Below are 55,898 nucleotides of genomic sequence, written 5' to 3'. Positions count from 1 at the left end.
CCCGCCGGACCGCGATGCTTTCCAGCAGACTTTTTTGGGGGGGGGGGGCTGTGCAATGGAGATTTTCAAAAGCTGCTTTGAAAATGTGTTCCTTAAGACATCGAATATAATTTTTTTTATCTCTAGATCTTTAATCTGTGGATCTCTAGATTTTTTACCTTCTAGATCGATTGCATTTAGTAGTTTGGTCCGTGGCCTGTCTGCTCTCTGCTTGCCCCGCGGATGTGTGGCCTGACTGGGCGAGTGTCTGCCAAAGCGTCCGCTGCCCTTTCCATGGAACTTGTGGATGGGCTCCGATTTTGCTCTTCTCTCATAGAATTAATTCCTCCCCCCTTAACCCCCCCCAGAAAATAGGAGGGGGCAGGGGGTAGTATTTCTAAATTGCCAAAGTCAACTCTCACTTTCTCACACACCACTCATTAAGGAAAAACAATCGGAAAATTTTTTGGTTTTTGCCCATACCCAGTGATGCTCAGCGGTCACTCCTGGCCCTGTGCTCAGGAATTACTCCTGGAAGTTCTTGGGGGACTGTGTGGGATGCCAGGGATCAAACCGGGGTGGGCCACATGTATGGCAAGTGCCCTATCTGCTCGCCCCACCAAAACTAGATATATTTATCAAGTCTTGGAGCTCGAGAGACAGTCCAGCGGCCTGGGCGCTTGCCTGGGAGGCGGCCACCTGGATGCATTCCCCAACACCCAGTGTGGTTCCGAAAGCACCACTAGGAGTGATTCCTGAGTGCTGAGCCAGGACTGACCCCTAAGCATCATTGGGTGTGACCCCAAAACAAAACAAACAGAAAAATGAAAGAGTCATAAGGGATAAACAAAACTCTAACCAGTTTGCAACCTGCCCCATTCTTGTCACCAGGAGGCTGATTGACCCTTGCCTACCTCCCCCACGGCCTCTTTTTCTTACACCCCTTCCCCCGCCGTACCGCTCTCTCCCTTCTTCCACTCAAGACCCTTTAGTTCTATTATCAATGAATACTGGTCAGTCGGGGCTGGAGCGATAGCACAGCAGGTAGGGCGTTTGCTTTGCACGCAGCCGACCTGGGTTCAATTCCTCTGTCTCTCTCAGAGAACCCGGCAAGCTACCGAGAGTATCTCGCCGCATGGCAGAGCCTGGCAAGATACCTGTGGCGTATTGGATATGCCAAAAACAGTAACAAGTCTCACAATGGAGATTTCCCCACTCAAGCAAATCGATGAGCAACGGGATGACAGTGATATCAGTCAGTCTTCTTATTTTTGCTGTTATTAACTTTATATCTTAATATTTTACAGCGTGCACACACGTGCACATACGCTCACACGCGCGCACGCGTGAGTGCATGTGTGTGTGTTTGTGTGTGTGTGTGTGGAATAATCCAACTACCTTTCTTTCTCCTTTGCACAGTAGAGATGCCTCCATTTCGATCCGTTTGCTGTGGAGGAATAAAGGTCATCTTTTTTTTTTTTTTTGCTTTTTGGGTCACACCCAGCGATGCTCAGGGGTTACTCCTGGCTTTGCACTCAGGAATTACTCCTGGCAGTGCTTGGGGGACCATATGGGATGCCGGGGATTGAACCCGGGTCGGCTGCGTGCAAGGCAAACGCCCTACCCGCTGTGCTATCGCTCCAGTCCCTAAAGGTCATCTTTTTTATAGCTGAACAATATCCCCATGTAAAAAGGTACCATCTTCTTTATCTACACATTTGCACGTGAGTACTTAAGTTGCTTCCATAGTTCAGTAAATAAAGTTTTAATGAACATTGGGATGGATATATTTCAGATACATTGTTCATGAATTTTCTGGTTTTTTTTTTTTGTATCGTCCTAGATTCATCTTTCATTGCACATGTTTAGATTCTAAAACTGGTGCATCCAAAGGCAAAGGATATATTTAAATGTCTTCTAAATTATCTTCCAGAAAGATTGATTTTTCCTAGAAAAGTGGCCGCTTTCCCATAGCTTTTTATTTTTATGTTTTGCCACACCCTGCTGTGCTCAGGACCCTCCTGACTGTGCATTCAGGGATCACTTCTGTTTCTTGACTTTTGGTTTGTTTTTCAAAACTTTCTTGGCTAGAATCACTCATTCTTCCAAAGGGACTTTAGGATATCTTTTTTTGTTTGTTTTTGTTTTTGGGTCACACCCGGCGATGCTCAGGGGTTACTCCTGGCTCTGCACTCAGGAATTACCCCTGGCGGTGCTCAGGGGACCATATGGGATGCTGGGATTAGAACCCGGGTTGGCCGCGTGCAAGGTAAACACCCTCCCCGCTGTGCTATCGCTCCAGCCCCGGGACTTTAGGATATCTTGCTGATACGTTTAAAATTTGTTGTGCAGACTCTAGATTCCTACTTTCTGTTCAGGCCCTAGCCTACTCCCCAGGGTCGAATCTTCCATGTATAGATGATATATATAACTTGTGTATTTCTCCTATAATAAAATCCACAAATACTAAAATTATCTGTGTCTGAGCAAGGGGTCTGGGATTCTGAAAACAAGATCATCGTAGATGAGAATGAAAATGTGTCAAATGTGGTGGGGACAGAAAATGGATTTTCCTCTTACTGGTGCCGTCGGGGGATTCCCAGCTCTCACCTCAGTACTTCATAATCATAATCATCATCGTCGTCATCATCATCATCATCATCATCATTATCCCCCCTTTGATCGTCGAATTTCTCAAGCGGTCTCAGTAACGTCTCCATTCGTCCTGTCCCTGAGATTTTAGAAGCCTCCCTCTACTCGGCCTTCCCAACGGTGCAGCATTGGAGGCTCTTTCAGGGTCAGGGGAATGAGATCCAGCTTGTTACTGGCTTTGACATATGAATACACCATGGGGAGTTTTCCAGGCTCTCCCATGTGGGCAGGAAACTCTAGTAGCTTCCCAGTGTCTCCCAGAGGGAGAAGTAGGTTATAAGATATCTTCTGGGAGCTTGCTTTTAAGTCTCTGGATGTTGGCCGTTGATGGGATTACACACACCTGGGTTCCTCTGCCGGTACCTTCAGGTGTGAGGCTTGTCTGAACGTGTGGAGCGGGGACCTCAGAACTTAGAACAATCACAGGGGCTGGAGCGATAGCAGTTTGGGGAGGGCATTTGCCTTGCATGCAGCTGACCGGGTTCGATCCCCGGCATCCCATATGGTCCCCCGAGCACCGCCAGGAATAATTCCAAAGCGCAGAGCCAGGAGTAAGCCCTGAGCATCACTGGATGTGGCCCCAAAACCAAATATACAAAAACCAAAACAAAATAATTAAACTAATAATCACAGTTTGGGACGTGATGAACTCTTGACATGCAGATCTCGGCTACTCTTCTGTTATTATTGTTTTGTTTTGGGGGGCCACACCCAGTGCTCAGGGCTTACTCCTGGTTCTACACTCAGGGATCACTCCTGTTGGGTTCCGGGGACCACATGGGGTGCCAGGGGTCAAACCTGGGTGGGCCGTGTACAAGTCAAACGCCCTCCCCGCTGTACTATCGCTCCAGCCCGAGGTCTCAACTCCTCTCGCAGTCCTAGGAAGTGCCCTCCTGGTAGGAATGAAGCACTCAAGGCTCAGAGAGGTCAAAACTTAGGCGAGGCCACACAGCTCAGCATGGTCAGATCAGATTCACTCTAACACTAAAGAGTGTGTGTGTGTGTGTGTGTGTGTGTGTGTGTGTGTGTATTAGATGGTGAGTCAGGTCGTGAACCTAATGACTTCTGATGACTCCAACCCCCCAGGCACCCCCAAGGGCATGCCTTCAGGGGCTCGCGGGCACCGGGAAAGACCCTCATCAGGCAGCCAGTGACTCCCACCCTCCCCGGCCCCACAGGCCGATCGCCCACCCAGGCTGGGCTGGCATCGCTGTAGCCTCCTCGGGGCCGCCTCATCGCTCTGCAGAGACGAGAGGCAAAGGAGTCGTGTGAGCCCTAAGCCACGGGGGGTGGCCTCGGTGTCCGGGCCTGCACCCCTCGTTTGTCCTAGAGACTGGTGTCTCTGGGCAGAGGGACAGCCACTGGCCACGCTGCAGGGGGCTGGTCTGGGCGGCCTCTGAGGCCTCATGAGGCCTGAGAGGAGTGTCCGGCGGGTACCAGCCAGCTGTGGATGCTGGTGACCGATGTGCAAGACCAGGGTGCCAGCCACTACATCTTCAGTGTCACAGCTCTTCAACTGACAGCCGTGTAGACACACCTCCGTGGGCTGCAGCACGACAGGAAACTCCAGGACCGGCCAGCCCCCCCAATGTCCCCTCCCTCCTCTCACCTGCCACTGGGCTGTTCTCCCCAAGATACTCTTTCCAAGAAGAGAAACATGTCAGTCAAACAGAAGCCGGGGAGACCCACCGAGGCTGGGGCCCCAGCAGCTGGGTCTGACCCTGCTGTCCCCTCTGCTCCCTCCCGGTCCCCTACTAATCCTTCCTTCCTTCCCTGCCTCTGGACACCACCAGCCACGGCCCTTTCCCGGTCTGAGCTGCGGAGCAGAGGTCACGCTGCTCATTTCCGGTGGACGACATTGAACCCTTTCACCCACCTGGTCGGTCCTGCCTGGCCTCAGCTCTCAGCCTCCACCCCTCCCCCACCCCTCCCCCACCCCTCCGGCCTCTCCTTCCCGCAAGAGGCTCCCCTGGCAGGGACCTCCTCTGGCCAGGGTTGTCTGCAGGGCTTGTCGGCTCTGCCTCCCCAAAGGCCCAGGCTGGCTTGTCCCAAGAGGCCCTGGAGGCCGTTTCCAACGCCGGTCGCTTGGCATGTGGAAGTCGGGCCAACCCAGGCCCAGGGAGCCTGGAGAAGCTTTTCCAGAGCCTTGAGGAATGTGATTAGAGAGATTTAGGGGCATTTCCAGAAATAATCTTTTTATCAGAGAAACCTGTCTGGGGCAGGCAAGCTTCCAGAGGCAAGGTTTTGTCCTCTGAAGTCATCCCCTCTAACACACACACACACACACACATACACACGCACACCATACCCGCCTTGTCCCACTCCAGCGTCATGTAAATCCCCCGTGCGTATATAATATAATTTGCCGTGGTCTTTCTTACCTTCTGGTCTGTTGGTCGTGACCTTGTTTGCTCAGCCGGCCAGAGAGGAAGCCAGGGGGCCAGGAATGTTCCCTGCACCCAGACACGACAATCACACTCTTGGCCGTGGAGACCCGAAATTCCAATTTTCTTCCAAGGCCCTGGTCCTTAGCATCACTCACACGGGGGCCCGAACTTTCATCTAGGGCTATCTCCTCTCAGTAACGGTTCTGCGGGGCAGCTGGGGGCAGAGGGCAGTGCCCAGGGAGGGCGGGGCCGGGGAATTCCCCTGCAAGGACGGCCACTCAGATCCACCCGCCTCCCCACTGCGGCCGTGCAGCTGACGCACAGCATGTGTGTGGTCTGGGAGCTGGTCCCTGTGGCCCAGCTGTCTGGGAAATGTGCTTCCCAGGAGGAGGCCAGGTGTGACCGCGGCAGGAAAAGGCGGCCAGAGAGAGAGCACGGCGGGTAGGACGCTTGCCTTGCATGCAGTCAACCATGGTTCGATCCCCAGCGTGTTATGTGGGGGGTTTCCAAGCACTACTGGAAGAGATCCCTGAGCACAGAACCAGGAGTAAACCCTGAGGACCACTGGGTGTAGACCCCCCTCCAAAAAAAGGGAGAAAAAAATGGCAAAAATAAAGTCAGTCCCAATCTCTACCTGGGTCAAGCATTGTTTATCCCTGCAGGAAGCAAAAGTAGTGAGATCAATTGTTTTATCGAGGGTCTACGGAGAAGAGAGAGAGTCCCAAGAAGAAAAGGAAGCGGGCCAGAGTGATAGTGCAGTGGGGAGGGCATTTGCCTTGCACGTGGCCGACCCAGGTTCAATCACCGGCATCCCATATGGTCCCCAGCACTGCCAGGAGTGACTCCTGAGCATGGCCAGGTGTGACCCAAAAAGCAAAAAAAAAAAAAAGGGAAAGAAAAGGAAGAGAAATGGGGCTGGAGCGATAGCATAGCGGGTAGGGCGTTTGCCTTGCATGCAGCCGACCCGGGTTCGAATCCCAGCATCCCATATGGTCCCCTGAGCACCGTCAGGAGTAATTCCTGAGTGCAGAGCCAGGAGTAACCCCTGTGCATCGCCAGGTGTGACCCAAAAAACAAAAAAAAAAAAAAAAAAGGAAAAGAAATGTGCGCAGTCCCCGAGGCGGCTGACTGGAAACGGAACGCAGGGCCGTGCCAGGCGAGCGGGCATGGGCGCGGCCTCCCCTGCGTATGAGCCGGGACCGCCTCGGACAGTCCGTCCCTACGGCCCTAGATCTCTGCCAAGCATCCGGAACGCTGCTGGTCTTCTCCTTCCGGGTGGTTGTTTCTGCTGAAACGTCTCCTCAGAGGCTTCCTCCACCCTCGGCTGGTGGCAGGGCATGGCGCCCCTCCGCAGACCCAGGTTCCCCGAAACTCACTGCGAAGACCCCCGGGCCCCCTCCCCTGCACGTCCCCACCCCCTGTAAGGGCAAAACTGACTCCCTGATAGACGGCAGAAATGAGAAAAATCAGCTAGTCCTCAGGTTCAGTTTCCCGGCAATGAAACAATGCAGAACTAGGCAGCCTGGACCCCCCCCTGGGAAGTTCCTGGGCCCCATGAACGGGCTCAATCAATCACTGTGCCTCAGTTAAAATGCCTCAGGAATTATCTTTTGTGAACTGCAAGGAATGAGTAGCTCATGTAACAATAAACTGCTACTGGAAACTATTGTTTAACTATTGCCTGACCACTGTTACCCTAGACACTTGCCAAAACACTTTTGTTTGGTAACTAAGGAGAATTATAAAGGCAAAAACAAACAAAAACTGGAAAAAAAAAACCCAAAATAATAAAATAAGGAAAGTCAGTTTCTACTCTCCCTGGTACAAAAAGAGATTTTGTCCCTTCCCTCTCACACCCCGCTTTGTTTCTAGAACTTTCTGTTTTCTTTTCTTAGGGGGTTGGACCACACCTGACATGGCGGAGGAGGACTCCTGGCTCTGTGCTCAGAAGGGACTCCATCCAGACCCAGACAGTACAGTACAATAAGGCATGTACTGCTTATGTAATAAAACCCTATATACGGGCCGGAGCGATAGCACAGTGGGTAGGGCGTTTGCCTTGCACGCGGCCGACCCGGGTTCGATCCCCGGCATCCCATATGGTCCCCCAAGCACCGCCAGGAGTAATTCCTGAGTGCAAAGCCAGGAGTAACCCCTGAGCATCGCTGGGTGTGACCCAAAAAGAAAAAAAAAAACCTATAAAACTGCCTGCACTTGGAGGTCGGGGTCGCTATCAAGAGGCCACTCTGTGGGTGAGATCATTGACCCCAGTATACTGGAGTAAAACGCCTATTGTTGGGGCTGGAGCAATGTACAGCGGGGAGGGCGCTTGCCTTGCACGCGGCTGACCCAGGTTCAATCCCCGGCATCCCATAGGGTCCCCCGAGCACTGCCAGGAGTAATTCCTGAGCTCAGAGCTAGGAGTAACCCCTGAGCATCGTTGGGTGTGACCCAAAAAGAAAAAAATACTCCTATTGTTTTTGCATTATCATATTTGTGTCTCCGTCTGTCTCGGCACTTGGGAACCCACAGCCTCGGCTTGACACCCCGACCCCGTGCCTTCCGTGCGCCCCCTCGACCAGCAGGGCCGGCAGAGTTTGGGGCCGGCGAGAAAGGGCTCTACCTGCTACTTGGCTGCTCTGTGGCGCGCTCAGCCCCGGGCCCAGCCTGCTGTGTCCCCGCTCCGTGGCCTGGGACCACTCGAGCCCCCCTGCACCCCCCCTTCCCGGAGGTGGCTGTCCAGCCCCAGGACAGGATGGGCCGGGTTTCCAGAAAGAGCTTCTTTGGAGTCAGCGGCTGAGAAGTTTCGGGAAGGCGAGGGGTGGAGACGGCGGGACACCAGGGTCTGTGACGTCCCCCGAGACCAGCGAAGGGCCTGAGGATTTGAACTTAGGTTGGGCTTGTACAGAGGAAAAGACCAACTTCTCTGGGCCTGCCAGCCCAGGAGAGCTCCCCCTAGAGGTGGGAGTGAGAGAGGACAGCTTTGGCCCCCAGTCCCGGGGAAGCTCCTGCGTCCCTGTCTGCAGCTCAGCCACTGACTCGCCCCTGGCCCTGGGACGAAGCCCAGCTCAGTCTCTGAGCACCTGAGCCTCCACCTGTTCCGGGAGTCCCCTAAACTCGCCCCTGCGGGGTGGCCCGCCGGGGTTTCTGCGGGAACAGGCGTGGCTTTGCCTCGGAGAAAGGCAGACGGGAAGGCTGTCGTGCAAAGGCCCTGTGCATCTCACAGAGCCTGCGGGGGGACAGACAGCGCCAAGGTTCTTGGGTTTTCTTAAGAAAATACTGCAGGGGCCGGAGAGAGAGCACAGGAGCAGGGCGCTTGCCTTGAGTACGGCCAACCTCGGGGCTACGTGCAGTAGTCCCCCCGGCACCTCAGACAGCCCTCCAAGCACCGCCAGGAGTCCCTTCTGAGCACAGAGCCAGGAGTCCCCCTCCGCCATGTCAGGTGTGGTCCAACCCCCTAAGAAAAGAAAACAGAAAATTCTAGAAGCAAAGCGGGGTGTGAGAGGGAAGGGACAGAGTGGCTTTTTGTACCAGGGAGAATAGAAACTGACTTTCCTTATTTTATTATTTTGGGTTTTGTTTTTTTTTTAGTTTTTATTTGTCTTTGCCTTTATAATTCTCCTGGACTCTGTGCGGGGGCTGGTGTGGGGGGCGGTTCTTGAATAGGACCACAAGTGTCTTCATAAGACGGGGCACTGGGGAGGGTTAAACAGGACCCAGGACCTGGAAACGCCCTGAGCACCCCAGACCTCGGAGGAGGAGGCTCCATCCGGACCCAAAGGGCCCATTTAGAGGCCAGAGAAACATGGGACTTGATTGTCCCCTCCCTCGGAACTGTGGGTGAGTGGCCCGCCGTGCTGACCCCACCTCTGGGCTGGGACACCGGTTTGGGGCCCCTGACCTCAGAGGGGAGATGTTCATTGTCACAAGCCACCAGATTTGCGGTTGATCAGGAAGCAGTTCAGAGAGAGGAGCCGGGGCCCGGGGACCCTGCCCGCCCTGAGTTCTGCTCAACCACTGGCCCACAGGCCCGGCCCCTCGGCAGGAGAACAGCCGCCAGGAGCTGGTTAACTGCAAATTCCAAAGTGAGTGGGACAACGCAGGAAGGGGGGGTATATGGGAAACGGATCTGTGTGTGTGTGTGTGTGTGTGTGTGTGTGTGTGTGTGTGTGTGAACCAGGTCTGTGTGTGTGTATGGGGACCAGATCTGTGTGTGTGTTTGTGTGTGTGTATGGGAAACAGATCTGCATGTATGTGTGTTTGTGTGTGTGTCCGTTGGACCAGGTCTGTGTGTGTGTGGTGTTTGTGTGTGTGGGGACCAGATCTGTGTGTACGTGTGGTGTGTGTATGTGTGTGTGTGTACCAGGTCTGTGTATATGTGTATGGGGACCGGGTCTGTGTGTTTGTGTGTGTGTGTCTGTTGGACCAGGTCTGTGTCTGTGGTGTGTGTGTGTGTGTGTGTGTGTGTGTGTATGGGGAACAGATCTGTGTGTGTTTGTGTGTGTCTGTGGGCTGGAGCAATAGCACAGTGGCAGGGCATTTGCCTTGCATGTGGCCAACCCAGGTTTGATTCCTCCTCCCCTCTCAGAGCCCGGCAAGCTACCGAGAGTATCCCGCCCTCACGGCAGAGCCTGGCAAGCTACCTGTGGCGTATTTGATATGCCAAAAACAGTAACAACAAGTCTCACAATGGAGACATTACTGGTGCCTCCATTGATTTGATGACATTACATTGCTCATCAAATCAGTGAGCAATGGGATGACAGTGATATAGTGATAAAGTGTGTGGACCAGATCTGTGGGGTGTGTGTGTGTGTGTGTGTGTGTGTGTGTGTGTGTACCAGGCCTGGTGCACCGAGCTGGAGGAGAGGATGACTTCAGAGGACAAAACCTTGCCTCTGGAAGCTTGCCTGCCCCAGACAGGTTTCTCTGATAAAAAGATTATTTCTGGAAATGCCCCTAAATCTAATCACATTCCTCAAAGCTCTGGAAAAGCTTCTCCAGCTCCCAGTGCCTGGGTCGGCCTGACTTCCCCACATGCCAAGCGACAGGCGTTGGAAACGGCCTCCAGGGCCTCTTGGGACAAGCCAGCCTGGACATTCAGGGAGAAGTGGCGGTAACCCCGACTTTTTCTCCAGGTCATTGTTCCAGGGTCGCAGGCACATGTGAGGCTCTGGTCAGGACTGCACGGTTGGAGCAGAGGCACCCCCTCTCCGAAGCAGCCCCCCCTCTCCAAGGCAGCCCCCGCTCCAGCTCCGTGGGGATTTGGACCTCGGAGTGAACACGGTCAGGACAAGTAGCCGCACATCATCATCGTGTCCCCACTAAGTGCAAAATCTCTCCCTCTCGTGGGGCCTGAGCTGCAGTCCAGCAGGAGGGCAACTGCCTTGCACACGGCCAACTCGGGTTCGATCCCCGGCCTCCCATATGGCTCCCCGAACCTGCTAGGAGCAATCCCTGAGCACAGAGCCAGGAGTAACTCTTGAGCACTGCCAAGTGTGCTCCTCCAACCCACCCCCCCAAAAAAAATACCCTCTCAGTCTCCTCGAAGCCCAGGGGCCAGAGCGACAGCGCAGCGGGTGCAGGGCTCACCTTCCACCCAGCACCCCACTACCTGTGTTAATGTCAGAACCACCAGGAGTGAGCCCGGAGCAGTTCCATCTGTGAGCGGGACGGGGGTGGGAGAGAAGTGTCTCCCCAAAGTCTGTTTCCTGCCAGCATTCAATTCTATCTGCTGTAACAATGCCGTATCTTATTCTATCCCGGGCTGACCTCAAGTGACTGTTGTGTATTCACAAAAGGGGCAGCGGCGCTCTATCTCTCCCGCCGCCCGTGTTCCATACGCCCGTGTTCCATAGTCTCACGCCATTTCCCCCGACCCAGGGAGACCGATGGCAATAGATGGGCGAAGGAAGGAACGAGGGCCAGGCTGGTCGGTATCAATTGCAGTTTATTCCAATCTCCATTCCCCTTCTGCTTCTCTCTCTCCAGCCCCCTCAGATCTTACAGTCTTAGTTTATATAGCAATCACGTAGGGCGGTGATACAAAGGTGGGTCGGAACATTAACAAATCAACAGAGAGGTAAGACCACTCCTCAAGGACAAAATCTCATCTAAGGAGATTACTCCAGATTACTAGGAGATCCGCCCAAGGGTGGGATCCAAACAAGGGTGTGTCGATTTCTTCTTTCCTCACCTAGTAATCCACTTAATTAGTTGTAGTAAATCTACTTTTAATATTTCTAGAAATGTCATTCTTAATGAGCAAAGTAATAGATATAAACTTAAAGTTTGGTTCTTTCTGAGGGCTCTCACTATATAGTCCAGACCACAGTCCTCAGGTCAGGTTAGTCTTCCTAACCCCAGCAGGGTCCTAATCTCATCGTTACTTTTGGATCATGACAGCATTTGTCCATGACCATGCTCTCAACTTATAGTTGAGTATTGTGGCGCTTTGGCCTGGCCCATTTCGATGCCAGGGTAGCTCACAGCTTTCCCTGGGTCCATTCAGTCCCTCGTCGGGACCCTGCTTTTGGGGTGCTAGGAACTAAGGGCAACTGAGTTGAGAAAGCAGATGCCCAGGAGTAAATATTGTTCAGAGTCAATCAACTCCCAAATTACAAGAGCATAATATTAACTGTCTTCCTGTGTTTATACAGAAAGGACATTGCTTTAAGGTAAACTATGCAAAAGAGAGAAAAGCAATATTTAACTTACAATACAAGTTCAGTGTCCTAGAAGGAACTGATCTTACAAGTTAACAGGATCTGATTAGGGGGAAAGGTGATTAACAGGTTGGGGAGGAGAGCACAGAGAAGAGTTTACAGATAGACAGGAATGGGAGTGTCCCCAGAGCGTTTAAACCTAAGCTCCCTGTGACAAGGGAGGAAGGACAAACCATTGCTACCCTAAAGTGTCTAGAGCTATACTCCAACAGACTGTGACTTCAGTTTTATTCAAAAGGTGGAGTTAGAACTCAGGGTGACTCTACCCTTAGTTTAAAACACGCAGGCAGGGGGCCGGAGAGAGAGCCCAATGGGGAGGGTACTTGCCTGGCTAACCAGTTTGCTCACTGAGGTTCCGTTTGGTCTTCTGAGTACCACCGGGAGTAATTCCTGAATGCAGAGCCAGGAAGAAACCCTGAGCACTGCCGGGTGTGGCCCCCAAGCCAAAATAAACACGGAAAATAAAATCCTCAGGCAGGGAGAGAGCTTGAGGGCACGCATACACGCCTGGGGCATCCGACTCCCACCCCCACTGCCCCCACACTGCCAGAGATCGAACTGTCAGGCCCAGTTAGCTCAATGCTGCTGGAAGAGTCCCCAGGCCCCCTAAACATTTTCTGGAGGCCCCCCAAAACCCAAAATTAAAGATACCACCCCCGCCACACACACATACACCCCGAGCCAGAAAGATTTTCAAGCACGATCGCACAGGCTCCACTGGGCCCCGGAGTGTTCCTGGTGTCAGACCCGCCCCTTGGGGTCACCACTTGTCTCCTTCGGTTTTGGGGTCACACCCAGTGGTATTCAGGGGCTACTCTTACTCCCGGCTCTGTGCCTGCGGGCTGATGACATCAGTGAGGGGAACTGAATCAGGTCCGGCTGCAGGCCAAGCAACACCTTAGCCCCCAACCTGGCAGTGCACCTGAGGCAGGAAGCTTGCTCTGCCCTTGGCCTTCCTCCCCAGGGACCTTTGGAACCACCTGTGTGACCTGGGGATTCAGAGTATAAGACAGATCAGCTCGCAGACCACATGGGGGTCAAGGGCAGCATCTTCAGAGGAGCCAGGGAACGCTCAGATGTTCTCAGAACTGCCTTGCCTTCAGTGCCTGAATACAGGAGGGGCAGATTTCCTCTTAACAAGGTTTGAGCTTTGTTTGGGGGGATTTTGATAGCAATTTCAACAGTGCAACATGTCTACTGGAATATCAAACTATTAGATGGCCACATCCGGGCCAGAGAGATAATAGGGCAAAGCTGACCAGAGACCCATCCCCCGCATCACCTATGGTCCCCAAGCACTGCCAGAAATGATCCCTGAGCACAGAGGCAGGAGTAAGCCCTGAGCACTGCCAGGGCACGAAGAATTCATAAGCGACGACAAGCTAACGCTAGTAAGAAAACCAATTCCACAGACTTGTTGTTTGAAGCACTAGAGAACTCACTCTTGCCAAGAGGGAAGAGCGTGTGGGCAAGAGAGAGCAGAGGGAGAGACACTCGCCTTGCATGCAGCCACGCCCAGCCTCGCCGGGCACTGCAGGGGTCCCTGAGCACCTCCAACAATGATCCCTGCGCACCCCGAAAGTGCTCAGCTATAGTCACTGTCTCCATCTAGTGGCCGCTCTGTGAAAGTACTCTGCACAGGAAGCCAGCTTTTTGCTTTTTTTTTTTTTTTTTAATTTTTAAAGTGAATATCCGTGAGATAGACCAATACGAAGCTGTTCATAATTGGGTCTCAGTCATGCAATGATCCAGCCCCCTCCCCTCCACCAGTGGACATTTCCACCACCAATGCAAGCCAGCTTTTTCTATCTAGTTCACAAAGGCGTGAGTGCCGAGGTTTTTGCCCGGCGTGCTCAGGCCTCAGCCCTGGCACTGTGCATCCCCCAGCAGTGATCCTGGTGGCCCCCCGGCACAGCTACGAGTGGCCCCCGAGAAAACAATAGCAAACGGCTTCTTCATTTCGTGTCCACTTTTGGGGAGAGAGGAATACTTGTGGATTTATCAATTAAAAGTTTTTTCTTTCTCCCCATTTCCAAAAGTTTTTTTTTTCTTTTTCTTTTAATTTTGGGACCACACCCAACTTTCTTAGGGGCTTTCTCCTGGCTCTGTGCTCAGGGAATCACTCCTGGCAGTGCTCAGAGGACCTTATATGGTGCCACGGAGAGAATTGGGGTTAGCCTGTACTACCTCACCGGGGCAGTACTGCTGCCTTACTACCTCTCTGCCTCCATCCCCCAAAAGAAGCTTTTCAAATAATCCATAGTGTGTAGCACCAAGCTTCAGGAAAGGACCTCATATGTGCAAGAATGTGCGCGCATGAGTCCTCCAGCTCACAGTGGAAATAACACAGTTCCCAGCCCGAAGCCGGAAGCCCAAGCGCAAGCATGGCAGCAGGCAGTGTGGCAGCGTGGCAGTGTGGCAGCATGCAGTGTGGCAGTGTGGCAGTGTGGCAGTGTGGCAGCATGCAGTGTAGCAGTGTGGCAGCATGGCAGCATGCAGTGTGGCAGTGTGGCAGCATGCAGTGTAGCAGTGTGGCAGTGTGGCAGCATGCAGTGTGGCAGTGTGGCAGCATGGTAGTGTGGCAGTGTGGCAGCATGCTGTGTGGCAGTGTGGCAGTGTGGCAGCGTGGTAGTGTGGCAGTGTGGCAGTGTGGCGTGTGACAGCATGGCAGTCCCGTGGCCGCGCTCCCCTACTTCCAGAGCCTGTCTCCGTGTGCTCACGTGGGCTCCCCCATGCCCAAATCGCCGCTGTCCAGGCCCCCGTGTGGGATTAGGGCCCATCCGCATGACCTCAGTGCGTCTGAGTCACCTCTTTGAAGCCCGTATCTGCACACGTAACGGCTTTCCCGTCTTTGAAGTCTCCGTCTGCATCACATTCCGGGAGGGGACGTGGCCCCCAACAGCCACCCTCTAGCATAAATGACTGTACGTAAGATATAGACAGGATAATGTCCCCGTGTTCCACGCAGACCGTGCAGGTCTTGTCAAGGTCTCGACGCGCCCACGTGCGTAGCTCAGGGACTGTGGCGAGCTGACGCACAGCTCCGTCAGCCCCGGCTCCTCCCAGCCCCGACACGGCGGGGATTCACGCTCTCGGGCACGTTCAGCATGACGCCTACACCCGGGGGTAGCAAGAGCCAACTGCGCCCGGCCCAGGGCGCCCACAGGAAGCCAGGGACCGGGCCTGGGAGCCTGTGAAGGACCCGGGGTAGGTCCCAGACGTCAGAGGAGCAGGCACAGGCCAGCCCTGCCAGGGGCAATGTGCTCAGGCCGGACAAGGGCCTGACGAGGCACAGGGCCAGGCCAAAGTCTGCACCCGGAAGGGGGTGCCCGGAACACAAACAGCCCGACTCTGCTCACGCGCGGAAGCTCGGAGGCCCCTTCTTTAGAAAAAATGTAAAAATCTTTTGAGAAAACTGAGCTTCGAGAATACTGACTAGGCAAAAGAGCGGGAGAGGTTCCGCTCAGCGGCTGGCCAGACTCCACACTCCTGAGAGCTTCCCGTTAGCGCGTGAGGGGCGTCTCCAGCTACAGCCCAAAGCCTCAAACTGAAACCAGGGAAAGGACAAACTTTAAAAAAAATTTAAAAAAAAAATATGAGGCTGGTGCAATAGTATAGCGGACAGGGCGTTTGCCCTGCATGCAGCAGCCCGGATTCGGTCCCCAGAATCCCATATGACCCCCTTGAGCACCGCCAGGAGTGATTCCTGAGTGCAGAGCCAGGAGCAACCCCTGATATGCCTGGTGTGGCCCCCAAACCAAAAAGGAAAAATAAAAGCTCACTTGTGATGTCACTCCCAAATTTCAAATAGCTGCATGTCATTATGTTTCTTTATATAAATTTATAAATGGCAGTCAGGAGGAAGGCCAGGGCCAGAGAGGTGACACAGCAGGTAGGACACTTGCCTTGCTCGTGCCGACCCAGGTTTGATGCCCAGCACATCATATGGTCCCCTGAGCCCTGCCAGGCGTGATCCCTGAGCACTGCTGGGTGTGACACCAAAGCCAATAGAAAGTTTTAAAAAAGCAAAAACTAGACAAGTAAAAAAGGAGTTAACAAAACACAACAAAAATCACTCGGAGGCTCTGAGGAAAGAGGGGGTAGCCAGAGGGAAAGGTGAGGGGGGAGGGGGAGTGAAGGGGGAGTGGTTAGTGGGGGAGTGATGGAACTTTGGTGGGGGCAGTACGGCTGACACGTGCCAAGACATATTTCCAAGATTTAAGCAGTGTACAAACCAACGGCACATCAGAACAATGTTGTTTACCATTCTTTCACACACATCTTTAATAACAATAAATCTTTATAATTGTACAGTTTCTTGTATAAATCGATATGCAAGGGATTTTAATAACAGGATGATCTAAATTGACTGTTAAAAAAAAAACTAAGAAAAAGTCGAGGACTTCTTTGTGGAAATGGGTACATTCAGTTGCTTTGAAATTGATGCAATATTGTTGGGAACTCATTGACCGTGCTGAGAGTTGACCCCGGGTTGCTGCGTTTACTTAGCTCGGACAGAGGTCGGGTTGAGACGGACATGCCTTTGCCCGTAAATTCAGATCAGTTCCTCCAGAAAACGTAGCTGAGTCGTGCCCACGCGGGTGTTTTAAAGGAGAACACTGAAAGCGCTGTGACTGTTGAAGGGAAAGTTTCCGCAGAGCTCTTTAAAGACGTTTGCAGTGACTCTGCCCTGTGCCCGCAGGGAGAGCACGGACGGGCAGCCGGGGCTCGGTCAGTGACCGCTTGAAGGCGGGTCTTGTCACAGGGACCTGAGCTCACCAATGAGCATCCCCACCTGTGCGTGCTGAGGGGTCCCCAGCGACCCGGGGGCCAGTGTCCTCCACGGGCCAGTCAGGGTTAGGGTTAAGCAGGGCCAACCCGGGGGTATGACCGCTGCTCCAGTGGATCAGCGGACGGCCACGATGTGGACACACTTCTCAGACCACATCCGGCCACTAAGGGACACACAGGACTGCCCGGAGAGGGGGGTGGCCATCTGTCGTCTCCCCCCACAACCGAGGGCAGGATGGAGGGTCCTCTGCTCTCACCTAGGCCCGACCTGGGAGCAGGACCCCTGGGGTAATGTCTTCTGGGGCGTCTGAGTCTGCTCACACACCCCCTGGGCTCTGTCCACAGTGCTCAGGGTGAGCACAGTAACTCAGACAGGAAGCAGATACCGCTGGAGGGTTTCTGACCCCAGAACCAGATGTGGGGGCTGAGTCTGCTCCCCTCACCCCAGCAAGACCTGGGCAAGTACTCAGTTTTGGGGGACCCAGTTCCTACTTAACCTTTGACTCGGTGGGACGTGAGGTGTTGGGGGTTGGGAGTGTGTGTGTCCTGACCTGCCCTGATCCTGGGCGGCCCCGGGCTGGCCCACACGCCACAGGCCTGGCTCCCCACCACCTGCCACGCCCAAAGGCCCCCAGAACTCCTCAAGACCCCAAATGTGTCCCCCCAGGCAGGGGCAGGCAGGACAGAAACTGGACGTTGAGGTCCACGGCGCCTTCCTGGTCCCTGGGGCACCTCCCCCTCCTGCTGTGGCTTTAGGGGCAAAGGACTCGCCCAGTGTCGCCTGCTCCGAGGGGTCTGATCCCACAGCTCCCTGGCCGGGTGCGGTCCGGCCAGGGTCAGTGTCGAGGTCACCGGGCCTGGTCCGGAGGATGAGCAGCTGGGAGGCAGGCTCGAGGGCGGGGAGGAGCCTGGGGCCAGGCAGGAGGGGCCGGCGGGGGCGTGGCGGAGGTGGGCCCCCCACTGGGTGAGTGGGAAGAGGCTGACTCGCCTGCTGGAGCGGCGCAAGAAGGAGAGACCCAAAGGCTCCGAGAGGTGAGGGGGTGCCGGGGGCTGCCTCAGTTTACACATCTGTGACTCCCGGAGGTTCTCCCCTCTGGGGCCCCAGCATGGACTGCGGCAGGGGTCAGGGGGAGGAGGGTTGGTTGGGGTGTGGAGGACCCAGGGGGAAAAAAAAATGTCAAGGTTGTGCGGGAGGCTGTGCCTGAGAAGGGGGGGTCAGGGAGGGGGATGCAGCCGACCCCCACTTCTGGGTGCAGACGGACGGGGAGGGCGGCGGGCGGCCCCAGCACCCGGAGGGTTAAGCATCCTGGGGTCCCACCCCGCCGGGCCCCTCCTGTGTTTACTTGGCCCCCAAATGCTCAGCCTCCGCTGCCGGCCCCTCCCCCTGGGGCCGCAGGGGGCGGGGCTGGGGGAGGGCCAGGGCCAGGGCCTGGGAGCCAGCGGACTTGGGGTGCCAGGAGAGGCGGAGGCCGGAGTGGGGCTCTGGGGGGTGGACAGGAGGGGTCAGTGATGCAGAGGAAGCAGAGGTGCCAGAAAAGGCGGGAGGGTGGACACCAGCTGGCCCCGCTGTGGGTGGTGGCCGGCCAGAGCGCAGCCCTGCGGAGGGCCCCCCCGGGTTCCAGGCCCTGTGGAACGGGCCCCTCCGCCCCCACCTGTGCACAGGACCCAGGCGGCAGGAAGAGCTGGTCGCGCCGCCCCGCGGACGGTGACCGGCGCCCAGGCTGACCATGTGGCAGCAGCTGCTCGCGCTCGCCGTGTGTCTGGCCGCTGCCGGCTGGGCCCAGGCCGGGCTCCCCGAGGCCCAGCGCCGCGGCCTGCAGGTGGCCCTGGAGGAGTTCCACAAGCACCCGCCCGTGCAGTGGGCCTTCCGTGAGACGGGCGTGAGCAACGCCAGCGACACGGTGAGGGGCCGTTGGCTCGCTGTGGGGAGGACGCGGGTCCTGCACGTGCTCCGGCCGCTCAGCCGGCCCTGGGCCCTCGCCCATCTGTCCGCAGACCTTCCCTGCTGGGACTTTCGTGAGGCTGGAGTTTAAGCTGCAGCAAACCAACTGCCGGAAGAAGGACTGGAGATCAGCGGAGTGCAAAGTCAAGCCCAACGGGGTGAGTGGAGGCACGTGTGTGCATGTACACGCGTGTGGTTGTATGCATGTGCATGCATGCTGTGTTGCATTACATGGATGCATGTTTACACACGTGCATGCATTTCTGTATGTGTGCGTGCCATGTACATACATGCTGTCTGGGTACATGTACATGTGTGCATGTATGTACATGCGGTGCTATCTGGGTGTATGTACATGTGTGCATGTTGTGAGCAGGTGGCAGAGGCAGAAACAGGTGCTTCCATGATCATGAGGTGGTGGGCTGGTCACAGACAGGCAGGAGGGGTATGGGGGCTCCCACGCCCTGTGTCCTTCGTGGGTTCCTCACCCCAGACTGGGAGTCCAGTTCTCAGCCCTGACATGGGGGCTGAGCCCAAACGGGGTCCATCCCACCCCAGGCCTGGAGAATCCTGTCTTCACAGGGTGGCCCATTCCTAACGGGCCTGACTGTGGTCCCCGGGCTCTGGGGGTGCTGGGGGGCGCGGGCTGGCTTCACGGCCTCTTTCCTGGCCTCCTCTGCCAGCAGAAGTGGGAGGCGTGACCAGGCCTTTGTGTTCAGTCTGTTCTTAGAAGAAAAGGCAAACTAAGGTCACTGTGACGACATGGGCTCTGGTGGATGTCAGGCGGGGTGAACTCTCGGGGAATGTTTTGCATGCACACACACAACACCCCATGGTTTGAGGGCCAGAAACAGCTCAGTAACAGAGCACGCGCGCGCACGCACACACACACACACACACACACACCATGGTTTTTTGAGGGCCAGAAACAGCTCAGTAACAGAGCATGCACGCACACACACGCGCGCGAGCGCGCGCGCGCACACACACACACACACACACCATGGTTTGAGGGCCAGAAACAGCTCAATAACAGCATGCACGCGCACACACGCGCACACACACACACACACACACACACACACACACACAACACCCCATGGCTTGAGGGCCAGAGACGGCTCAGTAACAGAGCACACACCTCGCAGCCCATCCCCAGGGCTCCAGGACCGCCCCGCACCCCCAACACTGCCGGGGTGGCCCCTGTACAAGCGCAGCATCTGTCCTGTTGGGAGCCCAGGCTGTGCCCCGCCCAGGCTGTGCGCTGAGCCCGAGACAGCCCGTCCTGCTCGAGTCCCACCCTCCGGCCTCCCCCCCTCAGCCTGCACCCCTCTCCACAGAGGAAGCGGAAATGCCTGGCCTGCGTCAAGCTGGACCCGGAGGGGAAGGTCCTGGCCCGCATGGTGTACTGCCCCGTCCAGACACAGGCCCAGCGGGTGAGTGGGCAGCTGCGTGCAGGACGGCCCAGGCTGGGTCTGGGCAGGCTGGGTGGGAGGTGGGAGCACTTGGAGGGCGTAGGGACCCCCACCCTGCCTCCTCTGGGCCAGGGGCCGTGCTCCGGGGGCTGGGCTTCCTGGGGGCGCCCTGTGTGCCTGAGCTCTGGCCCGGCAGGAGCCCCAGGAGCGGCTGGAGGCGCAGTGCAGCAAGGTGGAGCGCACGGGCGAGGACCCCCACAGCTTCTACTTCCCCGGACAGTTCGCCTTCTTCAAGGCCCAGCCCCCACACTGAGCCCGTGGTAGGTCAGCACAGTGGGCGGTCACCAAGGCCTTGCACCCAGCACTGAGTCTCAGGCTGGCTGGGGGGGGGGGGGGGCGAGGGCTCGCACCCAGACTGAGTCCTGGGTTCTTTGTCTCCAGCCTCGCGCCCACCTGCAGGACAGCTGCCCAGGAAGCTGGCGGGCAGCTCGGCGCCCTCCCTGTCCCCAAGAGCCTCCGCTAATAAAGCCTGCTCCCCTCCAGCCGGGCCGTGCCTCCCTCCCTCCCTCCCTCCCTCCAGGGCACAGCTGGTGCAGCTGGCCTCTGTCCCGCCGCCCCCACTGCTACACGGGAACCAGTCCCCAGTGCTGCCCGAGAGAGTCCAGCAGGCAGGGCTCAGGCGCCTGTGGGCCCCTTCCTGCAGGGGCGGGCGCACCCACGGAGAAACGACAGGGAGGGATGGGGCAGCGGGAGGGTTTAATGGGGACACGTACAGGGAAGTCGGGGACACGGACAGTGCGGCGGGGAGGGGCAAAGCAGCCGGCTGGACAGAGGGGCCCCGTCCACTCCCAGGCCGGCTGGTAGGGGGCGCCCTGCCTTTCACCCCGGCCGAGCCATAGGATGGGTCAGCCCCGTGCAGGGCCTCGAGGGTGGGGGACACGGAGGCTCTTCCAGGACTGAGGACCCTGGTGATGTGTGTGTGTGCGTGTGTGTGTGCGTGTGTGTGTCTGTGGGGTGCCTCAAGTGTGTGCACGTGGGGTCGCTCGTGGGGCACGCACGGAGAAGCGAGGGGCGCGGGCGGCGTTCAGAAGACGAAGGACGCGGGGGCGTCCTCGGGGCTGCGCGCCCGCTGGGCCTGCCCCAGGAGGTCCTGGGCCTGGCGGTCCAGGTCGTGGCACTCGCGCAGGGCGTGGCGGAACTGGCGGCACGCCTCCTCCAGGATGGAGCCGCTGCGGGCCGGCCGGGCCTCCCAGTAGCCGGGCTCCACCCAGGGCTGGGCGGCGGCGGGGGCCGGGCCGGGCCCGGGGCCCAGGGAGCGGTCCAGGTCGCGGCACAGCTGGTAGAAGTCGCTGCCGCGGCCCGTCACGCGCTGCCCGTCGAGGACCCTGAGGCGCGGCAGCAGCTCGCGCACGGCGGCCCCGTAGGCCGGGCTGGCGCACAGCGGGTTGCTGAGCCGCGCCAGCGGGTCCCGCAGCCGCAGGTCCTGGAGGCCGGGCAGCCCGGCCAGGCACTGCAGCTGCCCCGGCGCGGCCAGCAGGTTGCCGGCCACGTTGAGCCGGCGCAGGCTCTCGCAGGCGGCCAGCGGCTCCAGCGCGGTGAGCAGGTTGTTGGCCACGTTGAGCACGGCCAGCTGGCGCAGCGCGGCGAGCGGGCCCAGCTGCGTGAGCGCGTTGCCCGACAGGTCGAGCCACTCGAGGCCCAGACACTCGCCCAGGCAGCCCAGCTCGGCCAGGCCCAGCCCGCGCAGCTGCAGCAGCAGGATGGAGTCCAGCGCGAACTCGCCCGAGCGCCCCTTCAGCAGCTCCGGGGTCACCCGCACCCGGGCCCCCTCTCCCGCCTTCTCCCCGGGGGTCTCCATGGCCCAGGCGGGCCCCCCGCGGCTGTCTCCGACACCTGCCGTCCGGGCCTGAGGGGAGAGGGGACAGTGAGTGACCTGGGAGCTGCAGGGACCCCGGCTCCGAGGGGGGAGGACCCACTCTCCACACCCGCACCGGGACTGGGCTCCCCCGCCACGCACAGCAGTTCCCCGCGCGGTTCCCCGCTGCACGGCCATGCCCAGGCGGGGCCTGCTCCCTCACTGCTGTGGTCAGGAGGGCTGGGTGAGCTCTGGGGTTCGGGGGAGCACCCCTGGCAGGCCCGGGGCCCCACACCGGGTGCCAGCATGTGTGCGAGGCAAGGGGCCCGCCCCCTGGGGTGAGTGCTCGCAGTGCTCCCGGAGGGCACCAGCCAGCACCCAGCCTCCACGGGGCACAGGCCTGGGGCTCAGGCCTCAGTTGTCCAAGGTGAAGGGAGCCCCGGGGATGGGCCACGGGGGGCCACGGAGAACACGTGGCAGCCAGACCAGTCCCCAGGCCCCCCTGGGCCTCAGAACACCAAGACCTGAGCGGGGAGGCGCCCCCAGGCAGGGCGCACCCCTGCCCACCGCACCACTGTATGGGACCCCTGCGTAGAAACGACAAAAGCAAAAGAAGGGGAGGTGGAGTCAAACCCGGGGGCCAGGGGGGCAGGCTGGCCTTTGCGGCGGCTCCAGGGCTGAGGAAGGCAGCGTCCAGGCTGCAGCGAGAACAGGGGCCAGGCCAGGCCGCCAGGCGAGGGTCAGGGTCCATGCGGAGCAGAGCACGGCGGCACCTGGGGGCACCCACACCCTGCAGCGGCTGCCCGGCCTGGGGGGGGGCGAGTGCCCAGAGGCCCGTGGCTGCTCCACCTGCTGTGTGCCACCAGCCCCCACCCAGCCTCCCGGCCACACCCCACCAGGGACCGGGGCCCCCCACCAGCCGGCTCGGCTCCTTCAGAGGTGGGCAGCTCCCCCCGTCCTGGATGCTCGGGGCATAGTGACGGGGGGGAGACCAAGGGCCCCTGCTCCGGGCACGGGGACAGGGCGGGGGACACTGGCACAAGAAACCTGCCACCAAGGCAGCAGCAGGACACAGGGACCCCGAGAGCGTCCCAGGGGAGTGGGGGCGGGGAGAGGCAGGGTTGCCCAGGCGGCTACAAAGGCTCCTTGTGCCGGTTGCCCGTGGCCACGAGCACTGAGGCTCTAAGGGAAGCAGAGGCCCCTCCAAGGGGCTGACACAGAACCAGGGGCCCCGCAGGCGGCCCTCGGGCTCCGGTCCCGGGAACGGGAGAACAGGAACCCCACAGGGCAGCGCGGCCAAGGCAGCCCAGACCCAAGAACAGACCAGTGCCCGAGGCAGTGAGGAAGGGCCGGTCTGGACGCTGAGGCCACCGCTCAGCTGGAACATCCGAGCCGCCTGCAGGGGCCGGGAAGGACACTGGTGTCCCCCGCACACCCGCACTGCAGAGCTCTGAGCACAGCCGGGCCCCGCACCCCCGAACACTTAGCCGAGCACTAAACTTTTATATAGGGAGCCCTATTTTCAAAAAAATCCCTGAGAGGGGGCCGGAGTGACAGCTCAGCGGGGAGGGCATTTGCCGTGCACGCGGCCGACCCAGGTTCGATTCCCAGCATCCCATATGGTCCCCCGAGCACCGCCAGGAGTAATTCCTGAGTGCAGAGCCAGGAGTAACCCCTGAGCATCGCCGGGTGTGACCCAAAAAGAAAAAAAAAATGTAAAAAAATCCCTGAGAGAATGAATGAAGGGGCTGGAAAGCTCATGGAGCGGGGAGGGTGCTTGCACTCAGTCGGCCGACCGGGTTCAGTCCCTGGCCCCACATACGGTTCCCCACACAGGATCAGGAGTGAGCCCTGAGCACCACCAGGTGTGGCCCCAACATGGGGTGGGTGGAGTGACAGTAGAGGGTACCGGGTCTGCCTTGCACACGGCCAAGCTGGGCTTGATACCAGGCGTCCCGGAGGGTTCCCTGAGCACCACCAGGAGGAACTGCTGAGCACAGAGCCAGGAGTAGCCCCTGGGCATGGCCTGGTGCGGCCAAACACACACACACACACACACACACACACACACACACAAGGAGTGGAAACACAGCCAGGATGCCCTGGAGTTCCTGCTGAGCAGAGCCAGGAGTAGCCCCTGGGCATGGCCAGGTGTGGACACACACAACACACACACATACACACACACACACACACACACACACGGCCTTTGGGGACAGGCCTCTGTCAGTGACGCACCCTCCACACACTGGCTGGACCCACAGTGCTCAGGGTGTGCTGAGGGAAAGGGGCGCTGGGCTGGGGCCAGGGAAGCCGAGGAGGGTCTGAGGCTGCCCAGGGGGAGCCACAGTGCACAGGAGGGGGAAGGAGGGACGGTCTAGGGCCCAGTGGCCTGTCAGGCGGAGGCGGGGGCTGCGGTACGAGAGAAGCAGAGGGGAGGGGACACGCCCATGCCGTCCCTGCCCAGAGTGATTCTGGTGGGGCCACGTCACTGCCAGCGCAAACCGCACATATGAAACTAAGACCCAGCACCCGAGTGGGTTACAGGGCGACTGAGATCCAGCACTCAGGCGGGTTACAAGGTGACTAGGACCCAGCACCCACCAGGGTTACAAGGTGATTGAGACCCAGCACCCAGGCGGGTTAGACTGAGAGACCAGCACCCAGCGGGGTTACAGGGTGAGACCAAGGGCGCTTGGCCCTGGCCCCGTGGCATGAGGTTGGGCCCGTATTTTCTTTTTGGGTCACACCCGGCGGTGCTCAGGGGTCACTCCTGGCTCTGCACTCAGGAATTACCCCTGGCGGTGCTCAGGGGACCATATGGGATGCTGGGATTCGAACCCGGGTCGGCCGCGTGCAAGGCCAACGCCCTCCCCGCTGTGCTATCGCTCCAGCCCCCGGGCCCGTATTTGTGGAGGCACCTGTGCCCCCGCTAGCTGAACCCGCTTCTCCCCGAGAACACCGGCCCCGCCCCCGGGGCTGACAGCCCACGGCCCACAGCCCCTGCCAGTGGCCCGGGGTCGCGCCCTGCTCTCCGGACAGCCCAGCTTCCTCCCCTGCTCGGCCCCTCCCGCACACTCCGCACACTCCTGCCTCTCCGCGGGGCTGTGGGGTGACGGGGGCAGCAAGGGCCACGGTCAGGAGCACAGCCCCCCGGGTGCAGGCCACTCCCACCGCCCCCACCGGGAAACCAGCCTGGGGCGAGGAGCGGAGCACACTTGTGACTCTCACTGCCGCGGAGGCGCTCGCGCCGGGCATGAAGGGGCAGAGGGGCAGGGGCGGGTGTGCCTAGGATTCACTACCCAGCGCATCCGAGAGGGCAGCAGGGCAGGGCGGGCCGCGGCTCCGGCTCAGCAGCCGACACCCGCCAAGCGCCAACACAGCCTTGGCAAAGCGTTATTCAGGGCGAGGCGACGGGAGTAGCTCTGGAGTCGGTGAGAGGGTCTGACGAGGGAGGGAGGGAGAGGGTCTGAGGGGGGAGGGCTGGGGGTGAGGGTCTGAGGAGGGAGGGAGGGAGAGGGTCTGAGGAGGGAGGGCTGGGGGTGAGGGTCTGAGGAGGGAGGGAGGGAGAGGGTCTGAGGAGGGAGGGCTGGGGGTGAGGGTCTGAGGAGGGAGGGGGTGAGAGGGTCTGAGGAGGGAGGGCTGGGGGTGAGGGTCTGAGGAGGGACAGAGGGAGAGGGTCTGAGGAGGGAGTGAGAGGGTCTGAGGAGGGGGTGAGAGGGTCTGAGGAGGGAGTGAGAGGGTCTGAGGAGGGAGTGAGAGGGTCTGAGGAGGGGGTGAGAGGGTCTGAGGAGGGAGTGGGAGGGTCTGAGGAGGGGGTGAGAGGGTCTGAGGAGGGAGGGGGTGAGGGTCTGAGGAGGGAGGGCTGGGGGTGAGAGGGTCTGAGGAGGGAGGGGGTGAGAGGGTCTGAGGAGGGAGGGCTGGGGGTGAGGGTCTGAGGAGGGAGGGAGAGGGTCTGAGGAGGGAGTGAGAGGGTCTGAGGAGGGAGGGAGAGGGTCTGAGGAGGGAGGGAGAGGGTCTGAGGAGGGAGGGAGAGGGTCTGAGGAGGGGGTGAGAGGGTCTGAGGAGGGAGTGAGAGGGTCTGAGGAGGGAGGGGGTGAGGGTCTGAGGAGGGAGGGCTGGGGGTGAGAGGGTCTGAGGAGGGAGGGCTGGGTGAGAGGGTCTGAGGAGGGAGGGAGTGAGGGGGTGAGAGGGTCTGAGGAGGGAGGGCTGGGGGTGAGGGTCTGAGGAGGGAGGGCTGGGGGTGAGAGGGTCTGAGGAGGGAGGGGGTGAGAGGGTCCGAGGAGGGCGCGCTTGGCCGACAGCCCGAGTCCCCGAGTCCCCGTCCCCGTCGGGCACGCAGGCGCCTCCCGGCCCCGCCCCGGCCTCTCTTTCCCGCTTCCTCAGACTCGGGGATCTCTGAAACGGGCTCGTGGCTCAAAGTGACGGGCCCCACGTCACGACGGTCCCCGGGCGGCTCCGGGGCCCGCGTGCAGCCCGCGGGTGTCCCCAGGGGCGGCGATCGGGACGGGCGCGGCAGCCAGAGGCCGCGGGGGGCACCGCGGCTGCCCGGCCCCTCGTCCACACCCCACGGACCCGGCGGCGCGTGCAGCTGGGCGGGGGCCGGCCACGTCCGTGAAGGGCCCGCACGGCCCTCCCCGGCTTACCTAGGGCCGAGCCCGGGGCAACCTCCGGCTTCCGGGGCGCGCAGGGGCCACTTCCGGGAAGGTCAGCGCGGCGCCTCCTCCGCCTCCAACCTGCGCCTCCATCTAGTGCGCAGGCGCGCGCCCGCCGACTTCCGCCCGGTAACCCAGTGCGCATGCGCCGACCGGGCCGGAAGTGCCGGATGGGACCGCCTCCCCGGCCGGAAGTGGCGCTCCTCCCGGCTCCAGGGACCGCCCCTCAGCGCTGTGGCTTGGTGCCACGGCGTTGCCCTGTGCAACGCTGTGCGCCCCTGTCTTGTCAAGCCGGAAATGTATTCTCTAAGCCTGAAGGAGCGAGGCAGGCCAGGCCAGTCTGGGACTTGCTTGGATGATGTGCTTTCCGCTTTGATTGGACCAGGACAGAACTTTACAAATACCTTAATTCTGATACGGACCCCAGCTCCCCGACTGCAAGGATCTGGCCAGTGGTGACAGAGCAGTGTCACCGCCTCCTCACCCAGTTTCTCACTCGCCCCCGAATAAAGTGTTTTATATGCACATCCAGTGTTTTATATGCATATGATGCATGACCCCGTCTGGCCATTGTGTGTGCACGTGCACAGTCACACTCGTGAATATGTATAACGTCCCCCTGGAAAACTCATGAACATGCATAGGCAGGTAGCAAGGCCCTAGCTTCCCTTTGCATGAGACCAGGCCCACCCTTACCCTTTCTGAAGCTTGATCTACAGTCCAGGCTGGCCAGACTCAATTCCCAGTCTTTGCGTTGCTGTCTTGACGCTAAAGCCTGTCATTAGACACAGCTGTTCTGTACTCCCAGGCGTTGCAGAAGCCACTCTCCGTGGTTTAACCCCCTGCTGTCCAGGGATGCCCTGGGGAGAGTCAAGAGTGGCTGGACTGAGTCCGTCTTGCTGAACTTCTGACCTTTAAGAGCTATGTGCTGACTGGCCCAAACTGGCCCTCCACTTACACAGACTTCTCTCTGAGCTGCACACATTTTTTCCTCTCTCTCCCTACTAACCAAGGCCAATTTGGCTAACGGCCAGTGCACTTAAGGCCCTGTAATCTATAACCAATCCTCATTCTTGGTAAACAGTTTTGCAATCCTAGCTTCCCCCCTCCCATCTACGTTTCTTCAAAATGTCCTTGCACAGATCCCACTGGAACACAACTGGGGCTGCCACTCAAATCTGCGCTGTCTGACTTGCAAACCTATGAGACTCTTCCCAGCTAGAGGCGCCCCACAGCACTGTTGTGTCATTGTGTCTTCTCCACGGACAGTGCATGAAGAATGTGCGGCAGCTGGAAGCCAGCTGGTGAGAGTGGAGTTGTTCTAAGTCCAGGAAAATGCAAGCTGACACGGACAGGCACGCTCAGTTCTCTCCCCAAAGAACAGAGCTAGCAATGGCGTGGCTGACCGGACTTCGACCCCCACCCCCCATATGATCCCCCAGCTCGGCCAAGTGTGATCCCTGATCAGAGGGAGATCAGAGCCAGGACTAAGCCCTGAGCACCCCCAGATGTGCTACACACACACACACACACACACACACACACACACAAGCTAGTGCTGGGTTGTGCAATCGTTTTCATTTGCTCCTTGGTTATAAGTGGTACGAAGCATTTTTCGTGTTTAAACATCATTGCTATTCTCGGGTGAGTTGCGTTTGTCCCCTGCTTACTTGTCCATGTGTGTTTCCTTTGGTTGGGCTCCCTGTGCGCTTTAGAATCAGGGTGGCTATCCTAGTGCCTTCTCATCCCCAAAGCACCAGGGCTTTGAGCAGATGCTCCATTTACATACAGCATGGGGGCACACGTCGCATGGGCATACTGGAGGGAGCAGTGTCGGGGTCCGTTACACGGCACTTATTTCCCCGTCCTGTCCCTCACTGTAAAGCAGGCAGGGTGTTGAACGTCTCCTCCACGCCGAGGGGCAGAGTTGGGCAGGTCAGGGGAGGAAGTACTAGGCAGGCCCCCAACTGATTTCCGGCACTGCCTCCCCAGCCTCCCCGTCCCCCATGACTGTACCTCAGCCTTTCTGGATGTTTGGGGTCATGCTTGGTTGTGCTCAAGGCTTACGCCTGACTCTCCACTCAGGGACCATATGGGCTGCTGGGGATTGGACCTGAGTCGTCCCCGTGCAAGGCAATGCCCTACCCCCCACTCTCTCTGGCCCCAAGGAGCACAGATTCTTTTTGGGGGGCAGGGGGGGATATCCTGTAGTGCTCAGGACTTATCCTGGCCCTGCACTCAGGGATCACTCCTGGTGGACCATATGAGATCACTCTGCCCTCTGGACTCACTTCCAGGGGACCATGTAGAATGCCAGGGATCGAATTTGTGTTGGCCGCCTTGTGCAAGGCAAATGCCCACCCCACGGTGCCATCGCTCAGGCCCAGGCAGAGATTCGTCAGTGACGCCCCGTGTGCACACAGGGAGACTCGTCCCTCCCATCCAGAAGGGCGGGAGGCGTGTCTGGCTGTCACCGCAGGAGCAGGATGGGGGCTCCCCGGGTCTCAGGGGTGAGGCAGAGGCCCTGGGCAGCGTCCTCCAATGCACAGGAATGTACCTCTTCTTTAAGCCCACCCGAGAACCGTCCTACCCAAACTGCCTAATACCAGGGGGGAAACATGTCCTACAGGGACCCCCGTGACTGGGGGACTGGGGAAGCTCGAGCAACTCCAGGACTCTGCACTTTCCCTCCCTCTCCTTCCTTTCCTCCCTCCATCCTTCCTTGCTTCCTTCCTTCCTTCCCTCCCCCCTCCTTCCCTCCCTATCTCCCTTTCTTCTTCCTTCCTCCCTCCCTTGTTCCCTCCCTTCCTTCCTTTCTTCCCTTCCTTCCCCTTTCTTCTTTCTTTCTTCGTTCTCTCTCTCTCCCTTTCTCTTTCTTTCCCACACCTAGTAATGCTCGGGCTTATTTCCGTTTCTCTTCTCCTGACAATGCTCAGGAAAGTACAGGTAGTGTTGAGGGTCAAACCCAGGTCAGCCGTGTGCATGATAAGCGCCTTCCCACCACCCTATCTCTCCAGCCCGGAATCTGTGTTCTGCCCTGAGAAAAGCCTCTTTGTGCTCCAGAGCCTGACCCCGGCCCTGGGTCAGAACCACCCAGAGGATCTGAGGGGACTCCCTGCGGGCCGAGCATCTGCTCAGTTTGGTCCCTGTACCCTATGGACATGGCTGGAGTGAGCACCCAGTTGGGAGTAGCCCCTGAGCACCACCAGGTGAGTCAAAGACAGACACTAAAGACCCAGCTAGCTGGGGCCCCTCTTAGTCGCGTCAGGCCGGCTGTGACCCAGATTTCTGCAGTCCCTGAGTGGCTGTGGGGGTCCCCGTGGAGAAGAGAGGCTCATCAGCCTAGACGGCATCCCTCTGCCTTCCCTCCGGGTTCCAAATGCAGAGAAACCGAGAGGCCTGGTCTCCCCAAGGCGCACGGGGGGCCACCAGAAGCCAGAGACACCCCCACGCCTTTGTCGCTAACGTCCTGCTGCTTGTCGGAGCACCCCGACTGTATGGTCAGCAGGACCCTCGGCGTGTGTGGACAGCCCAGCCGGCAGGGTCCTGGTCTGGGCCGAGGTGCCCGTTACCCGGGACCTAGAATCAGGATGCGTGAGCACCAGCCGTGGTCGGTGGACGGCGGGCCCGTGGAGCGGTTTCTTGGAGACCTGGGGGTGGGGGTCCCGGCTCCCACAAATGCCACACTCGGGCGCTGAGCTCGCCGCGCGCGTCAAAGGGTGTCCTCGCCGATGCGCGCGCCGGCACTGACCCCTGCTGGCCACCGCTGGGAGCGCAGTTCCCGCGGCCGCTCGCCCTGCGGGTCTGCTAGGCTGCCCCCGAGTGTCCAGCGGCGGCCCCTGGGCCACCGGCAAGGGCGTCTGCTCGCTCCCTGCCCGTCTCCGGGGACCTTCCGCTGCGGGCATCCTCTCTGGCAGCCTGTCGGAGGCTAGGCTGACAGCCACGTCTGTGCATCCCGCAGGGGCGGGAGGCTGGGCGCGCAGCGCAGGAGGATAAAGGACTTTGCACATAGCCAGGGGGAGGCGGGGAGACCCCACGCACCCGGCCGCCCGCCCCCCAGACTGTGGACTCGCCCTCTGCAAGAGCCCTGGGCTGTCCCCTAACGGGACCGTCTGTTGTGGCCAAGCCCGACCTGGAAAGGCCCAGGCCCTGACTGTGGGTTGTGGCCTGTCCACCTCCCTTTGAGATCAGTATTTCCCATCCCGGGCCCCACAGCGGTGCTCCTGGAGGGGACGGTGTCCCCCGAGCACTGAGTCCTGAGTACTGGGGGTGGGCGGGACGCAGCTGTGACACCAACCCCTAGCAATCCCATGACAACTGGTGACTCCTCCCCTTCCTGCCTGTGCCGGGCTGAGGGGCTCTCGCTGCCCGCTGCAGGGCCCTGGGCGCCCTTGAACTGGGGGCTCGCCCGCAGGGGCTGCAGTGTGCCTGGAACTCACCTGCGGCTCTGGGGGCTCCAAGGGCAGACCGGGGGTCACCCCGGTGAGGGGGCGGCGCGGGGTGAGCTCTCACTCAGGGTCACACGGTGCTCCCCGACCTTCTCCACACACTGGCTCTTCTCCCGGAGCCCCGGGGGCCACAGGATGGCAGCCCTGGGTAGGGCTCAGGGACACTGGCCCACTCTCCCACCTCCTGCCCCCGGGGTGGGCGGGAACTGGTGGCCCCCAAGCTCTGAGCTGAGCCCCTCAGCATCCCCACCCCATCCCAGGAGAAACGAGACCTCGGGGGCCCTCATTGTTTTATAACTCTCCAGGCCACCTCTGCCCGGGACCTCCTGCCCCCCATCTCCTAGGCGCCCCCAGCCTTGAAGTGGGGGGTTTGGCTCCTCCTCTCTGCCCCCCTCCCCAGGGCCTTGAAACAGCCACACCCCAGAGAGATCATTCTGGAAATCCAAAGGGGTTCTGACTTCCCACTGCCCCTTGGGCAATCCAGGGTCCCTCCCAACCTCCACGCCCTCAGGGGTGCCCCCATCTCTGCTCTCAGAGCCCCTTCCCCCTCCCCCCCTCCCCCCGGCCGGTTCAGGAATGAGGCAGATGCAGAGACGCTGGGAACCTGTTTATTGTGGGTCGGGGTCGCGAGAGGGATGGGCCCATCTCCCTCCTGCACCGGGCGACTCCGGGACAGGGGCCCAGGGCAGCTCTGTGCCCACACCCCACAGCCACAGCTGGGACCCCCCACCCCATCACCCGCCTTGGGTGGGACGGGGCAGCCGTCAGCAGATCTGGGCTCAGCACCCACCTGCCACCAAACAGCAATTCCCACTGGACAGGACAGCCTATCCCCCGTCCCCCAGGAGGGCCTCAGAGGGCAGGATGGTGGGGGGAGGCGGGGTGGGGGGTCCCATGGGAGACCCCACTCGGGGCCACGCCACAGGCCAAGTGCAGGACCAAGGGAGTCTGGGCAGGCGCATCACACCCCGCCCCACCCCAGAGTCCTGAAACGGGGAGGGGGCGGGGGACCGTCAGACAAGCATCGTCAGATGGGCAGGGAGAGCCTGGAGGCCGAGACCCTGGGCCCTGGGGCTCCCGGGAAGGTGTGGCCTTGAGCCGGCCTCCCTGGGCTCAGCAGCCCGCGCTCCCGCACCACAGGACTGGCCCCCTGCCCCCCACCTCCCGAGACACTCGGCACCAGAGGCCCTTGCGTGGGCAGTGAGGGGCCCCAGAACCCACCCCACGGTCCCCCAACCCCAGGGCAGGCTGTTCAGACTCCTGCATGCTCAGACGGGGGCTGGTAAGGGGGCTAGTCCACGGGGGCGGAACCCGTGTTCCAGAAGCTCCCTGAGCAGACCAGGACAGGTAAGCCTGGGGCCCCGCCTGCATTGGAGTGATGGGAGACCCAAGAAGCCGGGCCGGGCTGGGAAGGGCCTCGGCCCACTCACCCACTGCTCCCCCCCTGCTCAGGTGAGGAAGCCGAGGGGTGGGGTGCAGCTTCTGGGGGGGTCACATGACAGGCTTGGGCAGCACCAACAGTGACCCCTGACCCAGAGCCTCCAGGGAGACAGCTCAGGGGTAGACAGGACTGGGGGCCACACCTCCCCTGCCCCCGCCACGGCAAGGTGGTCTGGGGAAGGGGGAACCTGGGGGCAGGGGGGCGGGCAGGGGGCACAGAGAGGGGCTAGGACGAGCTGCAGGGGTGACCAGGACGTCAGGGACAGTAGAGGCCAGACCATCGGCGTGGGCACCTGAGAAACACAGCAGGGGAGAGGGTCAGTTCCTGGCTGTGGGGACCCTCTTCGCCGCCCCCTTCCCGGGGAGCCCCTGGGCCCTGCCTCTGCGCCCGGGGTGGCGTCTCCCACTGCTGCCCCCTCCCCACAGGGAGGGCTCTGCGCCCCACCACACTGCATGTGGGGCTCGGAGAAGACCTCACTTGCCCTCATGCCCAGCAAGTGCTGTTTAGGGGCCGTCTGAATCCCGAGGCTGGGGGTGGTCGAGCCTGCCCGCCCCCCCCCACCGTGGGCCCCCCCAATTACCTGGCGCCACGGTGCTCACTCCCACAGGAAGCGCACGTACCAGATGGTCTCGTTCTTTAGCTGCGGCCCAAACAGGGGGTTCAACTGAGCCAGGATGGTGATGAGCCAGCTGCGGAGTGAAGCCCCGTGAGCCACAGAGAGGCAGACACAGGCAGACAGACAGACAGACAGACAGACAGAGGCTCCTTCCGCTCTGCGACACCCGCCTCCCACCCCGTGATTTGCTGGGCAGGGTCCTGGGGCAGCTGGTCCGTGGGCTGGCCTTGGGGGGGATTGTGAGGGGCGTGGCTTTAGCTCTGCTTTCCTCTACTAGGGGATTATGAGACCCCGAGTTGGGGCAGGTCCCCGAGAGCCACCCGCTGTGCTGGTCTGAGGGGGCACCCAGGAATCACCCCCTTTAGAAGATGCAGGAACGACAGGGGCGTGAGGGCTGATGTGGGGAGGGCCCGTCTCTGGCCACAGCAGGGACCCACAGGCCTGGCCTCGGGCAGCGAGCTCTCCAAATCCGGCCACTGGCGGGGCAGTGGCTGGGCGGTCATTATGGCCGGGTTCCTCCCGGGGCAGCAGCCCAGACTCCGGAGAGACACGACTTCCGGTGTCTCCAGTGCCAGCCCTGGCAGGAGTCAGCCTGGCCTGGCAGGACAGGGCACCTTCCCCTGAGTCCCCAGGACCTTCCCGCCCGCCCCCAGTCAGCAGGCAGACAGCCCGGGCACCATGTGCTCTTCAGGCGTGTGTGTGTGTGTGTGTGTGTGTGTGTGTGCGCGCGCGCCTGTATGCTTTCATGTGTGTGCATGCGTGCCTGTGTACGTGTGTGTATGTGGGTGCATACACTGTGTGGGTGTTCGCTTATGTGTGTGTGTGCATGTGTGCCCGTGTGAGAGCTTCCCTGTGTGTGCCAGTGTGCATGCATGCCTGCTGCATGTATCTGTGTGTGAACATGCATGCCTGTGTGCGTGTGCGTGTGCATGCACGGCCTGCTTTCCCTTTCCGGGTGCTGGTCTGCTCCGTGGAGCAGTGCCCGCTCCTGCGTGCCCGTGTCCCCGGCCGTCCTCCCGTCTGCACCGAGGCCTCTGCATCCCTGCCCAGAAGAGCGAGCAACAGCAGGGCGGGGCGTTTAGAGAGAAGCTCCAACAACCGCCTGTCCTCTGGGGTCTGGCCGCTGAAGCTCGCCACGATGGTCACCGCGTTGTTCTTTCTACCAGCAGGACAGAGGGCTCGGTGAGACCAGAGGTGGGGCTCGAGGACTTACAACAGGTAGCAGCAGACAGCGGTGGCCACGAGCATGGTGATGATCACTCTGCAACAGAGGAGGGTCAGGCCGGGGGTCAGGCCAGGGGCCAGGCCAGGCCCACGGAGCCCGACCCCTGCAGAGCCTGGCCAGGGCCGCAGACAGCTCCAGGGGTCACCCCGCTTCCCGCCGGCCTGAACCCGTGGGCTGAATTCTACTCAGGGAAGGGGCTGCAAGAGGTCAATGACAACTGTCACCTCCTGCTGGGACTGGCCAAATTCCGCTCCGTGTCCTGCCCTGTCCCTCCCCTCTGTCACCCTACAATTCCTTCATCTCTGAGCAGGCTGTTGGGGAAAGACACACAGACCAAGCAACAGCTGTGCGGTGCCCAGCGGGGCCGGTCCCTGGAGTGGGAATTCCCAGGCCAGGAGAAGGTGAGCAGAGTGAGTTGGGGGGCGAGGGGGCTGGCTGCTCTCCGCTCGCAGGTAAAACCCCCCGGCCACAAACAGCACAGCCAGGCGAGCCAGCCTGGCTGGCCCCGAAGAGCAGGAGAAGGTCCCTGCGAGCACGGGGCCAGGGCCACCCGTGGGCGCACAGAGCTCAAAACCCCCTCTGCCGGCTAATCTAACGGCTGCTCAGCTCGGCCCGGTCAGGCCTGCGTGGAGAAATTCGTGTTCCTGGGGAGCAGCCCCCTAGCTGGGCGATCCAAAGCAGAAACGGGGGCTGGAGCAGGGCAGCGTTGTAGGGGGCCTTCCCAAACCCGCGCGACCGGCAAACACGGACCCAGCAGGGCGAGCCTCACAGCGGCGAGCTTCCCACCACCCCCACTCGCCTAGAAAGAAACAGAGGCCTGTCACTCGCTCAAGGTCACAGCTAGCGGCAGTGACCGATGCTGGGGCGCCCCCCGTTCACCCCCCTCTTCGGGCTTAACGCTGGTGATGCCGCGGCGCTTTCTCCCCGCGCGCCCCGACCCGTGACCTGCACCGAGGGTGGGCGCCCGGGAGCCGGGGTACGGGGATTCTAGGGGGGACCGAGCCGCGCGCCCCTTACCCGCGGTTGGGGCCTTTCGGGACGAACCAGGGCCCGGCGATGCCGATGAGGCCCCAGAACGTCGTGAAGATGATGACAGGGAGGGCGAAGGAGTGCGCCGTCATGGCCAAGCCGCGGGCTGCAGGGCCGGGGTGCTGCGGGGAAGGCCGGTCAGTGGGCGCCCAGCAACGCGCAGGTCTGAGCGGCGGATGCTCGGGAGGCACCGGGTACGCGCAGGTCTGAGCGGCGGATGCTCCGGAGGCACCGGGTACGCGCAGGTCTGAGCGGCGGATGCTCCGGGAGCGCCGGGCACGCGCAGGTCTGAGCGGCGGATGCTCCGGAGGCACCGGGTACGCGCAGGTCTGAGCGGCGGATGCTCCGGAGGCGCCGGGTACGCGCAGGTCTGAGCGGCGGATGCTCGGGAGGCACCGGGTACGCGCAGGTCTGAGCGGCGGATGCTCCGGAGGCGCCGGGTACGCGCAGGTCTGAGCGGCGGATGCTCCGGAGGCACCGGGTACGCGCAGGTCTGAGCGGCGGATGCTCCGGAGGCGCCGGGTACGCGCAGGTCTGAGCGGCGGATGCTCCGGGAGCGCCGGGCACGCGCACCTGCACCGAGCGGCGGATGCTCCCGGGCCGGGCGCGGGTCTGAGCCGCGGATGCTCCGGGAGGCACCGGGAACGCGCAGCTGCACCTGGCGGCGAATGCTCGGAGACACTGGGCACGCGCAGCTGCTCCCAATGCTCGGGGGCACTGGGCACGCGCAGCTGCTACCGGCGGCGAATGCTCGGGGGCACTGGGCACGCGCAGCTGCACCCCGCGGGCTGCTGATGCTCGGGGGCACTGGGCACGCGCAGCTGCTCCCAATGCTCGGGGGCACTGGGCACGCGCAGCTGCACCCCGCGGGCTGCTGATGCTCGGAGACACTGGGCACGCGCAGCTGCTCCCAATGCTCGGGGGCACTGGGCACGCGCAGCTGCTCCCAATGCTCGGGGGCACTGGGCACGCGCAGCTGCACCCCGCGGGCGCCTGATGCTCGGAGACACTGGGCACGCGCAGCTGCTCCCGGCGGCGAATGCTCGGGGGCACTGGGCACGCGCAGCTGCACCCCGGGGCGCCTGATGCTGGGGTTTCTCGTGTCCGGCTGTGGGCAAGGAGCATGCGCGGCAGGGCTGAGTGCGCAGGCGAGCGCCGGGCTGGCCGGAGGCGCGGGCGTGGGGTGCGGGTGGTTGGGGGCATGAGCCACAGTGAGCTCCCATCCGCCTCTCCAGGATTTACATTCGGGTCCGGAGGGTACAGAAGACAGAGGCCTGAGTGCGAATGCGAATAAACCGCTTCATTCTGGCCGCAAAGAGCTGACAGGCCCGTGTGGTGCGTTGACGCTCAGTTGTGCATCTTTGAAGCTGGAGGCGAGGTCCTCCTGGGGCCCGTCCCCCGAGTGCCCTTCACCCTTAGACACCCACACTAAGGGACACCGTTCTGGAAACAGACCCCTCGGAGCACCGCCTGGCCGGAGAGAAGCAGGGGCCGCAGCTCTGGAGGACCTCGACCAGGACCTGGTCAGTGAGTGACCCTGTGCCAGGCGCAGCCGCTGCTCCCGCGGGAGCCTCAGCGTGGCCCGCAACAATGGTCCACGGTGCCACCCGCAGTAGATCATCCGCTCTCCGCCATGGACACCCCGCGCTGTAGTGGACCATTTCTCTAAACATAATTTTAAACGACATGAAGTGTTTTCCCCGATTCTGGGCCTTGCCCAGGACAGCAAGAGCTTTCTGCCTCCGACCTGGTGGATCACAGAGACCCTCCTTGACCGTTCCTGTGATGCCCACCGCCAACAGGCAGAGCTCTGCCCTCTCCTGAGAATGTGCTCCACACAGTACATTTTTTTTTGTCTTGGTTTTGGGTTTTTGAACCACACCCAGCGATGCCCAGGGGTTACTCCTGGCTCTGCACTCAGGAGCAGTCATCCTGGTCGTGCTGGGGGACCATACAGGATGCCAGGGATCGAACCCAGTTGGCTGCATGCAAGGCAAACGCCCTGCCCACTGTACTAGTGACCCGGCCCACAGGCGGTGCTTTCTAGAGGCTAGACAGACAGGGCAGCCCCCGGACGTTGACTTGACACCACACACACACTTAGGCTGTAGATTCCTGTCTGAGGTGTGAGACTAGTGCTCTCTGCACCTGTGCACGAGGCTTTTATGAACCGTTCATTCCAAAGACACCTTGTGAAACGCTATTAAATGCCCAGAGATGCCCCGTGTTTAGCTGGGGCTGCAGCAGAGCCAAGCCAACCAACTGATAAATATGTGAGATTCCTAGTGTTGAGGACTGGCAAGGAAATAACCGGCTCACGAGAGTGATGGGAACAAGCCTTTGACCACCACCACCATTCTGCCAGTGACAGGTGAGAGACCCCGCACCCAATCCCATGGGCCAAGAATGTCTTTACTTAATAAGCATCCCAGTCACCCCAAACAAAGACCTGGTGGTCGCCCATGTCTGTGTCCTGGCTTGGAGCCCTTCAGAATGACCCTGTCCCTTCCACCGGTCACTAAGCATCCAAGTTCAAGGCCCCCAACACCGACGCCTTCTTTCCACTTGGGCAGGTGTTCTTCCCCTTGCAGGTGAGGAAACCAGGGCCCTCGGGAAGGCGAGCATCCCTCTCTGAGACAGTCTGTCCTGCGATCAGGATGCAGGCGTGGTATTGCCAGCCCCAAGGTTGGAAGGTGAGAGTTGGACTTGAAAAGGATAGCCAAGTTCCCCCTACACACACACCTCCCAAATGTTTGCCCCCTCTCTCCTCCAAACGGCCTGAAATGGAACAGAGTAGCGGGCAGTGACCCCAAATCACTCCTTCCAGTTGTAGTGGTGCAGAACCCTTCTTCCTCAACCATTTTCCTCCCCCAACCCCAAACTCACAGTCACTGTAAACTAAGGGGCGTGCAGAAGCCGGGGTACCTAGATCTCCCCCTAAACTACCCCACATGTGTCGAGCACCCCGGGGTCCCCGCCTGGGTGGTTCTTTGGGTCAAATGTGTTGTCTTGGACTAACTTCTGCAGGTTCTTTCCACTGGGGGAGGGCGGGGGGATAAGAGGAGCCGAATGTCCGGACACGGCTACTGTGTCCAAGCCGAGCTTGCGCTGGTCTCCGCGGACACCGCCTGGCCGCCTCACTGTCCCTCCAGGCTCGGTCTTCCACTCGGGGGCTCCAGCCCAAAGCCTGACGCCGACTCAAGATGCTCCGAGCCGCCCTCTAAGCCAGCAGCGGCGCGCGGAAGCGGAGCGCTCTATCCTCCCTGCACGGGGCGGGTCGCCCGGGGGAGAGTGACCCCCAGGCCTGTGTCCCCGGCTCCCTGGACTCCACTTTGCCCCCGCCTGCGGCAGCTCACCCGAGCCTGGCCCGAGCATGACCCCGCTCCCTCCTTGGAGTACCGGAGCGGGAGGCGGGAGGATACCAACCAGCGGGCGAGGAGAGATGCCGCGAGGACCAATGTCACACCGAGAAATTCACTTTACGGCAGCCGGCGGGCCCCCGCCGCGGGGCATCTTGGGAAATGTAGTCCGGCCTCGGCCCGACCCTCTCCAAGCTGCTATTGGCTCCCGGAATTCGAGGTCCTGATTGGAAGCTTTGGTTACTAGGTAACGTGCCCCCACGATGCTCTCCCACATCCCGCGGTCAAGGAAAAGCGCTCGGATTGGGCTATGACTTACTCTGTTCTTAGTTCCCTCACATATCTCAGAACGGTGCCAACCTTGAAGGTTCTCGACTTTATTTGAGCAAGGAGGGCGCTACATTATATTCTCTCGGAAAGCATCATTGGTAGCCTACATGTGCCTGGCATTGCGCAAGGCTAAAGAATGCACAAGTCGAATTAAACAAAAATCTTACCTTCGTTTTTTTTTTAATACATGTACCACGTAGCCAACACCTATCTCAGATATGGAAAATTCTCAGCAGTACATCACCAAGCTGTCCTGTGACCCTCTCAGAATGGACAGAGGGAAAACTACATAAAATAAAGATGTTCTCATTATAAAAGAAGAAGCTGCAGGGCCATTGGGAAGGAAGGCCTGGAGCGCTCTGGAATGAGAATAATGTTCTGAGCTGAGCTGTAGTGGCCCAGGGTGGTTTTTCTGTCACTGTCATCCCATTGCTCATCGATTTGTTTGAGCGGGCACCAGTAATGTCTCTCATTGTGAGACTTATTTGTTACTGTTTTTGGCATATCCAATACACCACGGGTAGCTTGCCAGGCACTGCCGTGTGGGCTCGATACTCACGGTAGCTTGCCGGGCTCTCCGAGAGGGGCAGAGGAATCGAACACGGGTTGGCCGCGTGAAAGGCGGATGCCCTACCGCTGTGCTATCGCTCCAGCCATGGTTTTTCTGTATAGTTATTAATTAGATTATGAACTTATCCATAATGATATATAACTGTACAATCATGTCACTCATGTGTATTTTGTGTGTGCTTTAAGTCTCAATTCTTAATCTATAACAGAAAAAAAAATGGAGCTGGGAAGATCGCTCAGTGATCAGACACATACTTTCCATGCACCAGACCTGGGTTTCCATACCCAGCACCATCTATACCCCCCCATCCCCAGCACCACTAGCCCTAGTGGTCCCAAGCATGGCAGGGCTTGAGGATGCTCTGAACCACTTGGCTCTATTGGTTAATGTCATGGGAGTGGGAGTGGCCTGTTGGGTCCCTTAAGTTTTGCTTAGGAGCCCCTCCACCAAAACCCCTAAAATAATAAAACACTTTTTGTTAATATGCATGGCCATACTGAGTGCACAATCTTTTTGTTATCACCTTTAAGGAGGTCCCTAGTGATAATTTTGTATTAGGTGTCCCATTTTCCTAGCCATGAATGTGCCATGATATCTGATCTAGCCAGCTACCAAATAGATAGGTTTTTTTTTGGGGGGGGGCACACGTGGCAATACTCAGAAATAATTATTGATGGGTTCAGAGGATGATATGGGATACTGGGCATCAAACCTAGGTTGGCTGTATATAAAACAAATGCCCTACCTGATGTACTGTCACTCCAGCCCCTGTATATTTTCTATTAAATTTAGGAAGTATAGACATTAAATGGGGCAAGGAATGTCATTGGGGTACTAAGAAGTCTTGAAATTTGAAACAGCCTAGTGGGCTGAAGCAATAGTACAGATGATAGGGCATTTGCCTTGCACACGGTCAACCCAAGTTCAATCCCCGGCATCCCATAAGGTCCCACCAAGCATCGCCAAGAGTATTTCCTGAGTGCAGAGCCAGGAGTAACCCCTGAGCATCACTGGGTCTGACCCAAAAAGCCAAAAACAGAATGGGGAAACTGAGGCTACAGATGGGGAAACTGAGGCTTTGGTTCAGGAACTGGCCACCTAGTTGCATCAATCATGACAATTCATAGAGGTTCCCGGGCGCAGGCCCACCTCCCCTCCCCTCTGCTCTGGACCCAGAGATACAGACTCCACACACACACCTGCTGCCAATCCTCTTGGGGCTATGCAGTGCCAGGGCAGGGAGTGGTGGGTGGGTGGGGGAGGAGAGGGCTTGTATTGCCTGGCCCTCATCACACGAGGGGCAGCCGGGCTCTGCACTCAGGAATTACTCCTGGCGGTGCTCAGGGGACCATATGGGATGCTGGGAATCGAACCCGGGTCGGCCGCGTGCAAGGCAAACGCCCTACCCGCTATGCTATTGCTCCAGCCCCTTGGCACATCAGCCTTTTGAGAAATTTTCTCCTAGAGGACAGCAAAGGGGGCGATGCCCTGGCAAACCCGGCAGAGTTACCAGGAGAGTTTCCAGTCTCAGAAAAAGTTGGGCTGGAGAGAAAGCAAACGGACGGAAGGGGAGAGACACCAGGGGCCCAGCGCAGAGGCGGGCTGCAGCAGGGCGGCCTCCCCTCACTCTTACCTACCACTCCACCCGCGTCCAGCAGGGCCAGCGAGAGCCAGGCATCAGTCCGGCCCTGGACACGCATGCGCTCTCTGAGTGCCCCAAGATGCGCAGACTGCCGGCGGGGGTGTAAGGATAAGCCTACAGGCTCAGCAAGGACGGAGACATCCACCCATTCTCACAAGCGTTTGGAGGAAAAACGAGCGAGAGCACTGAGAAAAGCGGGGTGGGGTGATACACTCCGGGTAGGATCTCTGAAGGGTCTGTGTGCTGGCCTCGCCCCTCTCTCGTCCCGTCCAGCCCCAGCTTCGCTTCCTCGCCCAGGCGGTGCCCAGCCCCTGGCCCTGTGGGTGGGGTCCCCAGAGCAAGCCGGGCCCCGGCCCCGCCCACATTCAGCCCAGGCCCCGCCCCACCCCACCCTGGCCTTGAAGACCCCCGGCTGGCAATGTGCCTTGCGGCCAACCCGACTGGGCAGCTACTGCTGTCTCCCTGCCCAGCAGGTGATGGTCCTAGGCAAGAGGGCGCCGCTGAGCCCGGGAGGGCCCCGAGGGATTTGGTCCAAACCAAAGATCTTCCCTCTCTGGCCTTTCCTGGGGCTAGAGCCCATCCTAGGCCCCGGGAGGCCGGGTCCTCTCCAAGCAGGGGGGCTCCCTAAGGAGGCCCTGACTGATGAGTGCCCATCAACTTGCAGCTTCTACCAAAACTTTTAAAATGCCGTGGGCATGGGCCAGAGCTGCAGGCACTGGCCTTGCACGTGGCCTTGGGGTTCCATCCCCGATGTCCCATACGGTCCCCCACCACTGCTGGGAGGGATCCCTGAGCACAGAGCCAGGAGTAACCCCTGAGCATTGCCAGGTGCGGCTCCAAAACCAAAAATAAAATAAAATAAAATAAAATGCCTTGGTTGTTGGGGTAAGAGAAAGTACAGTGGGGAAGACTTGCCTTCTAAGTGGCCAACCTGGGTTGGATCCCCAGCGTCACATACGGTCCCCGGATCCCAGCCAGGAGTGATTCCTGAGCTCAGAGCCAGGAGTACGCCCTGAGAACGGCCGATGTGATTCCAAAACCAAAAATACTACTGCTAATAATTTGCCAGCAATCAGCCAAGGCACAGCTTATTGTCCCCAAGGATTTCACAGTCTCATGAACCTAGGAGCCCAGCCCTGGGCACATGTCACATGCACACAGATGCTGACTCTAGGTGCCCAGCCCTGACACATGTCACACACACACATGCTGAATCTAGGCACCCAGCTGTGATACATGTCACATGCACACACATGCTGAATCTAGGTGCCCAGCCCTGATACATGTCACATGCACACACGTGCCGCATCTAGGTTGAGCAGTGTCGTGAGCACATACACAGCTGTCAGACTCCAGAGCTCGGTGTGTCACAGGTCAACGGGGACCAGCGGGGCTGCAGCCCCAGAGACCCACTGACACACCAGGCCTTGCACATCGCAAACTGCAGGGCAGCCTGGCAGCCGCTCACAGAAGCTTGTCCCACGAACACGTCTGTGTGTGTGGGTGTGCACGTGTGTGCATGAGGGTGGCCTGGGCCTGAGCTGGGGAAGCCACTGAACTTCCCTGCAGGGGTGGGGCCACGGAGGCCCCCGGAGCCCCGCCAGGCTGCTCTGTGCTAAGAAGCCAGCCCCGAGCCCAGCAGTCCCTTGGGTAGGAAGGGTTTTGTTCTGCGGCCAGGGACTGGGCAGGGCTGGCACCGAGGGACCCTGGCGGGGCCCGGAGCTGGGCGCAGCCTTCCTCCCTCGCGCGCCCGCGTCACCCAGGGAAGTCCCGCTGTGGGGGCTCGCCCCTGCCAGCGCGCCCGGCTCTGGTAAGCCCCTGTGGCCACCGGAGGAAAAGCTCCGCCCGTCGGAGCTGAGGTCACGCGGGTCCCCGCCCACCGGCATCGTGGGCACGGCGCCTGCGCGCGGCGTGGGTGCGGGGGCGAGGAGGGTACCGCTGCCCCCGGGAGGGCTAGCGGCCACGGTTCAGCCTAGAGAGGCCCCAGGTACTACGCAGGGCACCCGGACAGAAGGCGACCCTGGAGCGGGAGTGGGGGGAGGAGAGGGTCAGCGGGAACCCACGGGGCTGCAGCCCCAGCGAGGGGGCGCCTCGCCCGCTGACCCACCAGGCCTTGCACAGCACAGAGCCGCAGGGCGCCCTGGCGGCCGCTCACACGCGCCCGGAGAACCCCTGCCCGCCCGCGCCCGCAGCTGCACCCGCAGGCCCAATACAAACGCTCCCCGGTGTGGGCGCTCCTGGATACGGGGTGACGCCCCCCTCACCCTCCCACTTCCTTCCGCCAGGCCCGGGGTGGGAAGAGCGGGCAGCGCGGGCCGGCCCTGGTCAGTGTCTGGGTCAGTTCCCTGTTGCAGAGGGCGGGACTGTGCTTGCTGGGTCGCGCCAGGCACGGCTGGAGTTTGCTGCCTAGCAGAGTCCGGGGCGGAGCTGGCCAAGGCGGGGCGTGAGTCCTGCGGGCCCTGGTGCTCGCTGCTCGCTGCCCGCTGCCCGCTGGGCTCCGCACAGGCACAGAGGCAGGACCCCCTCCTCTGCGGGGGAAGCTGCGGGCAAGGAGCCCTCGGCCACCCAGCAGGAGCGTGCCCCGCTGCACGGGGGGGGGGGGGGGCTGAAGGGGCTTGGGGGGAGGGTGGGGGGGAGCCCCAGTGCTGAGGCTGCCCCCCCCCCCCACTGCTCGTGGCATTCCCAGGAGGAACTGTCCGGCTGAGCTGACGCGCGTCTGGGCTTCCTCGGTACCCCTGACACTAGAGGGGTCCCCCAGCCCTGAGCTGCGACACCCCAGGCAGGGTTCAAGTGGGGTCCAGCCAAGGTCCCTAAGTCAAGACCCGGGGAAATGGCCAGCGGCCGACTGTTGTGTCCAGCAGCACAGCCGTCTCTGGGCCGGGGCGGGGGGTGGGGTATCCAGATACCCAGCAGGTCGCCGAGCCGAACCCCACACGGGAGCTTCAGACCCGCAGCCCGGGCTGGGTCCCATCAGGTGGGTGTCGAGGGGGCCGGTCTCAACTCAGTCAGGAAGGTGGCAGCTCCACAAGGCCGTCCGGGGAAGGGGGGCAGAGGCGGTGCTGGCCCCCGCACCCACAGGCCGTCCCTTGCAGGGGCTCCAGCCTCTCTTGGAAGCGCCTGGTCCACGGAAACGAAGACCCAAGTGGAGGCCGCCAGCTCTAAGCACCACGACTCCCAGGGCCTCCAACAGTACCAGCCTGGCACTGCGGGAAAAGTGGGGGCCGCTCTGCCATTACCCCACTCTGCCCTGGGAAGGAGGGAAGGGGGGGTGTTCTTCTGCGCCCCCCCCCCCGCGTCCTGGAAAGCAGTGGTGTGTTCCCACCCCAACCCCCAGGCCCCTGGGAGGCTGCAGAGAGGCAGGAAGGGAGAGCTGGGGAGCAAGTGCAGGAGCCCCCTCCATCCCCCGAGCACTGGCCCTCAGGGATCTCCTGGAGTGGCGCCAGCCCTCAGCAAGGCTCGGCCTACACCAACACGCATGAACACGCATGCACGCACGCATGCACGCGGGACTCGCCCCACCTCATCCCGCCAGCACTAGCGCACAAAAGCCACATTGCCCCCCCCACCCCTTTCCAGGCAGCTGGGGACACTGAGGCTCAGCGGAAGGTGCCGGTGCAGCTCACACTGAGGGGACAGTGATCAGAGGCGCCCGCGAGGGGACTAGGTCCCTGACCGCTGTTTTACGGGCTGGTCCCCCGATTTCCAAATACGCCCTCACGCTGAGGGGCGGAGGGGGATAGACTAAGGGGCTCCCAGGCACCCTCATGCTGCCTCTGAGACCCCAAACCCAGACTGTCCCGGAGGGCCAGAGGGGTCCTGTCAGCTCCTGCAAACGTGTCCCTTGTCCCTTACGTGGAGCAACCGAGACTCCCCAGCAGGAGACGGGCCAGCCCGGGCCAGCACCTCCTTATTCCACGTGGTCACTCGGGCCTTGGGGGCCACCGAGTGAAAGAGGAGGTCAGGGGCTCCTCCCGTCTGTAGCTCCTCCCTGCCTCTGTCCCAGCCCCCTCCCCCAATAGCCCACAGTGCTGGGGGCATGGCCCGGGTATGAGGTGGAGTCATCAGAGCCAGGTAGGCATCAGAGCCAGCAGGCCCAGGTAGGCACCAGCGGGCCCAGGTAGGCGCCAGCGGGCCCAGGTAGGCACCAGCGGGCCCAGGTAGGTGCCAGTGCGTCCAGGTAGGCGCCAGCGGGCCCAGGTAGGTGCCAGTGCGTCCAGGTAGGCGCCAGCGGGCCCAGGTAGGTGCCAGTGGGCCCAGGTAGGCGCCAGCGGGCCCAGGTAGGCACCAGCGGGCCCAGGTAGGTGCCAGTGGGCCCAGGTAGGCGCCAGCGGGCCCAGGTAGGTGCCAGTGCGTCCAGGTAGGCGCCAGCGGGCCCAGGTAGGTGCCAGTGGGCCCAGGTAGGTGCCAGTGGGCCCAGGTAGGCGCCAGCGGGCCCAGGTAGGTGTAGGCAGCCTGGGAATTGGCGCCCGTCCAAGGTGCCGTAGTGGAAGCCCAAGGTGACACAGGTGGCCTCGGGACGCTGGCGCTGGCTGCAGAGCTGGGCCATGTCCAGGGGCTGCAGGAGGCCCAGAGGGGCCATCCTCTGGCAGAGATGCCCAGATCAAGCTGATGACCCGCAGGCCCCTGCACAGCTGCCGGCCCTCGGGGGACACAGGCCCCGACTAGTTTCTGTCCCCACCTTGGGGACGGCCACAGGCCCGTCGCCCACATCAACCTCTGCATGCATTTATCTTTCTGGCCATTTGTATCTCCCTCTGAAATAAGAAAACGCGACGAGTTTTTCGTCCCACCCCACCCCCCCGCCTCCCAGCTGCAAGGGTGTTTCTGTGCATCCGAAATCCTGAAATAAGTATCGAGAGCCAGCACTGAGGGTGGGAGCAGCAGCGCCGTGGACAGTCGGGGGGGGGGGGGGGGAGCGGGGTGCAGGCCGGCGGCTCGCAGCTTGTCTGGGAAGTTGCCCAGGACAGGGACCCCCTCCTTGAGGCCTTTGCGCCGGCGCGTCTCAGCCACCACCTGGCCGGGGCGGCAGCTGTTGTCGCAGGGGTCTCTGGGCAGGATCTGCCGGTGGGTGGTCAGGCGCGCCCTGCGGGAAGGCCTGGCCGCTGCCCATCACCGTCCACAGGTGCCGTCGCACCCACAGTGCCCCCGGGGCCCGGCCCGGCAGGTGCGTTGGCTGTGCCCGCTGCTAAGCAAAGCCGCGGTGCCCGGCTGGCCGCTGCAGGTGGGGGAGAGCAGGGCCCAGACCCAGGACCCGGCCCCAGCTGTGCACACAGCTTGCCACCGCCAGGAACCCACGGTCCTGCTGGTCTGCCCAGGCCCCTGCCCAGGCTGGCGTCAGGGGCCCGGGGTGGCCCCGCCGGCAGAAGGGACAGAACTTAGTGTCAGCCCAGCCCCGGGACGGCCTGGTCATCCACTCTGCAGGGTGGGAGCCCAGGAAGTGCCCGAGCGCCACTGGCAACTCCACTCTCTGGGGTGGGCAGGGAGCTGGTCGTGCCCAGGAAGTGCCCACGCAACCGATTTCACTTCCTGCCTCATTATTTGTGACCATCTTTGTGTCCTTGTCTCGGTGTGGTTTTTTGGGACCCCACCCAGCGATGCTCAGAGGTGACTTCTGGCTGGGATCAGGGGACCCCACGGGATGTCGGGGAAAGACCCTAGGACGGCCTTGTGCAAGCAAGTGCCCTCCCCTCGGAATGTCTCTCCAGCCCCTTGTTTTGGAATCACACCCGGTGCTCAAGAGAGCACAAGTGTTGGGTGGGGGAGCGCCAGCCCGCTCACACGTGAGGCCTGTGACCCCGCCCTCCGGCCACTGTCTCCCGGGCTCACTCGGGCAGTGGGGCCAAGGCGCTGGGTGTGGCCGCCGGCCAGCACCTTACCCTGCGCGAGTGTCTCCAGCCCATCTCTGCCTTTGTTCCGGGTCACACCCCGGCCGTGCTCAGGGCTCACTCCTGGCGGTGCTCGGGAGACCATCAGACTCGCGCACTGCCCGTGCCTGCCCCCTGTGCCTGGCACCTGCCATCTCTGCTCTTCCTGAACTCCCCTGACTGACTGCCAACGCCTCCTCCTCCAGGCTGTCTCCCTCCCAAATGCCTGCGTGTGTTGAACAGTCATGACATGACTGAAACTCAAAAACCCAGGCCCTCCCCCGTGTCGCACTCTCCGGAGGATCTGCAGGTCAGCTCCTGCCCCCCGCGTGTCCGGGGGAATGGAGGGGGAGGGGGTGACCCAGAGGGGGCAGGTCAGGGAGCGGGGAGGGAGGATCTTAGCCCGAGGGGCCAAAGGTGGGCTGTGACCCCTTCGCTCGCCCCCAGACCCTCCCAAACCGGAAGGCAAGGAGCAGTCCGGGCACACCCCGTCACCTTGCCGGGAGGAATGTGGCGAGGGACTCGGTGAACCCACGCTTCAGTCCCGAGTCCAAGGCCACCGAGCCCAGCGGGGGCCCACCTGCCAGAGCCGGATCGGACCTGCTCTCTCCTCGCCAGGCAGCTCTCCCTGGAAACCGTCTGGTATGCATGTGTGAGTGCGTGTGTTTCCAAGACAGTGTGTGTGTGGTGTGTGCCATGTGTGTATGTGTCTCAGGCAATGTGTGTGGGGTTTTTTTGTGTGTGTGTGTGTGTATACCGGGTTGTGTGTGTGCCATGTGTGTGTGTCCCAGGCTGTTTTTTTTTTTGTGTGTGTGTGTGTGTATGTGTCTCTCCTAGGCTGTGTGTGTGCTATGTGTGTGTCCCAGGCAGTGTTTTTGTGTGTGTTTGTCTCCCAGGCAGTGTGTGTCCCAGACAGTGTGTGTGTTTATGTGTGTGTGTTTATGTGTGTGTTTGTGTGTGCAAGCTCGTGTGTGCACTTGAGCGCAAAGATGCAGGGGTGAGATTTGGAAAGTCCAGAATACTCTGGATTTTGTGTGTCTAAGGACTATTTCAGAACTGGATTCTCGGGCGCCATGATGCTGCGTAAGGGCTGCATTCCTGAGCCAAGGGATTTTTACTTACTTCTTTTAAAATAAAGTTCAGGGGCTGGAGCGATAGCACAGCGGATAGGGCATTTGCCTTGCACTCGGATGACCCTGGATTCGATTCCCAGCATCCCATACGGTCCCCTGAGCACCGCCAGGAGTAATTCCTGAGTGCAGAGCCAGGAGTAACCCCTGAGTATTGCCAGGTGTGACCCAAAAACAAACAAATAAATAAATAAAGTCGGGGGGGGCAGAACAATAGGACAGAGGGGAGGGTGCTTGCCTTGCACACCACTGACCAGGGTTCAATCCCTGGCATCTCATACAGTCCCCTGAGCACCGCCAAGAGTGATCCCAGAGCATACAGCCAGAAGTAGATACTGAGCAGCACTGGGTGTGGCCTGCAAACAAAGCATTAAAAAAAAATTTTTTTTAAATTCCATATGACAAAAAAGCAGTAATAAGTCTCACAATGGAGACATTACTGGTGCCCGCTCAAGCAAAATCGATGAACAACGTTATGCAGTGCTACAGTGCTACTAAAATAAAGGTCAGCGGGGGCTGGAGCAATAGCACAGCGGGGAGGGCGTTTGCCTTGCAAGCGGCTGACCCGGGTTCGATTCCCAGCATCCCATATGGTCCCCTGAGCACCGCCAGGAGTGATTCCTGAGTGCATGAGCCAGGAGTAACCCCTGTGCATCGCCGGGTGTGACCCAAAAAGCAAAAAAAAATATATAAAAATAAAAATAAAATAAAGGTCAGAGGTCAGAAAGACATTGGCTAGTGTGTGTGTGTGGGGGGGGGGGAGCTTGCCTCAAACATGGCGGACTCGGGCCCATCCCCAGCACTACCAGGAGTGATCCCTGAGCGTGGAGCCAGGAGTCAGCCCTGCCAGCTGCAACCCAAAAAACAAAACATAAAAATAAGAGACAGGGGCTGGCGAGATAGTATAGTGCATAGGGCACTTGCTTGCTCGTGGCTAACCCAGGTTCGATTCCCAGCATCCCACCCCTTAAACCCGGGTCCTGCATCCACACCCCCTAAACCCGGGTCCTGTGCCCACACCCCCTAAACCCGGGTCCTGAGCCCCACACCCCTAAACCCAGGTCCTGCGCCCACGCCCCCTAAACCTGGGTCCTGCGCCCACGCCCCCTAAACCTGGTCCTGCGCCCACGCCCCCTAAACCCGGGTCCTGCACTCCACACCCCCTAAATCCCGGTCTTGTACCACACCCCCAAAGCCTCCCCTGCGCCCCATGAAGCCAGCCCGCCCCAGGGTCTGGAAGCAGGGTGCTGGCAGGTGGCTCTTGCCTGTCCTGCAGGTGGCTTCTGGCCGGAGCGCGAAAGCTGGGGTCCTGAGCGCTTGGAAGGCCCAGGTGGGGTGGACACGCTGTCCCTGTCTCTGCGCACACCTCCCTGCCCCCACTGAGGGGCACAGAAGCCCAGGGGCCAGGGGCAGCCCACCCACCCAGATGACCTTCCCAGACGCCCGGACCTCCCAGACGGGCCACTCTGTGTTGAAGGTGACCCCGCCGCGCCCAGCTCCCCCGTCCCGACACCCCTCCTGCGGTGGGCTGCGGAGGCCGGGGGAGGGGGGGCACCCCGCTGCCCAGGCCCCCAGGCCAGATCCTCACGTGCGGCGCCGCCCCGGGTGACTCACTACTGGATGGGGGAGAATGACAGGTCCCAGGGAATTACCTGCCACCTTCCCGGGAGCGCGGGAAGGAGGCACTTCCAGGGGGCGGGCGGCAGGGGCCCAGACGGCGAAGCCCCTCAGAAGCCTCCTCGGCGGGGCGGGCGGCGCCCCCTCCACGGGACCCGCGCCCCGCCTGCGCCCCGCCTCCGTGCCCCCTTCTCCCGGGCCACCTGGTTCCGAGCCCCCCACTTCCACTCGGCGCGCACGCGGGTCTCCCCCCGCCCCGCCTCCCGCCCCCGGAATGCAGCTGCAGCTGCGGGTCTCGGAGCCCCGCCCGGCGGTGGGAGCGTGCGGGCCCCGCGGCTCGGGGTGCGAGCGAGCGGGGTGCGGGGCGGGGGCAGGGGCGGACCCGCGGGGGGGGGGGACGCGATTCCGAGACGGCGACGGACACTCCCCGGCTCCCCGCCCCCTCCTCTGCCCCCCACTCCGTACCCCCCCCCCGCCCCGCGCTCCACCTTTCCCGGCTCCTCCCTCGCGCGCGGGGCCCTCCCTCCCCGCTCCCCTCCCGCCGCCACCCCTGCCCCCCGCGCCTGCCCTCCCTCCCCGCCCCCTGCTCCCACTTTCCCGCACCTACTCGGGCCGCCGTCCCTCGGGCCCGCACCTGCCCGCCCCCCGCCCCCCTCCCCGGGCTCCCCGCGGCAGCACGCGCGCCCCTCCCCGCGGGGCCCCGCTGCGCCCCTCGCCTGGCGCTCCCCGCCCCCTCCGGGCGCCGCTTCCCTCTCCCCTCCCCGCGAAGTTTGGGGCTGTCAGTCCGTCGGTGCTCCGCGCCGTCCGCACCCAGCGCCGGGGTCCCGGGAGGGCGGCGCGACCCCCGGGCCGCAGGTGAGGTGAGGGTCCGCGGGGCGCACCGACAGTCGCCGCCCGCCTCGCCGGCGCAGGTGACAGCCCGGGGCTGGGGGCGCCCCCGCGCGGGGGAAAGAAAGGGTCGGGGAGGGGGTCGGGGGGGAGGGCGGGACGGCCGGACAGGGGGGCTGCCAGGGGGAGCGGGAGAAGTGGAGGCCTGGGGGGAGGGTCCCGGGAGAGGGAGTCGGGCGGGGGCCGCCTGGGAGGGGCCGCGGCGGGGCGCGGACAGCGGCGGACAGGTGAGCCCCGCGGCCTGGGAGGGGGCCGGGACGCGCCGGGAGTCCTGCTGGAGCCACCCCGGAGGGCAGGGGTGGGGGGAGGCGGGTCCCTGGGGGTCGGGTGGGGAGGGAGAAACTTGGGAGGGGGGGTGAGAAGTCCGCGGGGGGCAGCCGCGGGGTTAGGAAGCGGCCGCCGGTGGGCGCTGGGGGTGGGGAGGGGGTCCCCGGAGAGGCGACAGCCCCCGCCCCCCGGGTTCTGCGGGGGCCCCGACCACCCGGGCGCAGCGCGGGGAGCCGGAGCGGAGGGGGAGGGGAGGAGCGGTTCTGGGGCGCGGGCAGGAGGGAAGGGAAGCGGGCGCCGGCTGGGGAGGCGGCGGGGGAAGGGAGCCGGGGGCCTCGGAGGGGGAGGGAGGGCTGGGAGAGGGGCGGGAGGGACGGGGTGCAGCCGGGAGGGAGGGAGGAAGGGAAGGCGGTGGGGGAGGAGGGGCGCGGGGAGGGGAGCGCCGGGCGGAGGGGGAGGGCGGCGCTGGGAGGAAGGAAAAGAGGAGGGGAAGGAAGGAGGAGGGTGGGCGCCGGGGAGCCCCGGCGGCGGGGGGGAGGGGAGCGCGGGTCAGGGGGCGGTGGCCGCGCGGCCGACCCGAGGGGGCGGGCGGGGGGCGGGCCGGGGCGGGGCCGGGGCGCGGGCCAGAGCCGCGCCGGGCGGGCGGGAGGCGGCGGGCGGGCTGCCAGCGCGGTGGGGGAGGGGCGCCCGCGGAGGGCGGGGTGGCCGTGCCGGGGGAAGCCCCGCGGGGGAGGGGCGAGGGGCTGAGGTCGGGCTTTGCGGGGAGGGGCGGCGGGGGCCGCTTCCTGCCTGCCGCGGGGACCCTCTTCTGGGGGCGGCTCCCTGCGGTTGCCCAACAGTGACACTCACCTCCGCCCCCGGGGCTGGACGGCCCGACTCCCACCCTCTCCCCAGGGCCCGGGAGACCTGCGGGGGGCGGGAGGTGGGCTGGGCCGGCTGAGCCACCTGCAGGGGGAGGACCTGCCCCATCCCCAGGGCTGGCCGGAGGGGCTGCGAGGCCTCCCCCACGCCCCCCCTTCTGGCCCTCTGAAACCCGCTTTCCTCACCTGCGCCCGGGGCATCCCCTTGGCTGGCGCCCGGGGACCGCTGGTGGGGGGGGACACGGGGGAGCCGCCCCCGAGACCGGGAACTCGAGTGTCTTTCCCGCTAGGGCCCCAGGCTGGTCCCAGAGGCGCTGCGGGTGCCATGAGAGAGACCCTGGACGCCTTCAGCTCCCTGGGTGAGCCGCCAATCGGAAGGAACTTGGGGAGGGTGGGGGGGGGGGACCGGCTGCGCGCCCACAACCCCCACCCCGGGAGCCCCGAGCTTCCCAGGCTCACGCCCAGGTGGGGCACCAGCTGAGCCTCCTCTTCTCTCTCCTGTGCCCTGGCGGGCCTGGGGGGACCGAGAGAACCTCGGGCAGCAGGTTTGGGGGGGCGCTGGGAGGGGACCGAGAACCCCTTCGGGGTCCTGCTCCTGGCAGCTTTATCCAGTTCCATCTTCCTCCCCGGGACAGGATTCTCTGTGGGACCGCGGGACATGGCCCCCCAGAGTGAGCCGGGGGAGAGGTCCCACAGTGCTCGGGAGCAGGCGTCCGTGTCGCCGGGAGAGAGGCCTCTGGGCACGCGCTCTGGTAAGTGGTGGACCCCAGACAGAGGCGACCCAGTGTGGACTGGGCACCCGGCAGGTGCTGCCGCTGTTCTGGGGCTTTGGACTGTCTTGGTGAGCCCAGAGGGAAACGCCCCCCCCACCCCCAAATGTCAGGCCTCTGCTGGTCCTCAGGCCCAGAGCACTGTGCAGGGGAGTTTTGGGGGTGGAGTCCTGAGAGGGGGACCTGGGGAATCAGAGGAGAGATTAAGGAACGTCCCCTTCTCTGGGGACCCTACGGCCAGAGGGTGCCTGGCTTCTGACAGGTCACTCTTCCCCGTGGCTTGCCAGAGGACGGGGGCTCCTGGGGTGACCGGCCCCCTCCCCAGCTGCACACGCAGCCCGTCCGCTGCAGCCCTGCGGGCGGGATGTCTGGGCCTCCAGGGCTGTCCCCGGACTCCTGGCACTGCCCGCTTCTCTGCAGGGCCCGAAGCCCCCAGACCCGAGGAAGGCAGCCCCACGGAACAAGCCGAGGCACCCTGCCAAGGGACCCAGGCATGTGCCCCCGAGAAAACAGAGCCCGCAGGTGAGTCTCCCCCCTCCAGCCCCCGAGGGGCTCCGGGCTGACTGGGACCCCTCAAGCTCCGGAGCTGCAGATGGCCTTCTCCGCCGGGAGCGTGTCGCCCAGCCCTTCCCTCCCAGACAGGCAGGGTCCTCGGGAAACACGGGGCCTCGGAGTCCCCTCCGCCTGCCGGCCACGTACATACTGTTGGTAAGCCGGCTTAGATCGAGGGGTGAGCCTGTGGCTCCCCAGACATGCGTTTACCCCGGAAGGGGGTTATTCCTCATGGTCCCCAAGTGCTCCCGATGCGTCACTCTGCCTTGTCCCCCTGACGCCCGGGCCGATCAAACTGTCACCTTCCTCTCCGCATTCCCACCCATCACTTCCTTCCACTCCCTCCAGCTTATCACCTTCGGCCTGAGTGACATCATTTATTCCACCAGGGCTTATCCGGCGCCTGCCCCCGGCCGTCCCAGCTGTGGAGGAGGGGTGCAGAGAGATGGGGTCTGGGCTCGGGCCTTGCCCCACACTCCCGCGCTGAGATGGCTTAGCCACCTCATTCCTGGAGCTTCCTCTGCTCTCTCAGGAACAGGAAGGACAGTCACACACACACACACACACACACACACACACCCCACCCCCTTGTGGAAGGTTTGCAACACACTCCCCACAGTGCCGCTTCAGACGCCTCGAGTGACACTCCTCGTTTTTATAAGACACGGCGTGCCAGCTGCCTGCCCTCCAGAGCCTAGCTGACACTAATTGCACTAGAACAAAGAATGCAAAGAACAACAATAAAGCCGCGTCCCTGGTTTGCGGACCGTGCTGACAGGAAGTGCTCCCAGGCTTCTGTGGGAGACTGTCCCGCCTGGGTCAGTCACAGACGGCGTGTCATGCTGTGCCGCAGCTCTGACGCGGACAGGGCGAGGCTGGGAAAGCGTCGTAGGCTGAGGGAAGACGGAAGCGGGACGCCTGAGAGGTTAGAAGAGACCAGCTTGGCTGAAGGAAGGGTGTCAGGTCTGGGAGCCCTCAGAAAGCTGGACAAGGCGCTGGGACTTCCTTATCCCGGAGGAAGGCGTTCTCGGTGGTTCTCGAGTAGCGGGGTGCTTGGTGAACATGAAGTCAGTCCCGCGTGTGATCGGAGTTGCCGGGAGACTCACAGTGGCTACCCAGGGGTCCTGCCCGGCAGGTCATTTGCAGCTTCACAGCCAGCCGGGAAGTGGGAGCATCTGGTTCGATGGTTCTCAGACAAGAACCACCGGAGAAGGTGCAGGGTGAGGGGCTCAGGTGAAGAGAGCAGATTCCTGGTTCCTGCTGCCCGAGATGCGCTTGGTAAAAGACCCTCCAGAGCCCCTGGTTTTGGGCTGCGGCCTAGCCTGACCTTTCTTTTTTTTTTTTTCCTTTTTGGGTCACACCCGGTGATGCTCAGGGGTTACTCCTGGCTCTGCACTCAGGAATCACTCCTGGCGCTGCTCAGGGGGGGACCCTATGGGATGCTGGGAATAAAAACTCGGGTCGGCCACGTGCAAGGCAAACGCCCTAACCACTGTGCTATTGCTCCAGCCCCCTAGCCTGACCCTTACCGGGAAGCCAACTAGCGAACTTAGTTCCAAAGAGGTGGAGCACTCAGTCAGCCAAGGGCAAGATACTGTCTGTGGACCAGGAGCTCCCAAGTGGACAGTTCCGGGCTGGGCCTGCGGAGTCGCAGGGCTCCGGAGAGCCTCTCCAGGGCTCCAGGTTGGCCCGGGCGCGGGTTCCTGTAAAATCAAACCTTCCGCTTCCTAAATGCATCCTCCTGGCTGTGGGTGCCTTCATGAGGAGGTGGTGGCAGAGGGCACTTCCAGGCCACGAGGCGGGGGCGCTCAGGTACTGCAAGGCTGGAGGGCCATGGGGCAAGGGCAAGGGAGGCATGTGGAAGGCGCGAGGCAGCTCCACAGCCGGTGGAGGGGAAGGAGGCTGGAAACAGGATACCCCATGCAGGGGTGAGGCTGGTTCCAGAAAGGAGCTGGGTGGACAAGGGGACGCTGGTAGCAGAGAAACCCAGAGTGGACCACGGCCCGACCCCTGAGCCGCGATCGGACGAGGGAGGGGGGCCTCAAGGAGCAGCAGCGCCTTCTGGAGGCTGCAGGCGCCCCTCCGCGCGGGAGGAGGGAGGGAGCAGCCTCCGGGGGTCCCTCCCCGCAGAAGCCAGATGAGGAGGGTCGGGAAGCGGAGGTCGCCGTGGCGCTTGACGGAAGGGGGCGTAACCGACTTGTGTGTTCCAGGGGACCAGTGGGAGATTCGCAAGGTGAAGGTGGAGGATGAGGAGCAGGAGGCCGCCGAGGAGGTGGAGTGGCCGCGGCATCTGCCCTTGCTCCCGGGCCCCTTCCCCGCGCCGGACTTGGGCCCCTTGGCCACCACGTACAAGCTGGAGCCCGGCGCCCCCGCCACGCTGGGCGGGCTGGCGCTGGCCGGCTGGGCCCCGGCCGCGGACAAGCCGTACGGCTGCGGGGAGTGCGAGCGGCGCTTCCGGGACCAGCTGACCCTGCGGCTGCACCAGCGGCTGCACCGCGGCGAGGCCCCGTGCGCCTGCCCCGACTGCGGCCGCAGCTTCACGCAGCGCGCGCACATGCTGCTGCACCAGCGCAGCCACCGCGGCGAGCGGCCCTTCCCGTGCTCCGAGTGCGACAAGCGCTTCAGCAAGAAGGCGCACCTGACGCGCCACCTGCGCACGCACACGGGCGAGCGGCCCTACCCGTGCGCCGAGTGCGGCAAGCGCTTCAGCCAGAAGATCCACCTGGGCTCGCACCAGAAGACGCACACGGGCGAGCGGCCCTTCCCGTGCGCCGAGTGCGAGAAGCGCTTCCGCAAGAAGACGCACCTCATCCGCCACCAGCGCATCCACACGGGCGAGCGGCCCTACCAGTGCGCGCTCTGTGCGCGCAGCTTCACGCACAAGCAGC

The 55,898-nt window shown here is 61.7% G+C and overlaps 4 protein-coding genes and 1 long non-coding RNA gene across 10 annotated transcripts in view; 3 read left to right on the top strand and 2 right to left on the bottom strand.

Annotated features, from left to right (window-relative positions):
• The first annotated feature begins 16,004 nt into the window (after nt 1-16,004).
• Nucleotides 16,005-20,433, top strand: RARRES2 (retinoic acid receptor responder 2). Of its 2 annotated transcripts, XM_055139052.1 has the most exons (6): nt 16,005-17,566; nt 18,197-18,435; nt 18,530-18,634; nt 19,817-19,912; nt 20,088-20,211; nt 20,333-20,433. In XM_055139052.1, the coding sequence occupies exons 2-5, from the start codon at nt 18,262-18,264 to the stop codon at nt 20,202-20,204; spliced, it is 492 nt and encodes a 163-aa protein (XP_054995027.1). In that variant the 5' UTR covers nt 16,005-17,566; nt 18,197-18,261; the 3' UTR covers nt 20,205-20,211; nt 20,333-20,433. The 2 variants fall into 2 exon arrangements, with proteins under 2 accessions (XP_054995027.1, XP_054995019.1); XM_055139044.1 differs by having other exon boundaries at nt 16,005-18,435.
• Nucleotides 20,434-20,630: 197 nt separating this feature from the next.
• LRRC61 (leucine rich repeat containing 61) lies at nt 20,631-26,526 on the bottom strand. The gene is made up of 2 exons (XM_055139032.1): nt 26,393-26,526; nt 20,631-21,797 (listed from the first exon to the last, which is right to left on the bottom strand). The coding sequence occupies exon 2, from the start codon at nt 21,747-21,749 to the stop codon at nt 20,976-20,978; it is 774 nt and encodes a 257-aa protein (XP_054995007.1). The 5' UTR covers nt 21,750-21,797; nt 26,393-26,526; the 3' UTR covers nt 20,631-20,975.
• Nucleotides 26,527-31,441: 4,915 nt separating this feature from the next.
• ATP6V0E2 (ATPase H+ transporting V0 subunit e2) lies at nt 31,442-35,881 on the bottom strand. The gene is made up of 4 exons (XM_004608197.2): nt 35,149-35,881; nt 34,120-34,167; nt 32,871-32,979; nt 31,442-32,582 (listed from the first exon to the last, which is right to left on the bottom strand). The coding sequence occupies exons 1-3, from the start codon at nt 35,250-35,252 to the stop codon at nt 32,886-32,888; spliced, it is 246 nt and encodes an 81-aa protein (XP_004608254.1). The 5' UTR covers nt 35,253-35,881; the 3' UTR covers nt 31,442-32,582; nt 32,871-32,885.
• A 317-nt stretch (nt 35,882-36,198) lies between these two features.
• Nucleotides 36,199-39,906, top strand: LOC129404882 (uncharacterized). Its single transcript, XR_008630226.1, has 2 exons — nt 36,199-37,531; nt 37,734-39,906. It is a non-coding gene; the product is annotated as an uncharacterized LOC129404882 (long non-coding RNA).
• A 10,049-nt stretch (nt 39,907-49,955) lies between these two features.
• Nucleotides 49,956-55,898, top strand: part of ZNF467 (zinc finger protein 467) — a 7,596-nt gene continuing 1,653 nt past the window's right edge. Inside the window, exons 1-5 of one of the 5 annotated variants that reach the window (XM_055123593.1) lie at nt 49,956-50,015; nt 51,979-52,047; nt 52,324-52,440; nt 52,879-52,980; nt 55,221-55,898. The exon at nt 55,221-55,898 is cut by the window's right edge and continues 1,653 nt beyond it. In XM_055123593.1, coding sequence (XP_054979568.1) covers nt 52,014-52,047; nt 52,324-52,440; nt 52,879-52,980; nt 55,221-55,898 — 931 coding nt within the window. In that variant the 5' untranslated portion in view covers nt 49,956-50,015; nt 51,979-52,013. Of the gene's footprint in view, nt 50,016-50,072; nt 50,585-50,694; nt 50,789-51,978; nt 52,048-52,323; nt 52,441-52,878; nt 52,981-55,220 lie in introns of those variants that run through there. The other 4 variants (XM_055123592.1, XM_055123589.1, XM_055123590.1 and 1 more) reach the window with 4 other exon arrangements.

Source organism: Sorex araneus, chromosome 1, assembly GCF_027595985.1.
Source record: "Sorex araneus isolate mSorAra2 chromosome 1, mSorAra2.pri, whole genome shotgun sequence".
NCBI lineage: Eukaryota > Metazoa > Chordata > Mammalia > Eulipotyphla > Soricidae > Sorex > Sorex araneus.
The sequence above is the reverse complement of the archived record's forward strand: the minus strand, read 5'-3'. Positions and strand labels throughout refer to the sequence as shown.

Excerpts from the sequence above, each read along its gene's own strand:
- RARRES2 (XM_055139052.1), top strand. The coding sequence starts at position 18,262 with ATGTGGCAGCAGCTGCTCGCGCTCGCCGTGTGTCTGGCCGCTGCCGGC. Across the intron at positions 18,436-18,529 it reads TGAGCAACGCCAGCGACACG|ACCTTCCCTGCTGGGACTTT; the intron begins GTGAGGGGCCGT and ends ATCTGTCCGCAG. Across the intron at positions 19,913-20,087 it reads TCCAGACACAGGCCCAGCGG|GAGCCCCAGGAGCGGCTGGA; the intron begins GTGAGTGGGCAG and ends CTGGCCCGGCAG.
- LRRC61 (XM_055139032.1), bottom strand. The coding sequence starts at position 21,749 with ATGGAGACCCCCGGGGAGAAGGCGGGAGAGGGGGCCCGGGTGCGGGTG.
- ATP6V0E2 (XM_004608197.2), bottom strand. The coding sequence starts at position 35,252 with ATGACGGCGCACTCCTTCGCCCTCCCTGTCATCATCTTCACGACGTTC. Across the intron at positions 34,168-35,148 it reads CCGAAAGGCCCCAACCGCGG|AGTGATCATCACCATGCTCG; the intron begins GTAAGGGGCGCG and ends CCTCTGTTGCAG. Across the intron at positions 32,980-34,119 it reads GCTGTCTGCTGCTACCTGTT|CTGGCTCATCACCATCCTGG; the intron begins GTAAGTCCTCGA and ends TTCACTCCGCAG.